This window comes from Microtus pennsylvanicus, chromosome X (assembly GCF_037038515.1).
Source record: "Microtus pennsylvanicus isolate mMicPen1 chromosome X, mMicPen1.hap1, whole genome shotgun sequence".
Taxonomy (NCBI): domain Eukaryota; kingdom Metazoa; phylum Chordata; class Mammalia; order Rodentia; family Cricetidae; genus Microtus; species Microtus pennsylvanicus.
In genome coordinates, this window is record NC_134601.1 from 9003277 (window position 1) to 9075365 (window position 72089).

A 72089-nucleotide genomic window follows, 5' to 3' on the forward strand; every position below is an offset into this window, starting at 1 on the left:
CAAATGAAGAAAAGAATAAGCATGTCTAAAGAAGAATTCCACCTAGATGAACTCCATTAAATATTAAATATTAGAAGTAACAGACAGAAGTTCCTGAATTCTTACTTGACAAACTAGTATTGAAATGGTCACTGAAATTACACTTCCAGTAAAATAAAGTAAGCATACTAATATCAATAATCATTGAATCATGAAACATACCAATATGTTCATAGACTCCATTATTTTTTTTTAATTTTTTTATTGATAAAAGGAGGATAAAGAAAAGAAAAAAAAACAAATTTCCACCTCCTCCCGCCAGCCTCCCATTTCCCTCCCCCTCCTCCCACTCTTCTCCCCCTCCTCCCACTCTTCTCCCCCTCCTCCCACCCCTCTCCCCTTCCCCCCACTCCTCTCCCCCTCCCTTTCCAGTCCAAAGAGCTGTCAGGGTTCCCTGCCCTGTGGTAAGTCCTAGGTCCTCCCCCCTCCATCCATATCTAGGAAGGTGAACATCCAGACTGGCTAGGCTCCCACCAAGCCAGCACATTGCATAGGATCAAAACCGCGTGCCAATGTCCTTGGCGTCTCATCAGCCCTCATTGTTCGCCATGTTCCGAGAGTCCAGTTTAATCCCATGCTTTTTCTGGTAACAGTCCAGCTGGCCTTGGTGAGCTCCCAGTAGATCATCTCCACTGTCTCAGTGAGTGGGTGCACTCCTCGTGGTCCCGACATCTTTGCTCATGTTCTCACTCTTTCTGCTCCTCATTGGGACCTTGGGAGCTCAGTCCAGTGCTCCAGTGTGGGCATAGACTCCATTATTTGCATAGGTAAGCAATGTTGTCTGCTTAGTCCGTGTTACTGTGTTCTGCAGTATGGAATGCAAAAGTTGACATTCATCACGCATATTGTGTATTTGATTATTCTCAGTGCCTGAATCAATGAAAAGCTCAGCAGTTTAGAGGTAGACAGGCTAGATGGAGAAGTCTTGACACTAATGCTGCATATTTGTTTGCAAAAGGAGTTTCAAACACTTTCTAGGCTCTTAAATCAACTAAGGAAACATTAATGAAGAAGTGTCCGTTCAAGGTTCTTAGTGCCTTTTCCTTAATGGTGGTATTTGATTACATAAAGATTATTATTACTTACTTAGAAATAGAATTTTGCCACAATAGTGTCAAAATATCAAATAGCATCTTGCATTATTGAGTAGGTCAAGTATTTTCCTAACAGTCTTAATCCTCTTAGTCTCAAAGGTCAATTACCTGTTTGGTGTCCTTCGAAGTTGTTTTAACCCTTATAGTCCTGGGTGACAGTCTGATCATTCATGTTGCATTTTCCTACCTGCCTGACTCATCTATTAGGATTTTTGTCTTCATATGTTCTATTGTCTACAACCATAAAATTAAAACAAAGAAACAAACCAACAACCCCTACCCCCCCAAAATCACACACACATACACACAGACACCCCCAAATCACAGTCTGGGTAATAGTGACCTTGAAAGAATTATGAATACAGGAGCAAGATTTCTTTGTAGAGCAAAAGTACTCCCAGAAATGACTTAGGGAGCAGGGTATGAGAGGGTGCGAAAGTGTAACAAAGTAGCCAGCTGTAGCATTATTTGAATGTTTCATTTGGTCCACACAGAGGCTGGTGACTCAGAATGACCAATAACAAATTCATTTTTCGTATGAATTCTTCAACAGCATGCATATATTATCCCTCCTTTCAGGACTAATGGTTTCATCAATGGAAATACAAAAATATTGTGTTTATATTTTAGCCATGATCGTAAACAGTTTAATTAAATGGCACAAACAGTGCAGAATTTTCTAAGCAGCTAAAGACACAAAACTGTTTCACTTTAAAAGCTTTATTTTTTAAAAAAAAAAGTGGTAAAAGAAAGCAGAGGGAATTACACTTCAGTGGGAACTGAACTAAATGTCAGTAATTGATTTATCTGTTCTCTAAATATTGATAATTGTACCGATACATAGCATTTTTAGAAACCACAAATTTTAACACATATAAAAAAAAAAGAGTGGTGGTGATCTGGAGAGAGCCTGAGTTGTGAAAGGTACAGAGGTCCTTGTGCTCAGAGATAAGTACATTCCAGCACCCACTCACATAACAAGTGTGTGTGTTTGCATACTTATCTTTAATTCTAGTGATGTGGTCAGTGGGAGAGTCAGGGGGATCTCTGTGCTTTGATGGCCACCAGCTTAGCTCCAAAGTTCAGTACCAGACCTTGTCGCAAAGGAATTAAGCAGAGGGCTAGAACAGGACACAATATCCTCCACACATGGAGGTAGGCAGGAACACACACACACATACACACACAAGCACACACACTCACACATACACAGACACTACCTGCATACTCACACCACACACACACACACACACACACACACACACACACACATGCATCCATCACACAGCTCCGCACACCACACACATACATGTATCTGTCACATACATACACACACACACCGCACACCACAAAGCACCACACACAAGCATCCATCACACACACACTAGTTTTTATACAATAGTTTAATAGTGTAATAAACCTCCACAGCCTTACTTTCTGGACTCAAAAGTAATCTTTACATTTGCTTCATTTATTCATTTTCCTCTTAGGATATTCATGAAATATTTTGAAACATCCAGATACCAAATCAATTCATTGACTAATTTAGTATGTTTTATAACAAATAAATTCCCTGAGACAATGGGGATGTTCTATCGGGAACTCACCAAGGCCAGCTGGCCTGGGTCTGAAAAAGCCTGGGATAAAACCGGACTCACTGAACATAGCAGACAATGAGGACTACTGAGAATTCAAGAACAATGGCAATGGGTTTTTGATTTTACTGCACGTACTGGCTTTGTGGGAACCTAGGCAGTTTGGATGCTCACCTTACTAGACCTGGATGGAGGTGGTGGTCCTTGGACTTCCCACAGGGCAGGGAACCCTGATTGCTCTTTGGGCTGATGAGGGAGGGGGACTTGATTGGGGGAGGGGGAGGGAAATGGGAGGCGGTGGCGGGGAAGAGACAGAAATCTTTAATAAATAAATAAATAGAAAAAAGAAAAAAAACAAATATCTTAACATAAATTTTTTGTAATTTTTAAAAATGTATTTATTAAAAATTTCTGCCTCCTCCCATTCCCCCATTTCCCTCCCACTGCCCCCTCCATCTCCAGTCCTAAGAGAAGTCAGGATGCCCTGCCCTGTGGGAAATCCAAGGCCCTCCCCCCTCCATCCCGGTCTAGGAAAGTGTGCATCCAAACAGACTAGGCTCCCAAAAAGCCAGTACATGCAGTAGAATCAAAACCCGGTGTCATTATCATTGGCTTCTTAGTCTGCCCTCATTGTCAGCCACATTCAGAGAGTCCGGTTTGATCACATGATCATTCAGTCCCAGTCCAGCTGGCCTTGGTGAGCTCCCATTAGATCAGTCACACCACCTCCCTGGGTGGACGCACCCCTCGCGGTCCTGACTTCCTTGCTCATGTTCTCCCTCCTTCTGCTCTTTATCTGGGCCTTGGGAGCTCAGTCCAGTGCTCCAATGTGGGTCTCTGTCTCTATCTCCATCCATCGCCAGATGAAGGTTCTATGGTGATATGCAAGATATTCATCAGTGTGGCTATGGGATAAGGCCAGTTCAGGCACCCTTTCCTCTGCTGCCCAAGAACCTAGCTGGGGAAATCCCCTTAAACACCTGGGAACTCCTCTAGAGCCAAGTCTCTTGCCAACCCTAAAATGGCTCCCTTAGTTAAGATATCTTCTTCCCTGCTCCCATATCCACTCTTCCTCCATCTCAGTTATCCCATTCCCCAAAGCTCTCCCCAATCCTCCCCTTCTCCCTTCTTTCTCCCCATCTCCCCTTACCCCCAACTCCCTCCACCCCTGTGCTCCCAACTTTTGCCCAGCAATCTTGTCTACTTCCAATATCCAGGAGGATAAATGTTTTTCTTTGGGTTCACCTTCTTATTTAGCTTCTCTAGGATCACGAACTATAGGCTCAATGTTCTTTGTGGCTAGAATACACTTATGAGCGAGTACATACTATATTCCTCTTTTTGGGTCTGGGTTATCTCACTCAGTAAAGTGTTTTCTATTTCCATCCATTTGCATTCAAAATTCAAGATGTCATTGTTTTTTAACCGCTGAGTAGAACTCTAAAGTGTATATGTGCCACACCTTCTTTACCCATTCTTCTATTGAGGGGCACCTAGGTTGTTTCCAGGTTCTGACTATTACAACTAGTGCTGCTATGAACATATTTGAACAAATGCTTTTGTAGTATGATTGGGCATCTCTTGGGTATATTCCCAAGAATGGAATTGCTGGATTCTGAGGTAGAACATAAATGTTTTAAAACCTAATTGGTATGTCCATTTCTTCAACTTTTCTCTTTTGTTACCTTGCTCTGATTTTGTTATTTTCATTATTTCTTATCTATAAAAACTCCTCGTATTTGCATTCACCAATATTCAGAATGCGAATGACAAGATTACATAAAATTTGTGAATTAAATTCACTTTATTTTACAAATTTATTTTTGAACTATTTCATGCACCAGCGCATGTGAAATTTAGTGTTTTGTCTTTCGAAATCTCCATAGACATTTTATAAAAGTTGTAATTTATAAAAGTATGCATTCCCAGGAACAGTGCATAAGGTTTCCTATTGTCCACATCTACCACCACTTATTATCTGTTTTCTAAGTGAGAGATATTCAGATTTTAGTAAGATAATATTTCAATGTAGCTTTCATTTACATTTTTGGTAGTTAGTGAGTTTGAACATTTTTTTCCTTGTTTATCTGTCTTTTATATTTCTTCTTTTGCTGATTGTCTGGTAATTTTATTAGCCTATTGATAACTTGGCAAAGATGCTTCTCCCATTCCATAGACTGTATGATACACATTTTTCTTTCACATATAGGTACTTTAGAAAATTTAACATCTCATCTGATCATGGTTGGTCTTATTTCCTGAGGGACTGAAGTCCTATCCAGAAAGTCTTTTTATATGCGTTTGCTTTAAGGTGTTTTCCTTATTTTTCTCCTCGGACAGCTTCAGAGTTCCATATCTGAAGTTAAAGTCTCTGATCAGTTTGGACTTACTGTTTTTGCATGATGAGAAATAAAGATCTAGTTTTCTCAATATGTGCATCTCCAGTTTTCTCCGTTCTATTTTTTGAAAAGGTCATCTTGCATCTTCATCAAATGGTACTAGAAAATTGGAGATCAGCATGTAGTAGAATGAAACAAGATTATTACCTTTCATTTTGCACAAAGTCAACACCCAAATGAATCAAAGTCCTCAAAATAAGACCAGATATTTTGGATAATGCCAAAAAAATAGCAAGTGTAGTTCAAAACACAGGCATAGGTGGGGACTTTCTGAATATGGCTTCAGTAGCACAGGCAATAAGACCAAACATTAATGAATGGAATCTCACGGATCTACAAATTTCTGTATGCTAAAGTAAAACATAAATCATATGAAGAGGAAGTCTACAGAATGGGATTTTCTATTTACTAGCTATGTCTTTGAAAAATTAATCTCTGGACTACACAAAAATGAGCCATTATGAAACCAAACAACTAATCAAAAATGTTCTCTTGTTCTGAACATAGAATTCTCAAAAGAAGAAACACAAATGGCTAATTTTTTAAAAGGTTCACATTAGTAGACATCAAGGAAAGGTAAACTAAAAACGCAGTGAGATTCCAGCTCTTCCTACACAAAATTACTTTCATCAAACTAGGAAGCAAACAAATGATGACAGATGTTGGCAAGGATGTGGCAACAGAAGAACCCATGTTCCCTGCTGATGGTATTATAAACTAGTGCAGCCACTATGGAAATCAGTCTGGATAGTCCTCCAAAAGCTAGAAACTGAGCTACATCTCATACACACACAAACACACACACACACACACACACACACACACACACACACACACATACATTTATATTAACATAAAGCAAATTTGGTCATAGTGAATAATCTTTTCTCTGTATGTCTGTATTCTGTTTTCAAATACTTTTTTGAGGAGTTTTGAATTTTTGTTCATCAGGAATATTAGTCCATAATTTATCTTTTGTTGTGTCTTTTCTTGGTTTTGACATTAAAGTGATACTGGCTTCATAGAAGGAATTTGAGAATATTCCTCCTCTGTCTATTATGTAGGATAGTTTAAGAAGGATAGGCTGTAGATCTTTGAAAGTCTAGAAGAATTTTTTTGTGTGAATTCATTTGCTTTGTAACTTTTGCGTTTTTTTAAAACCTGTAATGCTTTTTATTACCATTTTATTCTCATAATTTATTATGGATCTAAATTGACAAGCTATTCTATGCTTAATTTTGGTAATTTGACTGAATCTAGAACTTCGTCCACTTCTTTTATATTTCTAAATTTAATATGAAATATAAGCTCTTAAATATGCCCTTATAATGTGAATTTCTTTGAATCTCTTTGACACCTGTTATATTTCCTCCATTTCAATTTCAATCCATGTGTACTTCTCAATCTTCTTCGTGTATTCTTTAAACTGTTTTCAAGATTCTCTACTATTGTCACAATTAAGCTTTGCCATTTCATTTTATGACAGTTTTGTTCTGTTTTTCTTTACCAAGTGATGCTAGTTCATGATTCTTCTCTGTGTACTCCTGACTGTTTCTTGAATCTGGATGTTTACTCTTCTCTCTTAACCAATTTCTTCATTTTTTAAACAATATGATATGATGACAGCAGAATAGGTTACGTTTCTTTCTTGGAAACATTTTTTTTTTCCTAGGGGGTTTTATTTCCCTTTTCTCTCCTGTCCCTTCACCTGTATGGTCACGTTTCTGGAACATTTTCAATGTGGTACTATTGGCTAGTTCTGCTATTTGTGGTGGTTTGAATAAGAATGACCCCATAGGCTCATATATTTGAATGCCTAGTCACCTGGAAATGTACCCATTTAAAAAGGATTAGGAGATATAGCCTTGTTCGAGTAGGTGTGGCCTTGTTGGAGGAAGTATGTTACTAATGGTGGGCTTGGAGTTTTCAAAACGCTCACAACACCTAGTGTGGATCTCTCTCCTCTGCTTGGGGATCAGAATGCAGTTCTCAGCTACTTATGCAACACTACACCTGCCTGGCTCCATGCTCCTTAACATGATCATAATAGACTAAACCTCTGAAACTGTAAGTGGGGCCCCAGCTAAACGCTTCTTTTGCTAAGAGTTGCTGCGGTCCTGGTATCTCTTCACAGCAAAAGAACAGTGTCTAAGACACTACTTTCTCAGTAGGGAGAGTTATAGATCAACCTTGTATGCTTGTCAGACCAGTCCCCAGCAGCGTTCCCAGTGGTAGAAATAACTCAAGGCTGTTGGCTGGAACATTCATTCTTCATGCTTTGTAGAGATGAAGCAGATCTGATAACTAGTTTGCCCCTGACATTTTACAGCATTTAACAGATTATTTCAACAGCACTCTCATGTCCATGATAGACCTGGATGCATCTGAATAATACCTGACAATATTTTCCAGAGGAACAAACTGTCCTTTCTGTTTTTACCTCTGTTGGTTAGTAGTTTTGATACCTAAATAACAAAGTTATCTATGTTTCTGGGAATTGTGGATTGAAATGGATTGAAAAAGGCTCAGCTCTGGGGGTGCAATAACTCAAATAATAAGCAGCAAAATATCAATATCTTAGATTGCTTCCTCATGAACAACTGTGTATATATGTTGTCAAAAGCAAAGTCAGGAGTTTTCCTATCCTCTTCTTAGAAATTTGTATCCTCCTATGTAGCAAAAAGAAAAAATAGATTTTTGCTCCTCTGTGGAGAGGAAAACCTGCATATGTACAAGGCCTTATTAATGTAGAACAAAGAAATGTCCGACTTACAGGAATAAAGCATAGAGGGATTAAACAAGCATCTGAATATTGAATGGTAGAAAAGATAGACAAGTTTGGGCATAATGATGCATGTCTGGAGTTCCCGATACTGGTGAAAGAGACTGAGGTAGTAGGATGCAAGTTTGAGGTCAACTTCAACAGCACAGCAATTCTCCTGTCTTAGAAACAACAAGGAAAAAAAGGAGCTGGATAAGTTCATACAAAAAGCATGACTTGCTGTGAGCTTACAATAGATTATTCTTTACAAAATATTTTGGTTCATTAAGAGTGGCTTGATGGCCAGGCAGTGGTCACACATGCCTTCTCTGATCCTTATGTCTGTAAATATATCTTGGGAGTAATTATATTTCAAGACCATTTATGAGAAAAATCTACCAAATACCTTGTCAGTGATCAGTAGCTCCATTTATCTTTTCTCCAGCGTACTATTGTTTAGCTAAGTGAAAATATAAAACTGATAGTGATAGACTTTAGTGTGGTAGAAAGAATATATTCTCTAAATGGCAACAAGTGTGTATAGTGTCATTTGTGTATATATGTGAATTTTCTTGTTTCTCCAACTACACATATGAATCTATGTGTGAATGTGTGTTGGAGGTCAGAAGTTAACTTGGGTGTTATTCTCTAGGCTCTATGAGTCTAAATTTTTAAGGAGTCTTTCAGTGGCCTGGAACTTGCCAAATAGAAAAGATTGCTGGCTAGCAAGTTCTAGTGATCTGCCTTTCTTTGCCTCCCTAGAGCTGGGATTAAAAGGGTGCATAACTACACTTGGAGTATTTTTAAACATCTGTCCTCATACTTGCAAAATAAACATTTTACTGGCTAATGTATTTTCTAATCTCTCTCAAGGTTCTTCTATATTTGTTTATGAAGACGAATTTTATAGTCCACATTTCTACCTTCAGAAAAAATAATTTGTTGCTTTAGTTGAAATAACACTGCATTTATTCTGTCAGGCATCACTTATAGATGGTGACACGGTCTGAGAAAAACATTATTAGACAGTATAAAAGTAATAAGTATTTCCATCAACCTAGGCAATGTAGCACATACCCTTTTGCTCTAAAGGCATGGAAAACAAAACAATGTTAGATTAGATCTAGAATTCAAAATGATGTAGTAAACATAAGATGTATGAGGCTACTCCTGGTATAATAGCATACAGATTTACAGTACACATTTCTTTATGAGAAGTACACTTTAAAATTAACAATCAAATCTAAGTATAGCAAATGTGTAAATCAATAAGATAGTCATTTGTTATCATGATTATTGTGCACTGTACAAGTTTGGGTTACAATGAACCCAGTTTATATGTGGTGCATTTTTATAGTACCGGTAGTGCAGAAGGTCTATTTATGACAACATCATCACAGACATGTGGAGAATGTTCTGCCACATGATGTCTCTAACTACTTGGAATTTTTCATCACCATAACGATATTATGGGATCATTATTGTGTATTACATGTTCTGTAATTGACTGAAATGTCATTCACTCATGTGAGCATATTAATTTAAGGAAAATTTGTGTCTTTATAAATTTGAATTATCCTATGTAAGAAAAATAAATGACTTTTCAATTGTTTAAATTAATTTTTAGGCCTTTTAGGAATTTGTAATGATATTACATGGAATCGTGTATTATGGAGCTACTGATTGTTCCCACTCTGTCTCTCTGACTCTCACTCTGTTTATGACATTTTTGCATGCAAACTTTATGCCAAGGCAGAATCATAATATTTGAATTTTATTAAACTTTTTGTCTATTTAATTTGGTTTTTAAGATACATATAGCAACTATTTTGCCACACTTTCTGCTTGCATTGATTTTTCTTTTATTAAATTTTAGTAACCGTAGAGAGAAACATACTTCCATTCTTCTTGTTCAAAATGCTTAGTTACTAACCGATACACATATATAATCAAGTACACAGGAACACACACTTGTGTTATGTCATTTTGCATTACACTGTTAAATTTTGTACAGTCCCTTTCAGCATCTATTTCATAGATGTTTTACAACAGAAAATATCAAACTTTCCAATATTAAGTAAGTCATTTTTACATTATGAAAAAAGTTCCATTTGGTCATAGGTCATTTCTTTATAATTTCTAATTTTAATTTTTAATGGACTCTTTCTAATATAATTTCAAAAACTTCACTGGTATTAATGAGACTGATTTGTAGTTTTTTATACAATTTTCTAATTTTTAATGTATCACAATTATATGTTTTACATTAACTAAATAAAAGTGTTCCTTAAACTATATTCTGGAGGAATTTAATTGGCAGTTGGAATAGGTCATTTCATATACAGTTTCAATTTTAAATGCCTATGAAGAAATACTCATTGGTTATAAAGTAAAACATAATATATTCTTTGTGAAAGTAGCTTAATACTTGAATAGATTACTAAATGTTTTGTAGTAATTAGTATTAATTAATATTTGGTAATAGCTTAATCCAATGTTTGACAACAACTTTTTATATTTCACAGTTTGATTTTCATTTCAATCTTATGATCCTATTATTATGCATATTTCGTGGAAAAGAAAATCCAAGGCTCTGAAGGATTAAGGGGTTTATCCATGCCACCCAGTGAGCAGCAAATAAGGGAAAGAGTCAGAGCTAATATTTTGTACTCTGTTGCTTTTCCACCGATTTCATGAACTGTTGTTAACACAAGGTTCTCATTACTGTTAGCTTTGTTTCTAACAGAAGGAAACAATCGTCATATGTTTTCTCAAAACAGATCTCTCATGCTTGCATTTAGACTCATAAGGTTAAGATGAATTTTGGGGATAAAAATTTCCTATAAATTGAAAGAATATTTTTGAACATATCTGATCTTTAGCTTAGTTCCCCAAATGATGGAACATTAAATTAGGCTTAATTTGTCGACCATTTTGAAACCAGATACCGAATTTCTAGGAACAAATGGAATGCATATGCTTTTGTACCTTAAATCTCGCTATTTTCAATAAGTTATAAACAAATGGGCATAGAAAGATATGGGTAATTTCCACTTCCTCCCCTCCTCCCACTTTCCTCCTGCTCCCCCACTCATCCTCCTGTCCTAAGAAAGGGCAGAGTACCTTGCCCTGTGGGAAGTCCAAAGCCCTCCCCCTACATCCAGGCTTAGGAAGGTATGCATCCAGATAGAATAGGACACCCAAAAGCCAGTACATGCAGTAGAGACAAATCCCGTGCCATTATTTTTGGCTTCTCAGTCTGCCTCAATTGTGAGCCACATTCAGAGGGACCAGTTTGATCCCATGCTTGTTCAGTCCCAGTCCAGCTGGATTTGGTGAGCTCCCATTAGATCCCACACACTCTCTCAGTGGGTGGAAGAACCCCTCCTGGTCTTGGCTTCCTTGGTCATATTCTCCCTCCTTCTGCTCTTCAACTGGATCTTGGGAGCTCAGTCCAGTGCTCCGATGTGGGTCTCTGTCTCTATCTCCATCTGTCGCCGGGCGAAAGTTTTATGGTGATATTCAAGAAAGTCATCAGTCTGATTACGGGACAAGGTCAGTTCAGGTACCCTCTCCTCCACTGCCCAGGGTCCTAGTTGGGGACATCCCTGTGGAAGTGGAAATTTTTTTTCCTATTATCTATAAAGTAATAAAGAATTATCAGAGAAAGAAAGAAAAAAAGAAGGTGTAGTATGTCAACATAGTAGAATTTTATTCAACTCTAAAGATATTGGAGCACACATGTGACTCAGTTTCCATCTGTAGTCAATTCTGACTTAAAAGTCATTTGAGTTCAAGCATGCCTGCTCTGCCTGCATCCTTGAAGGCTGTGAGAATGTTCTGATTAAGCCCATGGGAAAGAGCATTTTGCCCATGAGAAAAGAACACATTATCTACTGATACACAAACTTAGTGCATGCCAGCTGAGGGCACATCCAGATAGAAAAAAGAAACTGCTTGCTGCTCGCAGAATTCACGTGAACGATATGAACCTCCTTGAGCTTTCTCCCAAGGACAGTGCAGGGAGGTGGGTAGCGGACTGGGCTGCTCTTTGTTCTGCCATCTGCCCTTAATCTGTAAAAAAAACAAATTCTGATATAAACTCTGGGCTGTTTGGCTGCTTTGACATGACCAAACAGACCTCACGATTCTAAAAAAAAAAGAAAGAAAAGAAAAGAAAGATGTGGGTAAAATAGTATACCACAGTATATTAACTGTCAGTAAAATACACAATAAATCAATATAAAATGAAGTATTTGCCTTTACTTATTGTTGACTAGGTATTAAAATTCACTATGAAGAAAGACTAGCAAACTCATCTGCCCTTTTGTTTTGCATAGTTCTAATAGCTGGAATGGTTTACAAAATCCTCCCGTCCTCATCCAGTTCCTTCCATTCCTCAAAGGACATCTCTTATGTGAGTAGTTTTCATTCTTGAGCTCCATTATAACTAAATCTCTTTCATTTTGGAATTGCTAGAATTTTCCTCCCATGAGCTTCACATTATGTTTCTCTGTCTGGAGCAAAATTCTTAGCAAGGTACTGGGCACATCATTTAGAGTTATTCCAGAAGACTTTGGAGAGCTGTTTAAATCAGTATGATGTCTATACACACATTTTAGGAGTTGCAAATCAGAGAAGGAGAGAGTATTTCGTGAGTTTTATTTTGTTCTTTGTCTAATAGCATCAAAACTAGAGCCATGAGTCTGAGAGATTCAGTTCCATGGCCAGTTAGTCTAGAAGACAACAATACAGGACAATTTTCTGTCCTTTTTAGCCTCCACCTTAGGGATTAATAGCCTTTCCCATCAAAGTATCATTAGGGATTTCAAAAATGTCTACAGAATCAAAATCACATTTTCAAAAACCTTTGAAAAGCCTAAAATATTTCAAATTTTCTTTTGGCCCATTCTCCTGAGACACTAAGAACATTTGACAGAAGAGAGTCTCTTCTGAAGAGGTCTCTGGAAAGCAGTCATAACATCTGTGGCCTTGGGTTTTGCTGATATAATGCTTTGACTCCCAGTGAAGATACTAGATCCTTGGGATAAATGATCCTCTTTTGCAAATTGCATCCATTTGAACAGAAGTCCAGTGCCAATATTGTTAATAGCTTAAGCAGTACAGAGTTCCTATCAAGGGTAAAAGTGCTTCTCCTTGTATCTGTCTAATGATCTTTAGTGTCTAAGGGGGAAATATTAATTTATAGAGGCTGTAGTTAAATGATATTGGAAGTTCAGAGGCTCACCTTCATAAGCTTGCCTCTGAGTTCAGTTCAGACTCTAAAAGCTCCTGGTACTTGCATTTATTAAAGAAATACTGATGAAGTAAAGTGAAGCTGAAAATGCAGTTTGTATAAAAAGTTGTATGTTGAGACTAGTGGAGGTTTAAGGTTAAGAACTTACAGCTGTCAGTCCCTTGAGCATAATTAACACAGCCGTGTGTATTTTTTTTTAGTGATTATCCTTTGGAATGCTTACATTATGTCAAACTCTACACTAAGTACAATATATACATTCTATCTAACTTTTATTTACAACAATGCAAAATTTTGTTATCCTTATTTAACAGAAAACTGAGCTTTAGTGACATGCAAGTGCTTGACCAAATCTGGTTCCTAATGAGTATGTGAGTCACAGTTCAATGCAGTGCCTATCTGATTGCAAAGACTCCACTCTACCCTGCAGGCACTAGAAGAGAGCCTCAGGTAGATTCTCCAGGTTTATGTAAGTATCACTTCAATCTTTGCCTCTGGGCTCACACTACTTCCTCCTTTCCTGCCCATCAAAACTCTCTCAGCTATTCTCTTATAAGAACGCTTGCTATTTAATTTAGGTTTTGTTTTGTGTGGTTAACCCAGGATGATAGCCTCATCTCCCAACACTTAATCACATTTGCATATACATTATTTGCAAATGAAGTACTCTTCATGGATTCCCAGGGTTAGGGCACAGACCTTGCTCAGCCTCCACTCACTTTATTCTAACAAGTACTCGATTTCCATGGGTCAAGCTGAACCGGACCAAAGTCTTTGTGATCTTCCTCCTGTTTGTGTGCTTTCCTTAGGTATCGGGGTTGCTTCATTTCTTTCACTGATCATTAACTTTTTACTCTACTTGTAAACTTCTACTTTGCCCTCTGAAAATAAGAATGAGTTCTCAGCAAATTCCTCTTCATCTTTAACAACTTCTTTTAGTATTCCTTTAACTTTGTTAGTTTAATTGCAGTTTAGTTCAATCATAAATCTATGGCTCCCATTGCCGTCTTTTGAATTAGTGATGTGGGAGTGTCATATATCAATCTGTTGATTTCATTGGTTAAGCAATAAAGAAACTGCTTGGCTGGCCCTCATAGGTTAAAACATAGGTGGGAGGAGTAAACAGAACAGAATGCTGGGAGGAGTTTGAGACCAGCCTGGTCTACAAGAGCTAGTTCTAGGACAGGCTCCAAAACCACAGAGAAACCCTGTCTCGAAAAACCAAAAACCAAAAACAAACAAACAAACAAAAAACCAGAATGCTGGGAGGAAGAGGAAGTGAGCTCAGACTCGACAGCTCTCCTCTTGGGAGCAGACACCATGCCCCGCTCCCGGGAAGACACACGTGATTCAGCTCTGACCCAGGATGGACATAGGCTAGAATCTTCCCAGTAAGACCAGTGCTCACAGATTATTAGAGATGGGTTGATCGGGATATCAGAATTAGCCAGTAAGGGCTAGAGCAGAATGGGCCAAGCAGTGTTTAAATGAATACAGTTTGTGTGTTGTTATTTCGGGCATAAGCTAGCCAGGTGGCCAGTCTGCCACTCTCCAACTACAGTTGTTCCTTGAGGTCGGGAGGTGTTCTGCAGCTGACTTGCCTTTCTTCTGCTTCCAAGCTTGGAATTTTATGTCATTCGATTACTTATACTTGTTGTTATCCCTTGTGATTGTTACACTTACATGAAAATGCGGTTGAGCTGTGGAGTATCCCGTTGTTTGATTAAACAATGCCGTATACATTTTTATTTATTTATTTTTATTTTTTATTTTTTTCTTTTTAGTTTTTCGAGACAGGGTTTCTCTGTGGCGTATACATTTTTAGAAAGATGTCCTACGACAAGATTAATTTTTAACTCCAGTAGATGTAGTAAAGCAGATTACTGTCGAAAATGTGGGTGGAATCACTGAAATGAATGCAGGTCTAAATAGAAAAAAAAGGTTGACCTCATACTCAGGAGAGATTGCTCTTGTGTGACTGCCATTAGAGTCGAACATGCATTTCCCCTGCCTTTGTACTGAAATTAATATTCTATTATAAATATGCTATTTTCCTGTGTGTTGATTGTGGTGCTCTTCTTCAGCTAACACATTGGCCCTTCTGGATTTTCCTAACTCATACTTGAACTGGAAATACAACATCATCTCTCCCAAGTCTGCAGATTTCGGATCTCATGTGTTTTCAAAATTACATGATCTAGTTTAGCAATTTCAGAGAGAGAGAGAGAGATAGAGAAGAGAGAGAGAGAGAGAGAGAGAGAGAGAGAGAGAGAGAGAGAGAGAGAGAGAGAGAGAGAGAGAGATCCTTATTCCTGTTTGTTTAGGGAAATTTCTTTAATATATTCCTTCTTAATCATCGACAGTTTTTTATTTTGTGGTGTGTTGTCTATCAATCTTGGTAGTATGATTCATTTTGAAATACTTGGTGATATAAATATCCATCCAACATCCTGTCTTTTCAGTTCCATGACCTACAAATTAGTGCTTCTTTTTCCTTCATCAGCTTTTGATGTTTGTTCCTGTGGGCATTTCTGAGGTTACCATAGTTATCAACCTTGGACATCCCTAATTCAAACATAAGATATGTCCACCAATTCATTCCTGCTATCCTTATACATAGCAATGATCTTTTCTCATAATGTCCTCCATTATGTTTCTCATCTCTCTTGCTTCCCCTTCATTGAATTTACTTTATCTTATTATCACCAAGTCTCTTGCCTCTCTATTGTTAATAGTATTTACCTCACAAAGTCCCAAGCCTGGTTAACTCAAACATAGCTTCAGAAAATCAGAAATCCTTGTAACTGTTCTCACTTGAGATTCAAAATCACTAACATCAAGTCAGTTCTGAAGGTGGCTTGGCAATTATACTAAATTTTCCAACTATATATTCACATTATTCCCTGTCCTTTCAGTTTTCAAAACTTGAATATTAGTGTTGCGACGGGACACATTTGCATTAGCAGCACTGAGGAAACAGGCAGGGCGATTATTGTGAGTTCAAGTCCAGTCTAGTCAACACTAAGTTCCAGCTCAGCCAGGACTATTTAGAAGAATACTCTCTTTAAAAAAAAAAAAGAGAGAAAGAGAAAGAGAATAAAAACAAACCAGTAAAAACAAAAACAGCAATATCCATTCACTCCCTTTCCATTCATGTGAGAAAACTGAAGTAGTGCAAAGAGATTCCCTCTTCGCTCAGCACTCTGTCTTCCTAACATTCAGCTTCTATGTCATATACTGCCCTTCCCCATCACTGAGGGTAATCGTTCACACTCGTGCTAAAGCCATTGCATTCTAGTATATCCATAACCATCTGCTTTAGATTTCCCTATTGTAATACCATTCCTCTTCTATGTAATACATGTTTCTACTTCTTTTGGGTACTTCTTAGAACTGTAATCAGCTTCCCCCACCAGTGAAATGAATTACTAACATTAATGATTTCACACCCCCATTGCTCTTGCTTTGTTTATTTTTCTTCTCGACAGGAACAAAAAAATTTGAAAGACTTTTCTACAATTGGTACTTCTTCTCCATACTTTACAAGGAGCTCTAAGTAATAATTAGTTCATTCCAAACTGATTAGAAAGCACTTAACCTCAATAATTAGGAATATGACTATTTAGAAACAGGAAGCATAATGGCATATAAAACCCTTTAGGTATATGCTCAATTCAACCTGATACGTGTCCTAACAAAAAGATATTTGTAAAACAGACAGGAATAAATAGCCATTTATTTAATAAGCATTGTGATCAACTTCTTCTGATTCAAGGGAAATGGGTATAAAAAGTTTCAAGTGACGGTGATACAGGGCTATCCCTAAAAGCCAAACAAAACTTAAATAAAAGAGATTCCTTTCTCGTATTTATCATTAATGATACTTAGGGTCTCTGTTTTAGAATCTCTGAGCATGGACTGACCAAAGACTGTGGGTCATGTGGAAAATGTGACAGTCATATGTTTACTGCTCTGCATTTGAATTAATTTTATAAGGATGATACTCTAAAAACATGGCAGCCCTCTAGTGACTACGACACAATAACCTGCATTGATGTTTGGGTTTCTACAGGATATAACACTAGCATTCTCTTTCATGTGCTTTAATGTTATGTTTAAAAATAAAAACTAGTATTGTAATAAATTATTTAGATATTGTGATTATTGATCATCGTTATATTTGTTTTCTGAAATAGCACTGTGTAAATCATCCATTTCCATATGTACTTTCATATTGACTTCAATTTCTATAAGTAAAATCCTTCAAGTTAGGTTACAAGTTCAAGATGGGAGCATTTTAAGTTTTGCCACTTGTGATTAACGGCTGTAACCAAACCCGAGATCAATGAACAGCATAGTTACTAAATATAAAACATCCTCTCTGTTTGAATTTAGGTCACAACATGTATTTGGATCATTAACAAACTGTATAAATTGCTGCCCCTTTTTTCTAGATGCTCAGTGGGATATTATCTTGGCTGCATGAAAGCTCCTCTGACTTTTAAATAAGCTCTGATTCACCTGTGGTCATTAACTAAGCTTATTTGCAGTCACTTTCAGAGTTGCAGGGAAAGCATACATTTATATACTCCAGGAGTCCTAGATAAGCTATGATCACTGCCTCTCTGTGAACTTAGGACTTGCTGTCTACTGGCAGACACAGTGCTAGCCCTAAACTGGTGTACAATACAAGTGCAGAAGGAGCTGTGGGCAGGCCTGCTTTTCGTCCTGCCCGGCTCCTGCATGGTTGGTTAGCTTTACACCTGAAATAACAACACACAAACTGTATTCATATAAACACTGCCTGGCCTATTATATCTATCCTCTTCTTTGCTAACTCTCATATCTTGCTAACCCATTTTTAATAATCTGTGTAGCACCACGAAGTGATGTCTTACCGGGAAAGATTCTAGTGTACGTCCATTATGGGCTGGAGATTCATCACATCTTCCCTGGAGAGGAGAGACATGGCGTCTGAGCTCACTTCCCTTCTTCCCAGCATTCTGTTCCGTCTACTGTCAGGAGCCATTTCAGGCTTCACCTTTCTCACATCTCACAGAGCCTTGAAGTAAAAATCTTGAGACAGAAAACTTAAAGTTAGCCAAAACATTACGTGCTGACCGTGGAGACTCAAGGTCTAGAAAGCACCACAGAGTGTCTTCATGGCTTGCTGCTTATCACTAACACCAGGTGTTCTAGCCACTGACCTTGCCCTGCTTAGCTGCTGAGCTGCCCCACTTAGTTGCCTAGCTACTGAGCCCGTCCTTTCCTTCCCCCTTTCCTCAGTTCCCCCTGCCCGAGCTTTTTACTGAGGAGTATTTAAGACATGAAACTTGCTTCAATAAACGGATGCCTTGACAAAATACTGCTTGGCGTCCGTTTCTCTTTCCTCCCATGTCTTTCAGATAGTGCCTCTTCAAGATCCTGGAGTAACTTAGGAGCTGTTGGGTGGGTCAGTCTACTCCATCCACCTAAGGGCTGGCCTATCAAATGGGCCAAGGCAGTTTCTTTATTAACCAATGAAAATAACTCCTCCATCATACAAGGGTTGTTATAAGTTATCTTTACTGAGTCTTTGATCTTTTAGTTGGCAATGGAGATTCCTAGGGCTGTGAAGTAGGCATTGTCATTTTGATGCATTTTTTTTCTTTTTATATAGAAACATGGCTCTGTTTTTTTAATTTTTGAATTATGTTCCAGTTATCAAGGGTAATTATTCATCAGTTTTACAATGCTTGTTTATCTTTAAAATTCATATAAGTACATTAAATTAAGAGTCCTATTTTCTTTTTGACTGTTTAACTTAGTTTTATAAGCTGTTTTTTATGCAAGCCCCCAAATTCTTTGTTAAGTTCTAAAATACACATTTATTAAAAATAGTATGAATCTACATTATAGTAGTATGAATATACATTTATAACAGTAGAATTGGTTTGTATTTCTCTGTTTATTATTTCTATGTATGGTAGATTTTGTGTGTGGTAGAAAACTGGTAATTACCCATTTCTGATATTGCTGGTTATCTTTGGGTGACAATATAATTTATGATCACTTTAAAAAGTGAAAGAATGTAGTAACAATGTCTAACAAAGCATCTCCATACTGGCACTCTGGTGACGTTGAATGTCCTCTCATAGCCTAAAGTGGTAAGGCTCTGATGAAGTTTGGCCTACCCTTTTAGGGGAAACCCCCAATATCATCCCAAATAGATAGCAAAATAGAGGCATTATGAAGAGCTGCGTAAAGCATTTCTAATCTGCTTCTACCTTGGAAAGACTGCTAGGAGGCAATATCTCATCCTTTCCCCCTGAGTTCTTGAGCACAGGGTAGCATGGGACATTCCATCTCACTACCTTGTCTTTCAGGAACAGATGGAAATTATAATACTACTTAACAGAAAAAGATTACACTCCTCGGCAATAAAGAAGCCTGCTGCCCGTGTTATCTTTCATTTGGCCTATGCAGTTTTGTGTCATACTGAATGTCAAGTGACGTAGGAAGGTCACTCCTTACTGATCTTGTTTTTGCTGTCTCAGTATTAAGCTGCCAAAATCTATCTGTGTTCATTGTCTCCTTACAAGAAAAAATTGTCAGCCTCTTGACAAACTCTTAATAATAGTTGAGATTCAGGAACTGAAAGTATAAACATCACCTGAACTAACCGACCAAATGTGCACCATGATTCAAAGGGCCTGGATGTAGTTTTTTGAAAGTTTCACACAGTCAGCAATATCAGTTAGACCCTTTCTTAGTGGATGTCTTTGTTAAATTTGAGGGCTCTCCATCATTACACTGGTAGCTCATAGAAAAGGCAGTTAATTGGACAAATAGTCCACTTAGACATTATCCATATGAATATTCTTTTTAGAATATTTTTCAAGGCACATAAAAAACAAGGTAATTATTGTAAGCATTTTTGTTGTATATTCATGTAGCTTTTTGCCAGATGTAATTCTTTCTATTATAATGAGTATATGTATAATGATGTATTATATACAATTCTGTATATCCTTTTTAAATTTAACACTCACTGAAACTGCTTCATAAGCATTTTAATGACTGCATACGTATCTTTCACGTAGTTATTTTTGTTTTTGTCTTAAATTCTCTCAGTTAAGTAAATTGAAGTCTTTTTTCTTTGCTTGCTTTTTTCATTAGCAACCAATTATTCTGCAACAAACATACTCAGCCCTTAGGATAGATTTGCAGCTGAGAAAGCCATTTTTCAGGCTCTCAATGCGTGCTGTCAAATTGCTTTTTAACAGGTCTGCAAATTGTCATTCCCACCAGCATCTGTAGTTTCTACTTTCTAACTCTCACTGTGCAAAACAAGTTCCAGAATCTTATAGTCATTCACATTATTATAATAACTTTCTGGGATATTGGAGGTAATGTGCATAAAGACCTAGCAAATAAATTGATGCACTTAATAAATGATTTGCCAAAATCAAATAATATACAGAATGGTTATGTTAATTGAACACTCTGACATATTTCCTTCTAGTTGATATAAATTTTAAAATGTTGGTTTGTGCATATTAAGTGTCTAAAATGGCTCATGTACCCTAATGTGGTATCAATGTTAAAACCGTAATTTTCCAGCCAAGTTGTCTAAAATGCACACCACAAGACTATGGTTGGTCATAGGAAGATATCACAACTTTTGCATCATCTTGTCCTTAAGTTCACTACTTTATTTTAGGATTCCACTAGACCAATATTTATTAACTGTGACAAAAATGTAAAATCTTTCAAGAAGTATAAGAACTTGATTCCTACATAAAATGTACAAATAAGTGTATCTAAGCATTAGCTTTTAAAATTGATCCAAGGTAGTGAAAATTACTGAAGTAGGCTTGTTAATCAACTATTAAGCATATCTGGTTTACACTGTGGTCAGCCCTGCTACATGTATGACTCACGCAAATGGATTGCAGTATACAAAACTTGCTCAAGTATACATCATGTATAGTAATGCTACATTTTCTGTTATCTGGAAAGAATAACTTACTATTGACCTTAGTCTTGATAGCCTGGCTGAAATGGTATTTATCAAATTCCTGCACTGTAAAGTTACTCCTTTCCTCATTCCCATAGTATGCTCTTTGGAAGGAAATCACCGTATATAACCCATACTTAATGAGTAGAGAATTATGTATAACCTTTTCAATGTTATAATTAAAACCACATTCCCAAGCCTACTCATCCTTTTACATCAGTTTTGGACACAATTTATAGCTTATATCCTGGCATGTTACACCTACATCATGTTAAACTGCCAGACCCTGGGCTACAGGAATGGGCTTTTATTCAAGGCTCTTCCTTTTGTGCTTCCATGAGTAATTTGTCCACAGGTCCCTCCCCAGATCAGTACTTTCATTAGTTAGCCACTATCCTTGGTAAATATATATAAATTATAAGCAGTGCTTCTCAAAACTTCAGTATACAAACTTACCTGGAACCAATTGTTAGCATGTAGACTCCTAGATCTCAGTTTACATTGACCGTATTCAGTTGTCTATTCTAGACATTAGACACTTAAAATATATTTTAGAACTAGTTTGTAGAAACTTGTAAAAATAGTACAGAGCTTTCCTGCTTACCATACATATTTTACTGTTCTTATTACTAACATCTGACATTGTACAACCCAGGAACTAATGTTGATGTATTATTGCTATTATGAGCTAGAGTGATTCCTTTATTCAAATTGCTGTTTTTTCCATAATTTACTTCCCCCATTTCCTAACTCCATTCAGGATCCTCATTACATTTGAACAGGGTGTACCCTTAGACATCTCTTGTCTATGGTAGCATCTCAGACTTTTGTTATTGTTATCACTGTAACAACTTAGATCACGTGGTTAACATGCATCTAAATTGCGCAGGTGGTAAAGTTGCACTTTTTTTATGCTTTTTGCAAGGAAAGCATTTAACTCTCTATCCTTAAAGAGGAGAAATTTGTGCTTAATATATGGAATATATATAAAAATATATATGTATTAATTACTCAGAATCTTCAAGGGGATAATTCTATTCCTCTCTTTGTATTCAATTAATTATATATAGACACATCATTTCTTATTTTATAGTTAGGGTTATCGCTTCATACTATTTTTATTGAAAGTTTATTATGTTGCTTGATTTGTCTCTCTGTCTCTCTGTGTGTGTTTGTACTTGTGTGAGTGTTTTCATGTGATTTAGAGAAAGATTTGTGGGAATCAGTTTTCTCATTTGCCATGTGTATTTGGTATTTAAACTCAGGTCGTCAGGCTTGACAGCTCTTATCTATACCAGCTACAATATCTTACAATCCCACTTCCATATTTTGATACAGATTTAATTCTACTTTGTACAATTAGTAGTATATTAAGTTGGTTCCTGCAACTATTTGTTTATTCCCACCATTATATTTTCCTTTTTTCCATACATGCTTACTTTAAGGCATTATACTATGATACTATGATTGAGCCTCATCTTCTGTATTTCCAATCTCAGTCCTGAAAGTTTACATGTCTCCAGGGAATCCTACTTCCTCTTACCAGACACTAGCATTAGAAATTTAAATCTGGGCATTAGAAGTAGTGCTTTGCTACTAGGGTGTCTTTGTTTTATAACAGTCTCAGCAGAAAGAATTAGATATATGGGTATATACATTATCTATCTATCTATCTATCTATCTATCTATCTATCTATCTATTATTTATATGCCTATCAATTATATACATAAATGTATATGCAAATATGATAAGACAGACAGTTATAATGATATAGAGGTATAAAAAAGAAAGAACTGATAATAAACTACACACAGTATCTGATGCATGAGAACTGCTCTTTTGCCTTTTGCAGTCAAGGCAATGCACAAAACAGTTGGTACAGGCTCTTAGTCCATTATTCACTTTGCCCTAGGTTGTGATGACTGTAGTAGAACACTCTTTGTATGTAGGAATTATTGGCTCTGTGTCATTACAAGGTCTAGTTCTAAGCAACGTCAACATGCTACACCTTATTGGATTTCATTTTTTTCCCTTGGAAATGTGTAAAATCACTTATTAGTCAGAATTGTATTCCTCATTCATTTAGTGTTTTCACGAATTACTCATGACCTTAAGCACATAACTTTTATTGTCTGGTTTAATCCTTTCAATTAACTCATTGATGAGTACTAGTCTTTTTTATTGGTTGAGATTTCATACATGTACATATTGTGTTTGCTCAAGTTTATTCCTCACCACCCCCCAAAATTTCTTCCCTATCACCACTATTACTATTACTTCTGATTTTTTTGTTTTGTCATCTTCATTTTAACCCACAGAGTTATATGCACGGGCGTAGGGCCATCTACTGGACAATTGGTGACCTCTCAGAGATCTTAACCCTGAAGAACACTGCCTCTCCTTTTTCTTACAGTTCTCTGCTAGGGGTGGAACATCCTGACGACCTCTTCCCTCTGTGCTAGGATTTTGTTTAGACTAATTTTATTCCGGTATTATGAATGCAGTCACAGCCAATGTAAGTTCATATGCACAATTGTCCTGTGGTCCAGAAAATATTGTTTCACTGTATTCAACCATGGCCTCTGGATATTACAGTCTTCCTGCCTCTCTCCCATCATGTTTTCTGAGCATTAGAAAGAGTAGATGTGGCACAGATGTCCCATTTAAGGCTGAGCTTTCTGCAGGCACCTATTCTTTGCACACTGATCAGTGGTGGGTCTCTGTTAATCTCCAATTTCCTACAAAAACAAGTTTCTATGATAAACATTGAGAGATGCATATGTAAGTATGGGTATAAAGAACTGTTCCCCACAGATAGCATCACCCACCTGAAGACCCTAGCTCCAGAGAATGAGGCAAAATGTAGATGTTGTGCAGGTAGCTCCACCTATCTGCTGTCCTCAGCTACTGCTACTGACCTCCCATACAGTTCAGTCTACTCTACAGATCCCAGTACAGCCACCAGAAGCTTATAAGTGCCTCTTGACTACAATTATCTTCTCAAGATTTGCTATCCCTAACCTTGGTTTGGTCAGATCTTACTCAGCACAGAACAATTAAACTTGGAAAACCACACCGGAAGGCAGCAAAGGAGAGGGCCATAAGGAGGTTGTAGTAATAAGAGCGGCGCGGCTTCGTCCCCAACACCCCAGCCGCCTGCTCGGCTAGCTTTTGCCCCGAAATAATTACACGGACACTGTATTCTTTTAATCACTGCTTGGCCCTTTAGCTCTATCCCTTACTGGCTAATTCTGATATCCCGATCAACCCATCTCTAATAATCTGTGAGCACCGGTCTTACTGGGAAGATTCTAGCCTAAGTCCATCCTGGGTCGGAGCTGGGGCATAGCGTCTCTCTGAGGTGTCTGCTCCTGAGAGGAGAGCTGTCGAGTCTGAGCTCACTTCCTCTTCCTCCCAGCATTCTGTTCTGTTTACTCCTCCCACCTACCTTCTAACCAATGAGGACCAATGGGTCATATGAAAAGGAATCGTAGACAACGGATTTTCAGAAATAATAATAATAATAATAATAATGCATCTTTCAGAAATAATAATAATAATGCATCTTCTAGAAATAACAGAAATAGGAGGACTCAGCCTTAAGGTTTATGTAGAAGATGTGGAAAAGGCAGACATTGGACGAATGAATGCAGGTCTACAAGAGATAGACAAGGCAACCTGATACAGTCGGGAAACGTGAGAGGGGGGGCCTCACAGGCCCCCATGGCAAACATGGTTCAGTCATATCCAGTTTTTGCAGAGAACGTGCCTCATCAGGACAATTAGGAAGCCCCATGCCTACTGTTACAAGCAATAATGATCAGAAAGATAAGTTACGTGTGTTTTGGCAAACTTCTATAAATGATCAAAGACCTAAACTGAGAGTGTGTGTAAATGGCATTTTTATTACTGGCCTGCTGGAAACAGGTGCTGATGTAAGTATCATTACCCCAGAATCTTGGCATCCGTATTGGCCTCTTCAGAATGTAAATGTTCAGCTTCTGGGAATTGGAACCCTATCTCGAGTAAGGCAGAGCACGAGATGGGTTGAATGTATAGGGCCAGAGGGACAAATAAAAAAATTAAAGCCATATGTAGCCAATATCGCAATGAATTTATGGGGTCGTGACCTATTACAACAATGGAATACCGAAATTAACATTCCTGCTACTTCTAGAGCCTATATTTCTGAGAATAATGTTAAAAGATATTACAAATGGAGAAAACCGGCCATTCGGGCTGTACAAGAACAAGCAATTGATGTCCCTTCAGAGATACCAACAGCCTTGCCTCTAAAATGGTTGACTGAGAAACCAATATGGACAAAGCAATGGCCTTTAGCTGAGGAAAAGTTACAGGCTTTAGAACAGCTGGTACAAGAACAATTAGATGCTGGACATATAGAAGAATCTACCAGCCCTTGGAATTCTCCTGTATTTGTGGTTAAGAAAAAATCAGGTAAATGGAGAATGGTGACAGATCTCAGGGCCATCAACAAGGTTGGAATGGCACCCACGTGGACAACTGCTTCCACATAAAGCCTGAGACAGCTTGGGAAGTAATTCTAGAACAAAATGACAGCTTTGTGCATGGTTTCTTGGTAGCAGCACTCTCTCGGGTCTACTCTGCTTGCCAGAGGCAAGCAAGCGCCTCATCTAAGAGAGGCTTCCTGACTCAGCTTTAGCTGCAAAGCCTGCAGTTCATTAAGAGGTCCTGCCACGAAACATTTAAACGGTGTTGACAAAAAGCTGAACGCATGCTTTTCAGTTTTCAGCCATAGCAGGAAAAAAGCCGCACTGTTTAAAAATGCCGGCTTTCTGGGCCATCCTGCCAGGGCAAACTCTGACTGTTTGAGGCAGGAGGGCCGGCTACCGAGAGAGGACTTAAGTGTTGTCTGTTGTAGCTTGCTGGCTTGCAGGGACTTTGAAACGCCATAGAGTTGTGGCTATAAACATGGCTACAGCCAGTACCTCAGCCATGAGGCTGGAAAGCTAAGGAAAGGGCTACATCTAGCCCACAAAGCCACGGCTTTAGTCCTACTGATATTGCTTGGTAAATTAAAGGCTCTTGTGGTCAGAAAAAGAGAGATAAACAGTAAAGAGAGATTCAAAGACAAAGAAAATTTCTAAATGGTTTACTGTGTGTTAAAAATATATGCAAGCTAAAAGTTGAAGTTCTTAAAGTAAAAAAGAAAAGGAAGAAAGTTGTTGTGTGTGGTAGTACACACCTTTAATCCCAACACTTGGAAGGCAGAGGGAGATTGAACTCTGTGACTTCAAGGCGTGGTAGCACACGCCTTTAATCCCAGTGCCTAAAAGGCAGAGACAAACAGATCTCTGTGAGTTCAAGGTGTAGTAGCAAACACCTTTAGGAGGTTTGCTGAACCTTGGATAATATATGTTTAGACAGACTGTAGCAGACTCTCAGAAGATTGGGGATAGAAGCAATAACAATCACTACAAATTTCACAGAAGAACCCAAGGACTCAAGCCTCGCACAGCCTAATCCTCTCTTGAACACAGAACCCACCTATGCCGAAAGTGTAAAGTTTGCTTAAATACTAAGTAAGAAAGATGTTACTCACAAGCTACTTCGGATGTGCAACCCAGTGGAGAAACAAAATTAAGATAAAATCTAGAACAGCATGGCTATTCTTTATTATATTTCACAGATGAGGAAACAGATTCTAAGAAATAAAGGTAATTTTATACTGGTCACATGGGTCATAGTTGTAGATATCTTAGCTGAGCTGGAACTTTTGGGTTTCTGATTTCAAAGCTAATTATGATCAGCACTATGACCATTTGTTTGGCACAAATGAGGGCAACAAATTGTAGAAAATTGAAAAAAATCAAATAAGGTTTAAAAGGACAAGAGATTCTTTCTAAGTTATTGTCAGTAGCAGTAACTAAGATTCTTCAGAAATCTCTGTCCTTGTATGTGAGCAACTGCTTCCTTTCATGTGTACAGTGTGACAGGCATCCGTCTCTCATGATGCTTATCCACATTAGATACATTTTCTAGGATTAAAAGCAAAAATGATCCTAGTTCATATTTTCAAAATCTGTGTAAAGAGTGTCACGTACTATGTTTCACTCGTGTTTTAAACATTACAAATTTGAGATTTATATATAGTTGGTGCAAGTTTTGAAAGACTGTCATTCAATTTCATCAAAAAAGCTGAATTTCAGTGTCATATGCCAATTACATATCTGGGTAAGAATTTTCTTTGTTATCTAACCTGATCTTTTAAAACATTTAAAATAGTATATTGATTTACTTGTGTGTAAGTGTGGATGGGGGCATGCATGCAATCACACATATGTGGTGGGTAGAGTACAACTTCCAGGAATCACTTCTCTCCTTCTACTGTGTGGTTCCAGCAGATCAAGCTTAGGTCCCCTGGCTTGGCACTAAGTACCTTTCTCCATTGATACAACTCACTGGATAAATACTTAGAATGTAGTTAGGGATTATTCTGATTTAGTAGAGTTGTGGTTGTAGGTTTTCCTCCAAGATTTCACTAGCCTGGGTAGTTGGCAAGGTTTCCATTACCAGGTATAATGGCACACTTTTTGAGTGATCCTTATGCCCAATATGAGAGCTCTTGGCTACCACCAAAGTATGCACACCACTATCAGACTCTTGTTATTATGTCTTGGTGGTCATTGCTGTGATTCATAGTCATCATAGTTGGGTAGGATGATTGGTTATTTTCCTCCTTTGCAAGCTTGTGTGATGCCTTTTGGTACCATGAAATCCAGTGCTGAGGTAGCAGGCTGAGGTCCGAGCCAGCTCAGGTCCTCTGGGCCATGTGTTTGAAGTGTGCAGTGTCTTTAGCAATAGGGTCTTACCTCACACATCTGTGATGCAACTAAGGACAATAGCAATAGCCTACAGTGTTTTGGAAATCTCTTAAACAACCCCGACTGACAATTCAAAATAGGACTTCTCATGCCTGCTGTTGGATATTAGACTGTATTCAGGTTTTGAGGGAACCTTGTCATCCCAAATAAAAATGTTCATTTATATTTTAGTTTTTGTCTAAAAAGAACATATTCTGTAGATCCTTACAATTTTAAGTACCTATTTAAAGATAAACAAATTTTCAAACATAAAGATTAAAGTATATTATTTATTAATTTTGAGATAATTTTCATATTTTACAAGAAAACATTTATGTAAAACTGGTGCAGTGCTGTCTAATAAAAAATTCCAAATAAGAGTCTTGAGAGTTGTAGATATCTTGTTTGGGTAGTGTAAAAGTTGGCAGTTTTCAAGGCCAAGAGACATATTTCCAGAAACGTGTTTCTAGAGTGTGATTAATCCTGATATTTTGTGACATATTCTCCAATGTTAGGAAACTATTCATCTACCATTCAGGCTTTATTTTCCATCCAGATTTCCAAATCTGCCAACTCTGTACAGGTGCTTTTATGATGCATCTGTTCTGAAGGATGGAAATAGTCAGATAATATTTTGTAATGTTTGGCACAAGGAAAGAGTGTTCAGAATATATTATATAAAAATTATTATTTTCTAATAAAATAAGATTTTGTAATGTAATGTATTGGAAAAAGTCTTTTGCCTGTCTTGTTTCTTGGTGCAAAAGTGAAGGATTGATAGTGCAGTGAAGGGAATAACTGAATTGTTGCTATAGATTGTTTAACAAAAGCATATTTGGGCAACAATTGCATTTAATGTTAAACAATATTTATAGTGTAATCAGTTCTCTGTAGGCTTAATGAGAAGATGTATGTAAATATGTAGAAAACTAAGAACTGCTGTTTATGATGGATCATAATTATCATCATTAAGCTATTTATTTCTTATTCAAATTACTTTCAAAGGAATTATTATGCCTCCTTGTCATCTCACTCTCTTGCCCCAAATGAATAAAAAATAGAATATGTTATTGAATTCCATTTGTGTTTTCTTAAAAATCGTTTCTTTTCATTCAAGCAGTACTCAGTTTAAGTGTTGTGTTGTCACATTCCAATTACTGTAAAAAAAAAAAACTTTACTAACTCAACCTATAAAGAGAAAAGATTTCTCTTGACACTCAAATTTCAAAGTCTCAATCCGTGGTTAGTAGACCTGCTGTTCTGGGGCCTGTAGTACCGAGTATAGAGTATATGATTGAGAGAGGTGCTCATGCCATTGTGGCCAGGAAGCAGAGAGAGAGAAACGTTAAGGGTTTCAGTTTGTATATTCCTTTTAAAGGCAAACCTGAAGTAACCTATCTTTCTTTCATAGGCTTTACCTCAAAAATTATTTTGCCTCCCAATAGCATGGTGAGCTAGAGACCAAACTTTCAATTTATATGCCTTTACAAGTTTCCTAAAGTTTGCTCATACCAATCATGTGTTCCTATCAATGCTTACACTACACTAAATAGTTCTTAGGAACCAGGCCAGTTGCCAGACATTTATTTCAATTTAATGTGCTCATATTGTAATGTCAGTAGGAAATTCAAAAAAACATACTACATTTTTATACTCTTAGTAAGACTCTGTGACCTCTCGTCTAGCCTTCTAACCTAATGTGTGCAGAAGATTACAGGTGTAATGTTACATTGCAGTTGTATCTCATTTTATGATTCTCAGTGTTCCAATGTGCAGCAGTCACCCACTTTTTCCCTCCTAGGAGGCAGTCATCACCAGTCTTAGGTTCTCCTATTTTTTTTTCCAGACAGGGTTTCTCTGTATAGCGTTGGAGCCTATCCTGGAACTCACTCTGTAGACCAAGCTGGCCTTGAACTCACACAGATCTGCTTTTGCCTCCCGAGTGTTGAGACTAAAGCTGTGCACCACCACTGCCCGTGGTTCTCCTTTTCTTAACCCTCCGAAACAGCTCGCTCGCATTTGGTCTGCTTGCCCTTCAAATGTCCTGCTTCCATACGGCTTCTGCTCTTCTCTAAGCTTATTTCCTATACTTCCTGTCAAATGTTTCCTCATAAAAGTAACTCATAGTGATGGCTCTATCTTATCTAGTAGTGGTGACAACACCTAGTCAGGGTGACCAAGACAAAACCAAAACTAATTCCTTGGAGTCAAATGCAAATTATCACATTTTTGATAATTTGACATTTGTTTATTTCTGTTCATTCTGTCACCTCAGAAGTTTACTTGTCTAGTGTGTCTCAGGAAAGTGAATTTGATAAATCTAGTAGTAAAAATAAAAGCTGTTATAGACTGAGTACTTAATAGTTTCCCGTTGCTTTTATGTGCCTTGTGTCATTTTATCATTTTAAGAACTCTCAGAGTCACATAGGTATTTTTCAACAACAATGTGTTAATCAAACTCTCACAAATGTTTTATAAATAAAAAGTTGACTGAACATTCAAGAGGTGAAACAACTTTCCCAGTGTCCTTCAGATATATGACATTGCCGTGGACCCCAAGACTGTTTGTAAAGTGTCATTGCCTAGCACTTTTAAGGACTACCTTAAAGAATGTTACTGTTGCAAGCACTTGAATCTCTTATTAATTGCTTTATTCATATGTTTTATAAATACTAATTGTCTTAGTTCTGGTTTCTATTGTTGTGATGAAACATCATCACCAAAAAGCAAGTTGGGGAGGAAAGGGTTTATTTGGCTTACACATCCACATCACTGTTCATCATTGAAAGAAATCAGGACAACTCCAACTGGGCAGGAACCTGGAAACAGGAGCTGATGCAAAGGCTGAGGCTATGGAGGGGTCCTGCTTACTGGCTTCTCATCATGATTTGATCAACCTGCTTTCTTCCAGAACCCAGGACTACCAGTCCAGGGATGTCACCACCCACAGTGGCCTGTGCCCTCCGCTATTGATCACTAATTGATAAAAATGTCTTACAGCTGGATTTCATGGAGGCATTTCATCAACTGAGGCCCTTTCCTCTCTGATGACTTATGACAAGTTGGCAGAGGAAGCCAGTCAGTTCACTAACTGAATGTTTATTTTGAACCAGGCAGGTTCTAAACATTGGACATAGGCATTAGTGGACAGCATTCCAGGATTTTATTCTGCTTAGTATATATCCTCCCAAATTTTGAGGCACATATACACAATTCCCTTATGTTCTACATTATTTATTCCTCTAAATGTTCTGTATATATGCACACTCAAATGCTTATTTAATAATATAATAGTACAAAATGTTTGTGAGCTAAGGTCTTGCTCTTCTGTTTACTACCCTGTGACAGTACAAAATATACTCAACTACATTAGCCTCAATTTCCTTATCCTGAATAGGAATGATAATCTTGGTTTCACCAACTCATTGACTTTTGCTATGAAGCTCAGTGAGCGGAAGGATTGTAAGTGCTTTGTTAAAGTTCTGGATGCTGCAAATGCTTTATTTGCTTTATTGCCAGTTTGACTGAATGGATATCACCTTCACATGGAAGGAAGAAGCAGAACATTTAAAATGTGTCTGAGAAACTAGAGCTGAGATTTTAACTTTGAACCTCCTATCACTGTGGCTGATATACTTTTAATTGTCAATTTGGGAACATATTTTCAATATATTCTCCCAATAATGACTGGTACTAAAAAAAGTTTAAGATATTGGAATGTGATTGGAGATGCTGAAAATTATAACTACCATAGAAAGGCACTAGTTGAGGATTTTATCTCTTGTCCTTGGGCTCCTTCAAACTACAGTGAGCTAGAAATAAGGCAAGAAGTAAATGACTTGGAGAATATAGCTAAGTGATTCAGAACTTTAGCTAATGTTTATTGAACACATGATGAGAGGGAAATAAAGACTCCTGGTTTCATGGTCTTTCTTCTTGTAGAAGATTCAAGCCATTTTATTTATCTCTTATTCTAGCAATTGTTCATGAAATAGTCCCTGACCTCACATGATGAAAGGATGCAAGCATACTCTTCCAGTCTCATAAAGAATTTGTCCTGACTAATCTCAGAGGCATTAAAACCGAAGAGGTATCATTTTAAGAATATTTTTCTCAGTGCTGTTATTTGAGAAAGTTACAGTCTGACAAATTCTCTTAACGTTGTTGTTAATAGCCACCAAATTTGCATAGTGTATTTTGCTCTAATTCCAGAGCTTGGAAGTCAGAACATTTTGTAGTGAACATTATATAACTGTTTTCATTTGAATACAGTGACTGCCATGGGACATTGACGAAATAGGGACATAAAAGCAACATAAGATAGAAACAGTGCAGAAAAGGCAGGGAAAGAGAATCAGCAAGCACTGAAATTTACAATGCAGATTGTGGAAATTTCAGACTGTCATTTGAAATCCTTGCTGTATTATTTTTTTTGCACTTAGTATTATGTAATATCTGCAGTTCTAGTCCCTTAAATCAAATTGTCTTGTTTGCACCACTCATTGATGACTGATGCCAAAAGCAGTGGATTTTTGATTGTGTGTTTGCACCTTGCTAAATGTCTTCATCTATTCTTTTGTTGTAGAAATCTTTTGCAAATGGGGTTTACTTCTCTGGAGTTTGAGAAAGGTTGCAGGGTACTGTGACTTATAGCTACCACAAAGAGCAAAGAGTGATGTTTAGGAAATGAATTCAAATAGTCTTAAAGATGTTACTTGCATATAGTTGTGTCAGACATCTCGTTTTCTTAAACACTATGTTCTTGAGCATCAGTGAATATTGGGTCTCTGTCCCTTCCCAAGGAATGAATCATAAATACACTCTTCTACTTTTACACAATAAGCAGTTGAGACATGGCTATTATATCTGCTTTAGTCATGCGCCTCTCTCCAGAGAGATGGCTCAGCTGTAACAGCACCACATGAGGGCTCACAACCATCTGTAATGAGATCTGGTGCCCTCTAGGTAGAGACTTAGTCAGTCCTGCTCACCATCTTAGACCATGGAATACAATATGGACAAGTTCAACAAAACCATTATACATGGGCTGCTCATGTGTGCTTCAGCCTTGCCACGGCATAAATGAAAAAAAAAAAGAGAGAGAGAAGAAGTCATACACCTCATGTGCTTAGTTCAAACCTAGAGCTCGGCCATTTTCGCCCCAAGTCCACAGCATCTGCTCCGCCGTTTTCAACAGCTCTAGAGTTTTAATAACATGATTAGTAAAAAAAAAAAAAAAAAAAAACTCTATGCCTCACTTTCCTTCTTTATAAAATGTAGCAGCTCTGTCACTGATCTTTGGTATACAACAACAGCCGAATGTTTCACTCATTTGTTCAGTTTAAATATTTACCTTTAATCAAATGTATAAAATATGCAAAGTTCTTTGAAAACTTCAGTCATTGCAAATATTAAACTACAACTGTCCTTTGTGAAATATTGTTCACTATTCTTACGGATTTTTCTTCTCCTCATTGGTCCTTGGGGAGGAAGAGCCAATTTGCATATATTTATGATTTGTTATTTCCCATGCAGATTGTCACATTCTGCAGCCCTAAGTATTTAGCCCTTTTGTTAAGCTGGTCAATCTCAACATTGCAATGTAGAGTGCTAATAACGACAGTATATCTCAATAAGATAATTTTTAGGATCTGTGTTATAGGGACTATGAAAATGTGCATAAAAGAACTTATTGTTAGCTGTCATTAAGTCCTACTGAACCATCTGATCTATTAAATTCCGAATTCAAAATCCTTGCAGAGCAAGCATCCAACTAATGTCTGAACTCTGCTCCTAAGGCAGCCCACTCCATCTGTGGATATTTCTGTTGATTTTAACAGTTTCTATTTTTATGAAAGCAGATCTTATTTCCTTTAGTTTCTAGCCACTGTCTTGAGCCTCAGAGAACAAATCTGCCTCTTCTACATGACAGCCTTTCTGATATGTAGTGACAGTGTCTGCAATACTCCAAGTTATCTTTTCTACCTGTTAAATATTCTGGTCTCCATAAGTGATCTTTATTTGATGTGATTTCAAGGTTGTACTTTAACCTTCGTAGTCAGCTTCTACTGAACATGTCTAGTTTATGCATGCCTTTAAAAGAGTGTCATTGAATGCTTTAGTGTGAACTAAAAGATAATTTTAATAATTAAAATAAATGATAATTCTTTTCATAATAGAAGCTAGCATCTACTGAATCTCAGGTACTGTGTCAAGCACCTTATAGGTTTTAATCCACTACATTACCTAGAGTTAGGTCTTTTTAATCTTCATTTACTCAGTGAGAAACCTGAGGTATGAAAATTTAGTAACTTTCCTGAAATAGTACTTAGTGAAGTGGAAATGTATATTTTTATGATCATTCAAAGTTTTTTAAACTGTTATGTTGTTTATTAAGTAAATGACCTATTCAAATCCCCAAGAATTTTTAATTTTTAAAATTTTTCTGACATTATAATTCCATCATTTATTTTTCCTCTCTTGTGAACACCACTCCCATTATTCTTTCAAATTTATGGCCACTTTTAAAAACATTGTATACACACACACACACACACACACACACACACACGCACACACACACCACATGCTTTCAGCTTAGCTATACATGGATGAGTACTTTGCTTCTTTTAGTTCCTTTTATGTTTGCATATAGAGAGCAGTTTCTGAGGATGGAAGAGAGTGGATGATTGCTACAATTTTGTGGACATCGTTCACTCCATTTAAATACAATTGGAAAGATAAAAATACCAGCCTCAAACCCTACAACAGTGACCTTCTTGCAAGGTATTCTGGTACAATAGTGCTTCAAATGTCATGGGAGTAGCCAGGCACATTCTTATTAGATTGAAGGCCTACTCCATGAGATGGAACTCATATCTGACACTGTTTAAGTGACCAAGAACCTGAGACTAAATGGCTGTTAGATAAAACCTACCACTATTACTCTGCTAAAGGACAAAGCAATAAAATCTCTACTAATGACATTCTGCTATGCTCATAGATTAAAGTCTCAGTCAGCCCTTATCAGATAATTTTCTTTTGCAGTTTGATGCGATCTAACATGGAGAACCATATGTGGACAATGTGCACAGAATGAGACACTTTGGAACACCAGTCCTAAATGGCATATCCTTCATCAAACCCTGATTTTGAAGGCTCAGGAATCTTTATGGAAGATGAGGTTGAAAGACTGTAAGAGCCAGGGGTGATGGTTCACTCCAAGGAAACAATGGTTTCAGCTCCAACAGGATAGATGCACATAAGAATCCACAGAGACTTTGCCAAACGTCTGCGCAGGTTCAAGACAGATTGCATCCCAGAACCAGAGAGGGCAAATCAGATACAGGCTCCCACTCCTAACCAAGAAGCTATCTGAAATTTTTACCCACTGGCAAAGGAAAACTCTGGTTTCCCCAGTGTGGTTTCACTGGGCATATTACCCACTCTTTAGATCAGGATCCATACTTAGGAGTAGATGACCAACACAAAATGAATTCAATGAAAATTCTCTACACTTTTGGTCTAAGTTTTGCTTTATTTTGGAATTGTTTTTGTATTATTGGTCTTTTGTTTGTTTACTTTGGCTTTCATTTGTGTATTTCTGTGGGTATTTTTGTGTATGTTTCTTGTTTTTCTTTTACTTTTTGCTGTTTGGTTTTGTTTGCTTAAAGAGAGAAAGACAGAACATAAAACTGGATGAGTAGGCAGATGGGAAAGATCTGAAAGGAAGAAGAAAATGTGATTAAAATACATTCATGAAATTTTTTCAACAAAAATTTTTGCCAAGTTCATATGCTTCATCTAACAGTCAGTATTATGTATGTTCATTGTCACATTTTTTTCTTCAGGGTTATGCTTAAAGAAGATTCTGTACACAAATTTGTCAACATTTTTGTACACTAAAAATGTAATTGGGCATTTGATTCTAGCAGTTAGAAAGCAGAGGGAGGTGGATCTCTGTGAGTTAAAGGCCAACGTGGTCTACAGAGTGAGTTCTAGGACAGCCAAAGCTGTTCTGTGAAATGCTGTCTCCAAAAAAAAAAAACAAAAACAAAACGTGTGTTTTGAAGCTAAGACTTTAATCCTAGCACTGAGGAAGCAGATGCAGGCTATCTCTGTGAATTCCTGACCCAGTGAGTTCCAGGCAAGCCTGATCTGCATAGTGAATTCCAGGACAGCTTGATTTACATACAGAGTGAGCTCCAGGGCATCAAGGGCCACAAAGTAAGACCACAACTCAAACAGACAGCCAAAAAACAAACAAAAACAAATTTTTCAATTAGCTGTAAAATAAAATGGTACATATTTTATTCAGAACATGAAATGGCTTAGATGACTTAAAAACTCCAGAACTGGTCTTTAATAAACTTTAGCTGTACTTTTCGACTATAAACTGAAAAGGAGATTGAGTGCTATTGTTGAGATATCAAAGGATAAAAGTTGGTGGGGTGTGGGCAGAAGACTTTGTTTCTGCTGGTAGTTTTCCCATTAATGCTGTGATTGTTAGATGCTATTTCCCTTGTCTGGACTATAAAATAAGTAAAATGAGAAAACTGGCATGAAATGAAGTAAGGCCTTTCACAACTCAAATATTACAGTGGATTAAATGTAATTGTTATACTCGAACTCAAACTAGCAAAATATTGAAGTAAGTTTCTGTGGCTGCTTTTTAAATTTCTATTTAAGCATCATGAAAAGAAAATCTTTCTGAGCAAAAGAAACATTGCCTATTAAAATTTAAAGGACAAAATATTCTGGGCACTCCTTAGTGCTAGGTCATATAAAAATAGCAATCACAGTTGGATATTTTTTTTTCATTTTTTGAAGTAGCCTCAGTCCTTTTATGGTTGACTGTAGGCAAATCAGAGAAATGCTTTGTAGTTTTGATATGACAAAGAGAATCAGAGGCTCTAGCTTAGTGGGTATACCTGACAATTAAGCCCCAGGAGTGCTTCTTTTTATTTGAATTGGTGTTTCGCCTGCCTGTATGTCTTTGTACTAGGCATGCCTCATTTCCAGGGAAGTTAGAAGAGGGTGTAGGATCTCCTAGTACTGGAGTTACAGACAATTATAAACTGCCATGTAGGTGATGGGGATCAAACCCAGGCCCTCTGGAATATCAGCCAGTGATCTTAAACATGATCATCTCCCCAGAACGCACAACCTACTTGTTAATATGTTGGTGACTTCTTCTATTTTCTTGGAGGTTATAGGCCTATTTAAATTGTTTACCTTATCTTGATTTAACTTTGGCAAGTGGATCTATCAAGAAAATTGTTCATTTATTTTAGATTTTCCAATTTTGTAGAGTATAGGGTTTTGAAGTATGACCTAATGATTCTGTAGATTTCCTATGTATCTGTTGTTATGCCCCCCTTTTCATTTTTGATTTGGCTAATTTGGATATTCTGTGTCTTTTTGTTCAGATAAGCGTGTGTTTCTTTTTTTTTTTGTTCTAGAGCTTTCTGGTGTGCTGTTAAATTGCTAGTATAAGAGCTCTCTAATTTCATTATGACGACACTTGGTGCTATAAAATTTCCTCTTAGCACCACTTTCATTGTTTATCATAAGTTTGTGCATCCATGTTCAGTGAATTCATGGATGTCTTTAATTTCCTTTTTATTTCTTCCCTGACCCAGTAGTGCAGATGAATTTTCCTGTAGGGCCTGCTACCAAAAAAGTGACATGGAGTCTTATTAATTATGAAAGGCCAGCCTTAGTTTAAGCCTTTTTCTAACCAGCTCTTGTAACTTAAATTAATTCATATTTTTATTGTTCTGTGCTAGACTATGTGGCTTTTACCTCTATCCCATTTTGTGTGTCCAACTCATTCCACATCTCGCTGTTTTCCACCTCTCTTCTTCTTCACAGAGCTCTTTGTCCCTAGAAGTCCCACTTCACAAATTCCTGCCTAGCTAATTGCCACTCAACTCTTTATTAGCTAATCACAGTGACACATCTTCACACAGTGTGAAGAAATATTACACATTTCCCTTTTTTTGTCAAAATAAAAGGAAATGTTTTAACTCCAACATAATAAAACTATAAACAATAAGAACAATTATTAAATGAGATTAAGTTCAAAATGTCATTCAGAACTTTAAATCAATCACAGTGAAACATCTTCATACAGAGTAAAGGAATATTATACAACATGTATATTTTGGGCCTTTGAGTAGGGATTCTTCTTCTAGTCCTAATATTGTTACATTTGGTCATTTCATTGTGTCTTAGATTTCCTGGATGTTTTGTGTCAAGAATTTTTTTTTTTTTAGATTTAGCATTTTTTTTGACTGATGAATATATTTCCTCTATCATACCTTCAATGCCTGAGATTCTCTCTTCCATCTCTTGTATTTTACCCAGTTTTTCATTTTCTGAATTCCCTCAGTTTGTGGTTTTTTATTGCTTCTATTACAATTTTCATGTCATGAATAGTTTCTTTCACCTGTTTGTTTTTTTCTTGGCTTTCTTGGCATTCTTTGAAAGATTTGTTGATTCCCTCTAATTTTTTAGTTATCTTTTTCTCAATTTCTTTAAGGTAGGTTTGCATTTCCTCTTTAAGGACATCTATCATCATCATAAAAGTGTTTTTAAGGTTGTTTTCTTGTGCTTCAGCTGTGTGGGAATGTTGAGATCTTGCAGTCACAGATAGATGGGCTGTGTTGGTACCATATTGCTCCAGCTGTGGTTTTTTTTTTTTTTTTTTTGTGTGTGTGTGTGTGTGTGTGTTCTTACACTGGCATTTAGGCATCTGGGTTTGAGATAATTATTTCTAGGTCCTGATTTCTGAGTTACTTTTTGTTGGATGGGGATTTGGTTTCTTGGTTTGTTTCCCCTTTGGTTTTCTAGTTTATCTGACATTGGTTTCTGGCAACTATTATAACCTTTGATCTAGTAGGAAGTTTCTGTCTATGTTGGAAGCTGGCCTTCTGGTGGTTAGCTTGGCCTTTGGTGCAGCAGGAGTCTCTGTTTTTCTGACTGGTATGGCCCACACTGATGTGGTCTGCACCTGAGCGTCTTAAGTTTGCTAGAGTGTGGGGGAAGGGATGTTCTTCTGATTGGTGTGGCCTGCACCTGAGCAGCAGGGCCAGGTGATAAACTGGGAAGGTGTGGAATGTGGGATGGGTCTTTGTGAAAAGAATCTGGGAGTGGTGTAGTTCAGTGGGTAGACAGAGCATTCACCTGCTCTTCTGACTGGTGTGGCCTATGCCTGAGCAGAGGGGCCGGGAACAGGGCCTGGCAGTTAGCATAGGTGGAAAGCATGGGGTAGGGGGAGTTTATGATGAGCTGAGTGGGAATTTTTTTTTAAGGTAAAGGGAATGATTAAAATAGTGTTGAGTAAGGAAATAATAAAATTTAGATTATTATTTACCCTGCAAAAAATACAGGTTTTATGTCACCAGATTTATACCTTCAGTAAAGTATAACTGGCATATAATATGTTGAACAAATTTTAAGTACACAATTTTACATCTTTGGCGATTGCATCCATCTTTGAACATATTGCCATGATCAATAGAGTGATTATATCCACAAATCTCTAAAGTTTTCTTATAGCCATTGCTGTAAATTCTGTCTGTGCATTCCTGCCCTAAGAGATCTACTGTCCATCATAAGCCACCTGGGCTGCCATATATCATATACCACCTTTTGGGGGTGAGTTTTGCTGCGATCCAACCATGGTGCTTTCATATGTTCCAGGGTAGGGGCATATGGATTAGAAACGTTAGTAGGAGGAACAGAGATACATATGAAAGAAACACAGAGACACAGGATAGTAATGGTATGGCAACTCAATGGATACTGAATCCTAAATTCTGAGTCCACCCACCTTTATTTTCCATATACTTTTATACCCCAATACACAAGGGGGTTAAGAGGGCGAAAAACTGCTTTAACATGACACAAAGGACAACCAGAACAGTTACTTGCTTCAATACTTAAGACTTTAAGCCATTATTTCCTAAGTATGTGATGTTTGGGGCAGTGAACACACCCTACACCAAGTATCCTGTGGGAAGCCACTCCCTATGTCAAACCCCCTACTTTAAAAGAATGGACACAGGAGTATGCTTGAATTCTCTTATCTTCAGTCAGGGTCGAGCAGATTCACTTCTATGGGCCATCTTAATGTCCAACACGCCAAGTAATCACACCCTAGGTCAGGATATCCTGTTTTTGTAGCCACACCTGTTGTCAACAACGTTGAAAGAGCAAAAATACGTTCAAACTCCCTGAACTTCAGACAAGGAGGACCAGGCTTACATGTACGTGTGTCCCAACAGTTGTCAGTATAAATCCAGTTTGTGTTTTCTAGAATTTTATGACAATGAAATAACAATATGTATATATTTATTGTTTGTGTTATTTTTGCCTCAATATAAATATTCAAAGAGATATCAATTTTATCTTTATCAATAATATTTTTTCTTAAATTTATTAACTTTAAAATTAGCCAAGCAGAAAACTATTATTATTTTTCATTGATGAATATTATTGTATGAATTTAACACAGCTTGTTTATTTTTCCCTTATGGATGAATCATTTTCAAAAGAGATCTATTTAGAAATCAATGACAGAACAAAGAGGTAACAGACTAAAAAGTGAAATTAAATACTTTTTTAGTATAGCATAAAGTTATGCAACTGTGATTGCATTGTGAATTCCCTTGTAAAAATGAGTAAGTCCATTATCTGGAAAACACAAGACTGTTTCACATAAGAGTGTCTGACAATCCATCAATGTAATATGTATATTAATATAATCATCTCCAAATACAACTCACATCAATTAAGAGTCACCCTCTGTTATCTCCATCTTCAAGCTCCTACCAACAAGTAATTTACTTTATCTGTAGATTTTATTATTCTGTACATTTCTTTTAAAAAATGATTTGTGCAATATTGACCTTTTGTGCTTTTGCTCCTTAACCTACAATGGGGCTTAAAAAGTTCATTATGATGTAACATATTTGTTTATGTGTATGAGGATGTATGTTTACATATATGTGCATATGGAAGCCAGATGTCAACCTTGGAAGTCATTCTTCAGGCACCATCCACCTTCATGTTTTTGAGGCAGGTTCTCTTAATGACCTGAAATTTGCTGAATAGACAGTGCTCCCCTGCCCTGGGTTCACAAGTGCATACCACTGGACCTGACTTTTTATGTGAACGATAAGAATTGAAAACAGATTAAAATCTATCACAATTATGATAACTATGCATATTTTGTACATAATCTTTATAGGTTGAGGGAATCTCTTCTACTATCTGCTTTAGGCTGTTATGTCATGAAGAGTTCCTAGCTTTTGTCAAAAGCTTTCTCTATGAGTATGTTCTTTTGGGTGGAGGTATTTGTTATGCTAATATACCATAATATATTAATGGATTGTCATCTGTGAAATAATTTTGCATTTTCCAACGTGTGGGCTTACTCATTTTCATATCTTGATGGTTGCATTAAACAGTATTTTGTTAAGGGTTTCTGCTTGGATAGTCCTGATGGTTAAGTTTCACTTTCTTGTGATATTTTGTATGCTCCTATTGCTAACATATTTTGGAAAAGTCTGTGAAGGGCTGTTGTTAACTTTATTTAAAAAATTATAAAGAATTTTTCAGTGAAGCCATATTTACTTGGAATTTTCCTTGTTGATAGAGTTTTTCATGACTCATTTAATCTTTTGCTTATTAAAGAATATTCATGTTTTAATTTTTTAAAACATAATTATTATTGATTCTTTGGGAGTTTCATAACAGGCACCCCAATCCCAACTATTTCCAAATTCCTCCATATCTTCCCTTCACTCTTACAGTGTCACCCCAAAAAGTAAATTTAAAAATATTAATTAAAACCCCACCCATTTCACTTTTCCATATTTCCCACTCTCCATTTCCTCTTCGTTCGTCTTAGTTGCATTGGAAGCTGTGGTGTGTCATGCAGTATACCCGCTTGTTCAAGCAAATGCTCATTGTAATGAGTTGCTCTGTTTCAAGACCTCTGACTACTGCTAGATCATCAATACTGGATCTTGACTGAAACTCCACTAGGATCTGCTGCTATTGTCTCGGTCATGGAGATCCTGCAGCTCTGGCTTCACAGGGCCACTCCCTTCATGAGCTCTAGCAGATCATAGATGGGTGTATGGTGGAGTGGGCCAATGCAATGCCTAGGAGGGGCAAAATCAGCTCTCCTGTGCTCACACCATCAGGGTCAGCTCTCCTGTCCCCATTATGAGAGGAGGGGCCAGCTCTCCCAGGGTCAGAGTCATCTGCTAGCTTTCCCACTGCAGCAGCCAGCAAGGTTGGTAAGGGCTTATCTCCCAGGGATAGAGTGAAGCCAGCTCAGAAGAGCCCTCAGATTTCAACACAAATGGTTGGCATGAAATCTCATGGTAACATAAGCTACAGACATCAATGTAGACTCCAGCTGCAGCTGGACTATGGACCCAGACATGGCCCTCAGTAGCAGTTCCCTCCAAGATGTTACTTGGTGGTCCCAGGTAGCTGCACAGGCCACTCAGATCAGTAAGAGTCTCATGACAGCATGGTCTTAGGATACTAATATGGCCCCATGAGACAGTCCATTCCCTGAGCATCCATAGGGCCTTCAGAGGTAGCAGGAGCCATAGTCAACAGCACAGACTATGGCTCCTTTAGGGTCACACATCCAGACACAGCCCTCAGCAATTTAGGCCTGGATAGTATCATGGCCCGATGTAGCTGCAGCACAGGGCACCCAGATCTGCATGGTCCCAGTGGTGGTGCAGCCCTTGGACACCAACCTGGTCACATATTTTAATTTTTTATGAAATCAGTTGAAGTAGTTCTAGCCTGCTATCACACCTACAAAGAATTTAAAAATATTAATTATTATACATTGCAACTAAAGGCTATCTATGTACTTATTTTTAAAGTATATATTTACTTCTTAACTATATTTTGTGAGTATATTATTCTGTGAGTATATATTTCTGCCAGAGAAAGTAGCAATGCTCTATCTATCTATCTATCTATCTATCTATCTATCTATCTATCTATCTATCTATCTATCATCTTATACTGTCATCAACTACCGGCTGAACTATTTATTTATTTATTGTTTATGTATTTTGTTGTCATCACCATCATTTACATGTACCATCAAACTATCATTTTTGTCTGTGGATCTATATAAATAGTTACAAGAAATTCAATTACTTTCTTTAGGACACTAGATAAAATTGAAATGCACCGGACAAAGTATTAAGATCAGATTGGGACTCTCGGGTATGTTGTGAGATATTTTGATTTTATTCTGACAGTAAAGTTTGTTTCGAATGAGAGGATGGAGCTAGCCATTAACTAATCAAAATCAACCATAAGAGGACTGAGGAAGTAGTAAGGCAGGGCTTAGAGAGGATCTCGACCCTTTTGGACTGAGGAACTAGAGAGAGAGGAAGTGACTGGTGGCATCTCCACGTCTCTGATCATTGATGTGGGAGTGTCATATATCAATCTGTTGATTTCCTTGGTTAAGCAATAAAGAAACTGCCAGGCCCATTGGATAGGCCCACCCTTAGGTGGGTGGAGTAAACAGAACAGAATGCCGGGAGGAAGAGGAAGTGAAGTCAGACTCCACAGCTCTCCTCTCCAGAGCAGACGCCTCAAGAGAGATGCCATGCTACCTGCTCCAGGGAAGACGCACACCATGCCCCAGCTCCGACCCAGGATGGACTTAGGCTAGAATCTTCCCGGTAAGCGCACCTAGGGGCGCTACACAGATGATTAGAAATGGGCCAGAGCAGTGTTTAAAAGAATACAGTGTCCGTGTAATTATTTGGGGCATAAGCTAGCCGAGCCAGGCGGCTGGGGATTTGGGGACGCAGCCCAGCCGCCCCCTTATTACTACAGATCATACAGGTTTTAACCCTGATATCTGACTCCCAACTTTTTATTGATAAAGAATAATTAGATAAATTCATCACAGATACAAATTGAGGGGAAATTTTCTTTTTCAGGGAACTATCAAGTGTATTGTTTTAACTTGTTAATCGATTGACATGTTTTTAATTTACTTGCAAAGAGTTGTTTCTTTTAAGTCGTGTTTTAAACGTTATTAGGCAGAACGAGATTATTAATCTACAGCTAAATTTGTCTACTGTTATCAAAATATTCTCTGAGATTCTTGCTTGATTCAATGTGAAGTACAGAATGGAATTCTAAAATTGTAAAATTCTGTTTAATATCTGATAGGAACTGTTGAAATAGCAAGATTCACTGTTGATGCCTGTCATCATAGGAACATTCCCATCCTTTTGCTGTTGTTTGAGTCAATCTGATTAAAAAAAATTGTTCTGCTTTTTGTTTCAATTTATGCTTACTTCTGATTACTGTAATCAGATAAACATTTCATCCATTTGTAGCTATTAATTTCCTTTTCCTTTCCACTGTCTTTTTTATATTGATTTGCTTGATTCATCTTTTTGAATTATGGAGGAATTTTATGTGTTCATTTGACTAGAGTAACATTTTTTCCAATAGCATATATATTAACTTGCATAAGGAGCCATTTGTTGTATAGAAGTAGTGATTGAAGAAGACTTTTGTTGTTGCTGTTTTGTTTTGCTTTGAATCGAGGCAGAGTTTCATTATGCTGCCTTCAGTGACCAAAAACATTCTAGATAGGCCACACTGGCCTCAAAGTCTCAGAGATTCACCTGCCTTTACCTCTGAAGTACTGGTGTTAAAGGTGAATGCCACCATGCCCAGCACAAGACTCTATGAAAAAGGAATATTTAATAGCCTTTATCTTCTCTCTTAATTCAACCACTAGCTATACCAAAAAGGTCAACTCATTTTATAAAAGAAAAAAACGTCACACTCCGATCTTCAAAAAATATGCCTAGATGTTGCTGCAAGATACTGCAATAGCACTTAATACTCACAGTTATACGTAGCCCTTCTCATATTGATAACTGGTGTAACAAAATATCAACATTAAAAACTGGCCTACTTTGTGACCGTGGCAGATCAAAACAAAAAGTAAAAATCTCTGTAATTATGCCTTAGCATAGATACAAAATGTGATACCACACAAGTCACAAAATTGCCTCCTGCACCCCCCCCCCAGCCATTCTGGCTTGTATGTGACAGCTGCTTCTTTGCCAATGACTCTGGTGCTTTTTCTCAAAATAGGTAAGATGCATTTGTTGCCTAGTCCTCTTTTCACCTCCAGTTACTGATAGCATTTCACACAGAGCAAAATTCTACCTTTAAAAAAGTCCTCCAATTTACTTATCATAAACCAAAGTACTATAAGAAATTCTTTCTATTGTCTTCATATTCAGATGTTCTGCAGTTTCCAAGCCTTTTCCCTATAATGAGGAATAAATTCAGCTTGCTCAATTCTTGTGTGCTTCTGGTGATTACTAGCTACAGGTATTTGTGAAAATAATATAAAAATCCTGTGGCTTATAGTCTTTTTTATTTTACTTTTTAACCGTTCATTTATTTTTACTAATAAATATTTATTGTATAAAACATGCTAATTTTAAATATGAACACACTGTAGATATGGCTAAATGGAATTACTTAGCATACATGATATTTCATAGTCTTATTTTATTATGCTAACAATATCTGAAATCTACTCTCAGAAAATTTCAAATACATAATTTAATTTACAGTTTTCATGCTGTAAAATGACCTCTTGAATTTGCGATTCAGGTGCATATAAAATTTTTTTGATAAGTCCTTTTTATCAGAACAGGCCATTTCCATTCCATTAAAATCCTTTCTTGCTTCACTATATGTAGGTCATAAAATAATGGTAGGAAGTAAGCATTAGGGATTCTGTATGCTGCAAGTGAAAGACTATTAAGTTTTATGTGATAAGATCTAAATTTGCAATGTTCTAGAAGTTTGGTTTGAGGGAAATTCATTAATCCAAGTTTCAGCTTCTAATGTAAAGGAAGATGCGAATTCTTACTTTACAGGGTTATTCTCAAGTGACAAAATATGCACAGAGCTTTTGGGAAAGTATACCATGCTATTTAAGTATGAATCACTTTAAAGACAAACAATATCAGAGCTGGAAAGGAACGGACTGAGTAAATATACCTTTTCTTCATTCCATTTTATCCAAGGAGAACAGAAAACACAGAGAAGAAGAATTAGTTTACTTTAGACTATGAACAGACTTGTGAACTTGTAAATGCTGGCCTCCCCTCCCCTTCCTGTTCCTTTGTTTTTTTCCATTATGGATCATTCTAGTAAATAAGCTTCGGTAGCTCACACTATCTCTCAGCAATAAACTCCATAGAGTTTTCCACAGATTCTCAACCTTAATGGTAACTGGGTATGAAAGTGTAGCTTTACTTTAAAAGTACACTGAAAAATTGTCAACCTTTTTGTCTATAAATTATTATCAAGTTACCTCTGGTTTCTCTCTTTCTCTTTCTCTCTCTTTCCTTTCTTTCCATTTCTGTTTGTTTAGCATGCTGACACTCTTTTGTTCTCAGCAAAATGCAGTCTTATTTCATGGTGGTTTCACTCGGCTGTAATTGGGTGCTATGCAATTTTGTTTTCTTTGCCCTGCAGTAAGAGATTTAAAAAGGAAGAAAATAAACTAATCTTGGAACCTGAAGAAAGTATTCTCTTCACTGATTACAAATTGCTATCTGTTTGTTGGTCAGCTCTTTGTTCTGGTTACTTATTCTTTCTAACATGCCTGGATGCACAAATCACAAAATAGAAGGATAAAAAGATCTTTCAGAATCCGTGTTTGTTGTGTTGCAAGCTCAGTAACTATATGGAACACAAAAGCCCAAGGCCTTAACAGCATTTTGTTATTTTCCTTTATCCCTTAGTATTTTGAGTATGTCTTTTTTATCATTGCTGAAGTGAAATTTTCATTGCAAAGGGATATTGTGTGTGTGTGTGTGTGTGTGTGTGTGTGTGTGTGTGTGTGCGCGCGCGTGTGTAAATAATTAGGGGCATCAATATTGCTTATTGGAAGCAATATCAGTATTTTATGATACAGACCAAAGGTATGTAATCTAGGAGACCTTATAAATAAATATTGATTTTCTTCGGCATCTTCTTAATATTACCCAAGCATGGATCACACAAACATATGTATTCCTCTTCCTCTATCATATTGGAATTAATAAATTGCACAAAGTGTTTTGTATTATGGGAATTAACTTTGCCATAGATGAATGATGAAACAAATAGTTAAGTATAGATTTTATGAAATTATTCTCTTCATTCTTTGTTTGTCACTATATTTTAAGACCTATTTGACATGTTATATTTGGAATGGTGTCTTAAATGTGCATTAAAACAAGGTTGGAAAAATAACTCAGTGGTTAAGAGCACTGGATATTCTTTCAGGAGATCCAGGTTTGATCCCAGTACCTATATGGTGGCACACAACCCTCTATAACTCCAGTTCTATACAATCAATGCCGTCTTCTGAGTCCTATAGTCACCAACCAAGCAAGTTCTACATAGGCATACATGAAGGTAAAACATTCATACACATAAAAGTTAAAAAAAATGAAATCTTAAAAATCTAGTTGTGGAAAAATAAGTGAATAGATAAAGTATAAGAATTTTGATAAATGTTGAAGTTTGGTAATTGTTATGTGGGAGTTTATGTTACTGTCAAAATTCTAAGAAATGTAGACTATGGTGAGAGGGAAAAAATTCAAAACTAATGTACACAGAGGTCAATTTTACTGACAATGGAATCTAAAGAGATCAAATTATGTCCCATACTAGAGTTACAGATAGCTCACTTAATTCTCCCCAAAGCTTCTTAAATTAATTACCATTCTTCTTCTTCTTTTACAATTCAGGTAACAGTGTTTCAGGTAAGGTAAGGAAGTACCTTGTCCAGGGCACTCACTTTGTGTCAGAGCCTGTAGTTTACTAGACTTAATTTGAGAATTTCATCTTAGGACCCCATGCTCCTCTGAGTCATCAAGAATAACCACCGCCAGGTGCCTGACTTTACTCCCCTCAGTTTTTCCCACTCTTCATTACACTGTGACCACAAACACATGTGTACTAAAAACCTAAACAATGTATGAACATAGGAATGTGTGTACATGATTGTACACATGTATGCATTTTTCCTTCTCAGAGTGTCTACAAGAATCGTGATTGATAAATGACTGAAATCAGAGAGCAGAGAGAATTATTATGGTTTATGATAAGCCAGAAAAAAATGCTTCCTTCAGGCATGCTAAGCATAAGGCAAGAAGAACAGGGTGCTAATTAGCTCTAGCTCTATAGGCCTGCTGTCCTGTGTTGGAGGCCAAGAATGAAAGAGGTTAGACTGTGCATAACAATATGGTCCACTGGCCTGATTACAAGGCACCATGAGGGTTTGTGCAGCATGAGCATATGGACATTTTGCAACATTTACAGGAGTAAATATATGCTGTTTCCAATGGCTTCCTGTTGAAAGCTTTTCAGTTTCTTCCCACAAGAATTACTGCTTACTGTACACACACAGACACACACACACACACACACACACACACACACACTCCTAAGGAAGCAATATTTCATTTAAATATCATGGCTTTTCTAGAAGAAAATATGACAAACTGATCTCATGATCAAAAATCTTAATGTTGAGGACTCTTCCTGCATGCATTAATTACCCCCTATTCATAGCAGAAGAAAATCAGACCATCAGGCACCCACCCTGGTTTCAGTTTAAATTAAAGTAAATTTTACTTTAAATTAATGCAGATTAGATCTCCATACTCTGTGGAATTCTAGCTGTTTCTGTAGAGCAAGTTCACTTTTATACCCTCTCAGACCTCATTTTTTTTTCTCTCCATAAAAATTACCCACCCACCTACCTTATCTCCTTATTTCCAGTCATGTATCTCACTGAGAAAGTGGGAAGAAAAGGAGATTACTCTAACTTTTGTCTGTGAAACCTTCAAGCTCTCTTTTGCAACTGATAATGTGGCACACTTTGTGTCAATGGGCAGCCAGTCTCTATCTCTTTCATCTAGCTCAGTTTCTTGCCCTTTCACTTACACCATATTTCCCTTCCATCAGTTTCTCCTCCTTTGAATCATTTCTGCCAGAACCGAGGCACACTGCGATAGTTTAGGTTTGAAATCTATTGGAAAATGCTCCCTGCACACTATCTTCGTCACCATCTATGATATAGTTATTTGCTTTCTTCACTAAAAAATTGATTGCAAGATTTGTAACCACTTAAATTTTTGCTTCCCAGTTTTCTCGTTGCCTCTGGAAACACTCCAGATTTTTTCTTTTTTAAAATATGTTTTTTTATCTTTATCACTCTATCTTTATTTACTGAAAACATGTTCTTTTTTTTCTTTTCTTTTTTTTTCCTATTATCACTCCAGCCATTCCTTTATTGCCCAGGGTTGTTTTAGCTATTCTGGGTTTTTCTTTTTCTTTCTTTCTTTCTTTTTTTATTGAGAAAAGGAAAAAAAAAGTTTCAGCCTCCTCCCAGCCTCCCATTTCCCTCCCCCTCCTCCCACCCTTCCTCACCTCCCCCCACTCATCTCCCCCTCCCTCTCCAGTCCAAAGAGCAGTCAGGGTTCCCTGCCCTGTGGAAAGTCCAAGGTCCTCCCCGCTCCGTCCATGTCTAGGAAGGTGAACATCCAAACTGGCTAGGCTCCCACAAAGCCAGAACATGAAGTAGGATCAATATGTTTTAATAGGAATAGAATTACATCAATTTCCACCTTTCCTCTGTCCAGTCCCTCTCAGCTATCCTCTTTCCAACCTTTCTAATGTGTCCTTAATCTCAGATTGATAATCACTTTCTCTTTGATTATTTCCTATATATGTATGCATATATATATATATATATATATATATATATATATATATATATAGCTACAACCTGCTGAATCTGTTTTTGTTGTTTGTATGTATTTAGTTTCAGGGCTGACCACGCTGTACTGGACAGTCAATATGAAGTTCATCACTAAGAGAGGCTAATTATCTTCTTCCTAGCTCTTCTGAGGATGGGACTTCATAAAATTTCACCTTCCATATTAGTATCTCTGTTGATATTGTTATAGTTCTGCTCTTATTTATGCAGTTATTTCTAGAAGGAACTTTTACAGTAGACTTCCTGGTATTTTCATGTTTATAGTCTTCCCACTTCCCTCTTCTGAGATGTTCCCTTAGCCATAGGTTGAAGACCATGATGTACATATAGTAATTATGACTGGGATCACAACAGTCTGTTGATCTCTGCATTGTGTCCAGTTGTGGTTTTCTATGATGATTTACTGTAAAGAGAGGCTTCTTTGATGATGGGTGGTGGCTACACTTATCTGTGGATAAAAATATAAGATGTAGAATGTAGTAATGAATTATGCTGGTCTACTAAGGTGGTCATAGTAGATTCATTCCTAAGGTCCACATCCTCCCTAGACCTGGGAAACTGGCTAAGTTTCTATTATAGGCATGATTACTGCACTGTTGAATATCTGCTTATATAGCTGTTGTTCGCCACCTACTTGTGAGTGCCACTTATTGGACGGTTACACATATCTTACCATGTTAGTAATTAATTATGATTCACTGATATTGCAGCTGAGTAGGAACCATTAATTGTTTTCTTTCCTTGGCAACTTGTGTAGTATTTTCTAGAACCATGGATTCTAGACCACAGGAAAGAGGCTTTCAATTCAGACCTAGCTCAAGTCATCTCAATAATGTATCCTAACTGTGTGGTGTTTTCAGCAATAAGTAACCAAACCCATGTTTTGAAGGGTATCTTTGTTTGATATCTCCTTCTCCCCTCTGCGAACTTCCCCAGCAGAATCTCTGATTCCTTGCTATAATTAAACAGAGCCACTCCTAAGCACATTCTGTTGAGCCTGTCATTAATGCCTTGAACAAAAGATGCCAAATTTTTTTACCCCAAACTTCATCCTAGGTTTTGTTTTGTTTTTCCTCCATGCTCAATACTCATTCCCTTCGTACGCAGTGTTATCGAGTTGTTCAAAAATAGTTTGTGAAGAAATGCAGAGGTGAAGTAGATTTGAAAGGCTATATTTGTTCGGTTTTTATAGGCCTTGAACCTTCAGGTTTATGGACTCTATCTTGTAGGCCTCAAGTGCCATTTTTTAAGACTGTTCAGTCTAGTGAAAACAGAATAGAATATGGAAGACAGTGGAAGCCTATTGCATCAGTTAAATGCTTGAATGTTGTAAAATCTTAGCAGTATAAACAGAACCTGAATTAGAAACCTTGTGGGAGTTTAAACATAAAAAAGTAATAGACAATGAGAGACTTGACAGGAGCTGGTGGAAGAGTGACTGTGAGGGATGACAAACAGAATTATACTCCTTATGTTTCATAATCCAAATGACTTACAAGATAAAGTGTTAATATTAATAATGAACACATTTCTCTCCAGGGACAGACTGACTGCAAAATTGGAGCTAATTTTACTTTTGTAACTACACTTAAATTGACTTTATGATATTTTGTCTGATTGCTTTTATGAAATAAGCACTGAAAAAATAAGTGTTCTTGTATTCAGACTTCTTGTTGTTTCTGTTTTGATCTTTGAATTGTACCAAAAGTCCTCATTTTGCCTTTTCTTTGTTTTTGTTTACTGCAAGAGCAATGAAAGTGTGTCCTAGTTCTGTGGGCAGAAAGAGAATGGTCTAGTGGGAAAACTGTCTTGAAACAATAGATACGGTTTAAGACATGTTAGGTTTGAGATGGTGTCAAGCTATCTCAGTGGAAATGGCAGTTGCACGGATATGGTTCAAGGTCACAGAAGACATTGAATGGTGAACACAGGCTGGATATTCCTTCAACAAGCTTCAATCTGTTGAAGAATTATAGCGAGGAGCAAATAATTGAACTGAGAATTATTTTTCACAGACAGCATAGGAAATAAAGCCAGTCAAATGTATAGGCAGAACATGTATAGGAGGAAACAGGAGAATGAATGACCAGGAGACACATTTTCATAATTAAGATGCACTTGTACTGTGTTGAATGATGAGAAAATTTGTCAGAATAAATGAAGACTGGATTTTGTGGTGACAATGCTCTATCTTAATTTCAGTGGAGTGGTAAACACAGAATTACTATTTGAAAAGATGTGTTGATGTTGAGCATATTAGAGAATCAAAAAAGAAAGATACAATAGTTCTTTGTATAGTATTATCAAGGAAAATTATTTTTTAATTAGATTACAGTTTCACTTTGTGAACAAAATGACACATGCTTATAATAGTTTAAAAATACCCCAAAATTACGAAGAATGAAGTTTAAAAAACACAATAATCACAGCAATATAGAGATAGAAAATAATTATCATTCTTGTTTGGATAAATATCAGATTTTTTTATGAAGATACTGGGAAAATTGGGGTCCCATGTTGGGATTCGTAGTTTCACTAACAAAATAATTTAATAATAGACCCAAAAGGAAAATAAAGAACAATTAGAGTTCAAAAGAAAATTCCCAGGGCAGGCAAGCTGTAAAACTCCAGGAGCTGCCCATACAGAAGAAAGGTAGAGAGAAGGGACAAAGGTCATGCCATTTCTGTTGGTGTGGAGGTCAGAGACATTGCAGACAAGCAGCCACATGGTGGGGACTTGATGTGGGATTTCTCTGAATGATGTGAATGTGTTTTGTTAATGAGTAAAGCTGCTTTGGTCCTATAGCTGGGTGTAATAGAGCTAGGCAGAAAAGCTAAGCTGAATGTTGAGAGAAGGTAGGCAGAGTGAGGGAGACAGATTGCTGGAACCTTAAATAAAATGATCAAATATATAATAATAGAAATGGGTTAATTTAAGGTATAAGAGCTAGTTATCAATACGCCTAAGTGATTGGCCAAACATTGTTTTAGTTAATACAATTTCTGTGTGATTATTTTGGGCCTTGGCAGCTGGGAATGAACAGTCTCAACCAACAGGGATGAAAGCATTAGGGAAAGAATAAAGAGACCCCATTTTGGGGGGAGGGTGTTAAGGAAACATTGCTTGGAGAAGAGAGAGAAGAAAGAATGATTAGCTTTTCTTAATAATTAAAAAACATGGGGAGACTTATGACCCTACTTGGTTATTATTTGTAAACTACTACACAGGGGGATAGGAATTCTGGGACAGAAAAAGTACAGTCCATCATTAAATGAGTAATTGTTCTACTTATCTATTTAGTATGGCTAAAGGTGAGCACATCTTCTTATAGGTGTCCTCTTGGCCAAATGAATGACCTGATCCAACCTCAATGTTAAATTTCCCACCCAGGTCAGAGATTCTGTTCTCTCAAACTGATGTGTTTTACTTTAACTCTGGTATTTCTACTTTTATTTTACCTCTCAAAACATAATCTATATTGTCCACATCTTATCACCAAACATGAGGAAATATACTACCTGTTATATGTATACCAAAAAATGATATCAATAACCCAAGATTACAATCTCTCTCTCCTACCTTGTTAGCATATGGCGTAAGGTTTATGTATTGAGAGTCTTTGGAAGGAAAATTCTCTGTGGTCAACTCAAAGCAATTGCACCCCCTTTTAATCATGCCTCCGTTGTAAGGATCTCCATCACCTGCATGATGTGGGATTCTGCTCTGTATGCTGTGAATGCCACTGATTAATAAAGAAACTGTTTTTGGCCTGTGCAGAGCAGAGCTCAGGTGGGCATGGAAAACTAAACTGAATGCTTGGAGAAAGAAGGCAGAGCCAGATACGCTATATAGCTGTTGCTGGGGAGCAGACATACCAGAACCTTGTTGATAAGCCACAACAATGTGGCGATACACAGAATAATAGAAATGGGTTAAATTAAGATGTAATAGTTAACCAATAAGAAGCTAGAGCTAATGGGTCAAGCAGTGATTTAATTAATATAACTTCTGGGTGATTATTTTGAGTCTGAGCAGTTGGGAATGAACGCACAGGCTCCTACAACACCTGCCCTTAAATTTTCCTTTCTGAGCGTGATCAAGAACAGTTTCCTTGGGTTTCAACTTGTCATTTAAAGTTTATGGATGCATTCTGAACTTCGAGTTGTATTCATAACTCAGAATATTTACAACAGCCCTCCTAGAGGTTGGATCATATTTATTTAGTTATGTAGTGGAAGAGTAAAACTAGAGAAAGAGGCATCAATTTAACCTATGAAAAATGCCGGTGGGGTGAGGGAGACTGGAAAGTCCTCCCTACCAGTGTTATGCTTATAAAAGCAGAATAAGCTTATGAAAAGCTCTGTAATCTTTGAATTCCAGAGAAGGCAGGTGCTATGTAAATAATTTTGATGTTGAGGCCTCTGAGCTTTTTGACTCTTAATTCTGCTCTAGCTCATAGCTGAATTTCATTCTATGTGGTACCTTTCTTTTTCATATTATGTTTCTAGTCACTGTTTATGTTACCTTGGTTCAGTTTCATGGTATGGGAAATGAAAGCCTCAATGGATGCCCTGTTGACTCACATTTATACCTATAACAGTAGGTTCAAATCTCTGCCTAAAGCTCTCAGCTGAAAGCATCTATCTTGAGCTCTATCTTAAGCATGACTTGTCAGAATTTAAGTCTTCATATAAGTTCATTGCCTTCTAAGGGCCAAGCAGAGGGAAAATAAATAGATCAACAATATTATTATGCTCAAAGAGTTGAGGTTAACAAATCAAAACTATTTTCTGTCAACGTCCTCTTGACCATGTACATTGCAGTATTTTGGTTCACACTTAAAATGAGATGCTCACAAAATTTTTGCCTTTGACTATGTTAGGCTGAACAACAAGATGAAAAAAATCTTCAAAGGGTAGCTTGCATTCAGGCTATATTCCAATGCAAGTATAGGTTTAGTTCATTCATCAAGGTCAGATAGTAATGGAACTTAAAAACTTTAAACAGTACTACTTACGTAACTTTCAAAGAGGTGTGTATATGTGTGTGTATACGCACTACCACATGGAAAACCATATTGTATATTATTTAATACCTTGTTTATTTTTCTTAATTATATGATCTACATGCAAGTATATATTGATTTTCATAATTATTTTAATGGTAATATAATGTCCCTTAATTGTTTTTGCAGTTTTACTAAGATTTTGCCTGTATAAGGAACATGGTAGAAATTTTTTCGTTAAATGAGTATGTCTTATAAAATTTTCATTAATTTACTTTTAAGCCAACAATGAATAAAATATTTGGATTTATTTTTTGTTTGTTTTATATCAGGATTCAGAACATTATAGTGCACAAGTTGAATATCAACTGCCAACTTTTTTGTGAATAGTTTTACAGGAATAATACCCTTTCATTTTTTGTGATGTCTTTTAGTGCTTTCACTTAGAAACACCTGAAATGAATTACTAATGAGCAAGCGTATATGGACCATGTGTACTGGACCTGTGTAGGAAAGGTTTGCTGATTTTTTTTTTAGGGACGAGTTTCCAGACAAGTTTTTGTTATGTTTTGTTTGGTTTGGTTTGTTTTATGTATAACAGTCCTGGCTGTCCTGGAACTCATTATGTAGATAAGACTGTCCTCAAACTCACAGGGATTTGCCTGCCTCTGCTTCCCAAGAGCTGGGATCAAAGGCATGTGCCACTATACCTGGCCAGTTTACTGATTCTTGATACAATAAAATTTGCTTATGTTTAAATTTAATATGAAGAGTATTGTGGCAGAGTGCTGGTGGCACATGCCTTTAATCCCAGCACATGGGAGGCAGAGGAAGGTGGATGGATCTCTGTGAGTTCAAGGGCAGCCTGGTCTACAAGAGCTTGCTCCAGAATAGTGTTAGAGGAGGCTGCTTGTTGGTTTCCAGCCCTCCAGCTAGCTTAGACCCAAAATAATCACACAGAAACTGTATTAGTTAAATCACTGCTTTGCCCATTAGCTCTAGCTTCTTATTGGATAACTCTTACATATTAATTTAACCCATTTCTATTAATATCTCCATGTTACAGTGGTTTACTGGCTAAAGTTCCCAGCATCTGACTCTGGCAACTCCATGGCTTCTCTCTGACTCCACCTTCCTCCTCCCATGCTATAGGCCAAGCCAGTTCTTTACATTACCCAATAAAAACAACATATAGACCGAAGGACCTCCCACACCAGGATAGAATATTGTGGCAGTAAATCATCATAGTAAAGTTGACGGGGATTAAGAATAGCTACTAGCTGGGTGGTGGTGGCACATGCCTTTAATCCCAGCACTTGGGAGGCAGAGGCAGGCGGATCTCTGTGAGTTCAAGGCCAGCCTGGTCTACAAGAGCTAGTTCCAGGACAGGCCCCCAAACTACAGAGAAACCCTGTCTCAAAAACCAAACAACAAAACAAAACAAGAATAGCTACTGAAGCTATGGAACACACCTCTTGGTGAACATGAAATGAAGTCCACCAAAGTGGCAAGTAACACCATACTGTAGGATGTTGTCCTGTGCTCCGTAAATGGAAAAGTAAGCTGTGCACCAGCATTTATTGCTCTTTGCTTCCTAACTAAAGGTGCAAGGCATGGTGGTTTGAATGAGATGTCCCTCATATGCTCAGACATCTGAATATTTGATCCCCAGTATGGTGATTGATCCTATTAGGAATGACTTAACTGTGGCTTTGACAAAAGGAGTATGTTACTTTGGGAAGGCTTTGATGTTTCAAAAGCCTTATGCCTTCTGTTTCTGTCTGTTGCTTCTGTTTCTCAAGCTGTTTTTGCCACTATGCCTGATGCTTGCTGCCATGCTTTATGGTCTTGATGGTGATGGGCTCTTATTCCTCTAGAACTGTAAACCCCAAATAAACCCTTCCTTCTTTAATTTGCTTTGGTATGGTGTTTTATCACAGCAACAGAAAAGTAACTAATATACAGTGTGACTAACTGCCTCATGCTCCCGCCTCACTAGCTTTCTCCCCATCATAGACTGTACCCTCAGTATGTGAGTCTAAACCCATATTAGTTACTTGCATTGTTACTGTGACAAAATATTTGACAAAAGCAATTTTAGGAAGTTAGTCATGGTGACATCAGTTTGAGGTAGCTGTTTACTTTGCATCCCTAATAAAGAAGCAGAGTGATACATGATGCTGCCCAGTCCCCTCTCTTATTTTTATTTAATCCAGGACCCCACATGATAGAATGGTACTGTATATATTTATGGTGGGTCTTCCTCCTTCAAATAACATAGTCTAAAAAAAATCCCTCACAAACATGTTCAGAGTTTTTTCTATAATAAGTCTGAATTCTCTCCAGTTGACAGTCAAAACAAGACATTCAAACTTTACTTTGAATAAGTTGCTTCTTGTCATTTATTTTTATAGCAAGAAAAGTAACCGATAGCAGTATCAGCAAGTATGAGAATTTTGTGACTTGATTTTCTTCTTTACATCTTTTGATTCATTCACAACCAAGTACTATTTTTGCAATGGGAGATTTTAAAATTATTATTTCTATTTGCATCCTGACTGCAGTTTCCTGTTCCCTCCTCTCCTCTCAGTCCCTCCTACCACCTCCCCTCTGCTCACTCCCCCACCTACTCCTCCACCATTCTATTCTGAAAAGACAGGCCTCCCATGAATAACAGTCAAACATGGCATGTCAAGTTGCAGTAAGAGTAAGCACCTCCCTTCATATTAACAAAGTCCAATTTATTGGGGGGCTGGAGAGATAGCTCAGTGGTTGAGAGCATTGCGTGCTCTTCTAAAGGACCCAAGTTCGATTCCCAGCGACCACATGGTGGCTCACAACCATCTGTGGTGAGGTCTGGTGTCCTCTTCTGGCCTGCAGGCATATATGTAAACAAAATATTGTATCCATAATAAATAAATATTTTTTAAAAAGTCCAATTTTTTTAAATGCTTATATATCCTCTCATGAACCACCTCATTATTAGTCTCAGAAATACATATACACATAATACTTTTACTTTCAGTTTACCATAATCATTACATTTTGGTTCAGTTAGCATTTCAATTAATAACAGTATGTACCTTATTGTAAATAATATATTAATTTGAGAAAGATCATTTATAACTAAAGTAAATTAAAAATTACCTAACATGCATTTCTTCATGAGTTATGTGGAGCTTTTTCTGTTGTTTGAAATTGTTGGAATGATGCATCTCTAATTTTCAATTCTATTTTGAATTTTTTTGTTTATGTTTTTGCAATTCAAAATGCCAAAGAGAAGTTTTTCTTGTAAATAAGGATACATGATTTAAAGGAAACTTAAAAATTATCTTTTCTTGCAATTTCTGTCTATTCTTTGATTGCTGTGTTTCACAGGCCTAATTACATAGTTGATAACTACCAGTTATTCGCTTTTCTTAAAAACAAAGCCTCAGAAACCACCTTGCTTATAAAGGATTTTCTAACTAGTTATTGTAATTGTTCACTTACAATGTTGTGGGATTGTACTGTTTTGCTCTGCTAGACTGGTGGTTGGAACATCTTTTTCCTTCCTCAGAACTTTAATTTGCAATTAGAGTACTTTCTTAAACTAATGCCCAAAGTTTCATATGTTTCTTTTATACGAATTAAACACCAGTACTATCAACACTGTAAGAGATGTTTTTACATAAGTATATAAAACTGTTAAAGCATATTTCCCCCATATTACTCTACACTCCCGTTTCTCACCCCTTTCTTTCCTGTTGATTCATTCTCCTGGATAATTGTTTCTACTTTCATGCTATACATACACACAAATGTTTTGAATCTATAAAAAAATCTAAGTTTGCTAAATAGAAAATATTTATGATCATCTTTGTGAGTGTGGGGTGCTTCCTTCTCTCTCTTGTCTTTTTACCTGTATTTAAAAATGGAACTCACAGAAAGTACACAAACAGGTTGCATACTATAAAATATTGCCACCCAATCTTAAATTCTCCTGTATTGTTCTTTTCCATCCCCACCCCCACCTCCCTCTAATTAACTCAAATGAGACATCTGTCTGTGATTAAATGGTCAATGGAGAAATCAAGACCAAAATCAGATGGAGAAAAGAAAAAAAATGACAAAGCAAGGTCTGGAAGAAGGTTGAAGGAGATAGAATTAGATAAATTTTACCATCACCAGCTATTAGACCTGAAACTAGAAGCTTCTCTTTAATCCACTTAGAGAGAAAAGATAGGAAAAACACGTTTGACCAATGTTTGAAGCAATGTTTTATAGGCCCTATTGATTAGCAGTACTGCAGATTGAGAAGAAAACAAGCTGTACTCAGACTCTCCTGCTAGAAGACTCTCTCTCTCTCTCTCTCTCTCTCTCTCTCTCTCTCTCTCTCTCTCTCTCTCTCTCTCTCTCTCTCTCTCTCTCTAGCAGATGATGAGATCATGGGACTGAATAAGAGCTGTTTAGAGGAGGGTGGATTTGTGCACAGGAAGAGTGTGAATAGGGTTTTTTGAAGTTACAGAAAAGAAAGCCCCAAAGGAATCAACACATTTTCTTTGTGAGACTGTGGTATTTTGTTTTGTAAGCTGAGCTTGGAATACGACTGTCATACATCACAGTGAATCTTATTGATTCCATTTTTAAAATTGCACCTGCTATGGAGTCGTTCCAAAGCACACATACCAAATTAAAGCACAAAAACCAATAAAAACATAACAAGAGCTGAATGCTGCAAACTCAATTGCTTATTAAAAAACCATTAGCCTTAAAATGTTAGCTTGTCAGAAAACAATTCCTTTCTACTAATGTCAGCTTTGAAGGTCAGCTAATTGGAAATACATAGAATTAGGACAGCCAGGAAATTGAATAAAGCAGACCCTGCCATAGAAGAATCATAGCTCTAGGCCCCATTGGTGGACTTAGAAAGGCATTATCAAGCACATGCCCACAGATCAGAGCTCACATTAATCCAATCATAATTCTTATATTTAAAGTTCATCTGTAATGACTTGGGTCCCCCTTTAAAACATGCAGTGTAACATGATATTTTAATGTCTTTTTAAAAGAATATATTCAAAAGATATGTCTGTCTCTCGTCTCTCTGTTTCTCTGTCTCTTGTCTCTGTCTTTCTCACACACATATTTGTGTATACATTTATGTTTTTTTGAAGCACTTTTCACAACAGCTAAAAAATAAAACCAGTCTAGATTTCCTTCAGTAGATGAAAGATAAAAAAGATGTGCACCAGGATTTATCTCTACTGTATGTACTGACTTTTGGGGATCCTGTTCTTTTTGGATAGATACCTTGCTCAATCTAGATATAGTAGGGAGGGCCTTGGACCTTCCACAAAACAATGTGCCTTACCCTCACTGAATAGTGGATGGGGGTGCAGTGGGAGGGCATGTGGAGGGAATGGGAGGAGGGGAGGGAGTGGGAACTTGGATTGGTATGTATAATGAAAAGAGATAGTTTGCTTTCTTTTAAAAATATAACAAAGGAAAAAAATGTGGTATGTGATACAGAGAGTGGAATTTCTCAGCCAGAAAGAAAAATGAAACCTTGGTATTTGCAAGAAAGGGAATCAAATTGAAATATTTATATTAATCAAAGTAACTCTGATTCAGATTGACAAAAACCTTTTGCTTTCTCTCTTATACAGATCTTAGATTTGTGTGTGAGAGTGTTTGTGTTCCTGAAAGCAGAAAGAAGAGGAGGAAGAGATTCAAATGGGAGGGAGGAGAAACTATAGAGTAAATGGAATACATAAGACACAAAAATAGAAAGCGAAATTCTTTGCAGGGAGAACAGGGAGGATGAAGATGGCTGGTGGGATCTAGCTATGACTAGGAAACAAGTATCCATGATGTACACAATGAACAATAATGAAACCCATTATTTAGTATTCTAGTTAAAATAATAAAGTATTACAATGATCATGCTACTTGAATACTTGAGAAATAAAATATCTGTATTTGGTAAGCAGTGAGTTTTTTAATGTTTACTTTTCAGCAATGAATCTTTTTCTTTCAGTTCTTTCCTTCTGTTTTCTACAAACTAAACTGTGTTTTTGAGTTTGAACTTACATTAAGTGGAGTGTGATTACTGAGGTCTTAACATTCACGTTGACAGAAAAGAGCCAAACCTGCTGGTATTTTTGTGCTGAAAGAATTGTTTGTTATAAATGCTTTAAGATCTTTGAAGACTCAGGAGAAGAGGCCTTTGACACTGATGCCAGTGGCAGAGTTTGGTTTTTAGATCCCTATGGCTAGGAGAGCTACAAAGTCAACTTTTGGGGAATTATCTAAAAGATCATTCAGTAGAACATGAAAAGGAAAACATTTTACTTCAGATATACTCTTTGTTGCTACTAACCGAATCATAGAACTTGACTTAGATGCCATCCAGTCTGCTACTTTCTTACCACCACTATTCAGGCAGGAGACTGAGGATCTTTTCACTAAGCCATAACATAATCGGGAACAAAAAACAGTATAAATAATTTCCTATGAAGGTTCATTATTTTTTACTTCTTGTAATTCTATTATATTCTTTGTACATTTTTTGTCCTAAAATACTTTTGTCTTTGAGTGTCTACAGTGTTATTCTTAAAATGACCTTGGTTGGATCAACTACAGCACTCATAAATCTTGTTGAAGTTGAAGCAGGGCTGGAGAGATGAGATTAGGATGAAAGCAGCATCGAGCTCAATAACAAGGGTTTGAGTCTCCTGAACACTTCTCTGTTTGCAGCATACTATATCTTGCTTCCCTATAAACTCCACAGCTTCTTCTCCTCTGACTAGTAAATGGTTTTGAGCCCTTTCTTTAAACCAGCTACAAGGTGCAGATGAACTGGAGGCACTACAAACTATCATCCCTTTCATGTACAATTCTATCTTCCTTTGTACCAGCTTGATATGCGCATGTGCCCCAAATTGTTCCATCTCTACAACAAAGTAGAACATATTATGTTTTGTACTTGCTTCTTAATTCTTTGCTCCAGTAAACACACTGAGTCATTTCCTCTAGTGGCGTCTCACAAACTTTCCAATTCATATAACTTTGGTTTTGTCCTCACTTCTTTGATATCTCTTTCATCAAAGACAGTAATATGATCTGACTTACAAAAAGCAATGACTACTTAATCATTTTCATTAGTATCAACAAATTAGTACCACATTTCTTCAAGGATAGAGATATACTAACTCTCCAAAGCCTTGGGGTCATTTATTTCACCAGTCCTCAATGCATGCTATTTCCAATAGGTCCATCAGTCTTTTAAAATATGGCTAAGAGATTTGCTTAGCACCCAACACAACTAGCTCTATACATCATCCCAATAATTACTGCTTTCTGTTGCTCTCTTTAAGCATCCCAGAGGTTCCATCACAGTAATTATAGCTGTTGAACTGTTTTGCTTTGCACATCTATATTACCTATCTTTCATAACACATGACTCTTTATGTGGTAGAGGTCAATACTCCATTTGTTGCTATACCTCCAGAATCTAGCATGGTGTTTGACAGGTTATTGTTATTTAATTGATTTATTGAATGACTTGGCAGATGGGTGAATGCTAATAGTCTCACAATCTTTTATTGTAGTCTTATTCAAAAACCCATACCAGTTCTCTGTCTTGAAATGATTCAACCTGTTACTTCCTTTCAGTCTTTGCCTCCATTTTCCTTGCCCTACTAACAATCTCCTTTTGCTTTAACCATTTAATAAAATTGAACACGCATCTGTTATCTTCTCTGTCTGTTCTGCAGTTCATCTTTTTATTGATTTTACAAACTTTCTAATTTTTATGCTTTGTGAGTTATAACATCATAAGCTTCTTTTCATTCTGAGCTTGTCATCTTGCCTGTGTCCTTCAGTCCTGCTTGTGGGTCTGTTGTATAGCAGTTTTCTGAATTCAAACTTTCCCTTTATGAATGAAGTTCATGAGACTCAGAATACAAACAATAGGTCACACGCCTGGGAAGGTGGAAAATTTCAAGAAACTTGAAGGCCTCTTGCCAGCTTTATAAAAGGAGTGAAGGACTACCAGGGTAAGACACTGAGCAGCAGAGCTGCAGACAGAACATTTCCTGGACCTGTGGAGCTGCCTGAAAGTTGAGTTAGCCTGAAAGAGCTAATGGTTGTCATGTGTTGTTGTCCATGTTGAAGGTGGCTTTTTGGTTACACAACTTATTTTTAGAATCATCCCTGTTATGTTAAATGATCCCTCGCCCGCACTTTGGTTAGAAACCCTAATACGAATGCATTGCTTCTTCACATTGGATTCTTGTGCAATTGTTAATTTTGTCTGGCCTGAGTTCTCTTTCTTTGGTGTGTGTGTGTGTGTGTGTGTGTTGCATTCCCTAGAACTGTCTGTCATATAACCTCATCTTGATATTGACCTCCAAGTATATTATTCTTCTCTTCATCATTTCCATTGCCAATTATAGAACATTTTTGTAGCTTTGCAAAGGAATTCAAATGGCCAGACATATTTTTATTTTTAAAACTATCTTTAAATTTCATAGTCCTTGAAGAAAATTAGAGAGTATCAACTAGCATAGCTTAATTTCCTTAAATTTAGCAATTTTTTTATTAGATTTTCTTTTTTTAAAAAAAAAACAATCCAAATTCCCACTCCCTCTCCTCCTCCCATTTTCTCCACATACCCTCTTACTACACTCCCTCCAATCCTAAGCGAGGACAAGGCACCTTGCCCTGTGGAAGATTCAAGGCCCTCCCCACTACATCTAGGCTGAGCAAGGTATACGTCCAAAGAAAATAGGCTCTCAAAGAGCCAGTATATGCAGCAGAGACAAAGTCCAGTGTCACTGCCAGTGGCCCCTCAGTCTTCCCCAACCATACAATTGTCAACCACATTCAGAGAGACTAACTTGGTCCTATGCTTGTTCCTTCCCGGTCTCGCTGGAGTTGGTGAGCTCCCATTAGCTCTGGTAAACTGCTTCAGTTGACTAACCCCTCACGGCTTTGACCTCTTTGCTCATATTCTCATTCATTTTTCAATCCTGACTTCACATTAAGGCTTTCTGTGGTATTTTCAAACTTCAACTGCTTGAGATCTATGTTCCTTCATATATTCTGATTTCGTTGGTCTGGAGGAACTGAGGTATATTATGATTTCTGAAAATTCCCTGTGGTGGTTAATCTTTCTTGTCAACGTGACTTGACTTGATTTAGAATTATCATGGAAACAAACTTCTGGATCTGTCTGTGAGGCATTTTCTTGCTTGAGCTAATTGAGGTGAAATTAGCTCCATGTTAAATGTATACCTTCCATGAGCTGGGGCTGTGGTAAGTAAAAAGAAGTGACTTAGTGTGCATGTTTATTGTTTCCTGCTTTTTGGCCTTAGATGCAATGTGACCAGCTGCCTCAAGCTCCCACTGCTGTACCTGTGCCATCAAGATGGGCTATATCTTGTAGCTGTGAGCTAAAATAAGCCTTCCTTCTTTAAGGTGCCTTTGCCAGGTATCTTGTCCAAACAGCAAGGACGATAACTAATAAAAGTCCCATGGGAATCTTGTTTGCTGTGAGTTTTGAGAATTAATTCTGCACATTTAAGATTTCTGTTTAAGGTCATTTTAAGTTGTTTAGAAGCAGAATAATTAATATGACCCTTCAAGAGCTTTGATTTTATTCTAGCATTATTTGTTTTTCTCTCTCATGAAGATATAAACTTAGCATGTGAGCACTCCATGCTCAACCCTCACAGTGAATGCCAACAAATCTCCACACTCACAGAATATCAATTAGTATTCCACTGAGTACTAACTCCTCGAGTTATATTTTTAACAGTTGGAGAGGATTGGCATGCCATGTGTAATCTCTATCAATCAAGGTCTAATCTCCGAGTAAACAAAATGCTTGACTGACATTTAGACACTTCATGCTTTATCCCTTATGATCTTTTTATCTTCTGCTTTCATCTTCTACCAAACCCTATTCTCCTTCTAGCTTATGTAGCAGTCACACCGAATTATGACACACTCCTCCTAAGGGGAATACTACTCAGGCTTTTATGTCCCCGGCACATGCTATTTCATCTTTTTGGGCTTTCTTTCCCTTATCTGCCTAAAATTTGACAATAATTTTCCCTTATCAATTGATAATATTTGTGCATACTCTGTGCAGTTATGTTATATGATTTTTTTTATTGCAAAAAGCATGTTTTTTTTATATCTTCAAAGGCCTCTGGGACTGGATGCAGATGAAGATCCAATTTCCGCACTTGTGATCAAATGTGACACAATGGAAGCATACTGAGACTTCAATAGCTCCAACTGCACCATCCAAATTCACTGTTATACATGTCCTATCTTTCTAGGTTTTCATAATATTTTCATACCCCTCTCAAAATAATTTGACATGTTTCCCTATGACCTAATATCTTAGTGAATGCAGGACAATATCTTTTTCATCTTTTATCCACAAAATCTATTCAATCATAGTTAGCTGGGGGAATTTTTTGAATCTCAGACGAATTTGCCTATAGTGCAAAAGTTATGATATACTGAAGCTTAATAAGCAACAGTGCTTGCTTGTGTCTTCCAAATTGGGCTCATATGCTTCAACATTTTACCAGTCATTTCCTTTAGGGAAGCGGGGCACAGTGTGAACATTAATAATTACAAAAAGAAAGTGAGGCATGATGCCTCATCCCTATAATATGGAACTTGGGAGGGTAATGCAGGTGTACTTCCATGATCCCTGGGCAAACTTGAGCTGTGTAGTGAGACTTAGGCTACAGGATGATAACCTATATCAAAAACAATGTGATTTGTGCCAACAAAATGCCAAAAATTTTAGAAGTTGAGCTGTGATAGATTGAATCTGAACCTGTGTATTGTATACACACATAACCACTGTTAGTGAGGCTCTATCTTCTTTCCCAAGATTTTCTTCAATATTTTAGATGAATACATTGTCATCAAATAATTTTAAAGCATAGCAGAGCTTAAAGAAGCTTATGTTTAGATGACAAGGCTAGCACTCAGCAAAACACATAAAATACTTTAATACGACACTGAAATTTCTGAGCGCTGAGAAGAGAAAATTGTACTTTCCAGACAAAAAGAGAAAATACACTAGCTTCAAAGATTGCAGAATCATATGGCTTAATGATTTTCAGTATCATCAGGATAAACCAGATGGCAACTGAATGATGTTTTGGAAATTATGAAGGAAAGTGTTTTTTTGTTTTCAAGTATCTATGTGTATTTATCTGTCTATGTATGTATGTATTGTATTTATGTAAGTATAAATTTATAAATACAACCTGCTGAGTTCATTTAGAATTGCTCATATGTGTTTAAGACTGACCTCTTCGGTAACAGTCCAGCTGGACTGTTACCGAAAAACCATGGGATAAAACTGGACTCTCTGAACATGGCGAACAATGAGGGCTGATGAGACGCCAAGGACAATGGCACGCGGTTTTGATCCTACTTAATGTGCTGGCTTTGTGAGAGCCTAGCCAGTTTGGATGTTCACCTTCCTAGATATGGACGGAGGGGGGAGGACCTAGGACTTACCACAGGGCAGGGAACCCTGACTGCTCTTTGGACTGGAGAGGGAGGGGGAGAGGAGTGGGGGGAAGGGGAGAGGGGTGGGAGGAGGGGGAGAAGAGTGGGAGGAGGGGGAGAAGAGTGGGAGGAGGGGGAGAAGAGTGGGAGGAGGGGGAGGGAAATGGGAGGCTGGGAGGAGGTGGAAATTTGTTTTTTTTTTTTACTCTCCTTTTATCAATAAAAAAAAAAGACTGACCTCTTTAGATCCCAGGAGAAGGCTGATTCTGCCCCTCTCAGCAACCATTAATTACCTGTAGATTGTCATCTAAAGGTGGAGCCTTCTGAGAAGTCCACCATTCACACTGACATGTCAATTAGAATTGCCATTTTTAAGATCTCATTTAGGAAGCCATACTGTTGAGATTTCATGAGGTCAGCCTCCCTATCATATATAGAAAACACTATCGTGCAACAGAGGTTCTGGTGCTCTGGTTGTTGTAACCTTTTCACCTCTTCTTGAACAATTTTCCTTGAACTTTAGTTTTGGTGGTTTTCTTATAGATATATCATTTGGGGTAATACACCTCACAGTTTTTTTTTATCTTTTTCCATTGTTGATTGCTGTAATGTTATCTGCTATGAAAATAAGCTTTTGTACAAAGGATGAGGGCCACACTTATCTGTAGATATAAGGATAACTAATTCAAATGCAGGTAGAAATTATACTGGTTTTCGAAAATTGGAAAAGTATGTTTTCCTCCAGGACCCACTGCTTCATTAACTGTGGATAGTGAGTTAGATTTGCAGTGTCATATAAGAATTCTCTTCTATTTAGTAAGCCTTAAATCAAATTATCTGGCTGGTGGTTACTCTAGGACATAAACACCACTGTTGCATATTTCCAGGAATCTTGCTGCTGTGGTCATTGTTGTGGTTTATAAGTGTTACAGCGAGTAGAACAATTGATTGCTTTCCTTCCTTTGTAGCATGTTAGCTCCCCCTGGATCTATGAAAGGTAGTCTTCAGGAAGGATGCTTTCTGTTATTAGATTTCTCTGTATCATTTAAATTGTGATTACTTTCCATTGAAAGACTCTTTTTCTTCTATCTCTTTTATACAATATCTTTATTTTTTACTTTTTTGTTTGTTTTTGTGTCTTATAAATGAAACCCTCCCAACCATCACCTTACTATCTTTTTATCTCTCACCTCCCATCTGATTTCTAATAGAATTCATATTGTACTAAAACCAACATGCATCTCTAGTATTTCTTCCTTTCTACTATCCAAAATAGTATCTTTCAGCATATCATATTGTCCTGTTTAGGGTTTCTATTGCTGTTATGAAACACCATGATCAAAGAACTTGGGGAGAAAAGGGCTTATTTGGCTTGTGCTTCCAAATCACTGTTCATCATTGAAGGAAGTCAGGACAGGAACACAAGCAGGGAAGGAACCTGGGAGCAGGAGCTGATGCAGAGGCCATGGAGGTGTGCTGCTTACTGACTTGCTCCCTATGGCTTGCTTAGCCTGCTTTGTGAACCCAGGACGACCAACCCAGGGATGGACCCATCCACAATGGCTGGGCACTCTGCTATCAATCAATAATTATGAAAGTGAATTTTAGCTGGATATTTTTGTTTTGGTTTTTCAAGACAGGGTTTCTCTGTGTAACAGCTCTGGCTGTCCTGGAACTAACTTTTTAGACCAGGCTGGCCTTGAACTCACTGAGATCTGCCTGTCTCTGCCTTCCAAGTGCTGGGATTAAAGGCATGCCCCACCACCGCCCGGCTACAGCTGGATTTTATGAAGGCATTTTCTCAATTGAGGTTCCCTTTTTGCAGATGACTCTAGCTTGTATCACATTGACACACACTAGCCAACAATACATATTCACCAACATTGACACAAACGAATTCATTGTTTCCTCAGCCTCCTCTATTCTATCTATGGTCTCAAGCCTCATTATCTTCCTGTGTTTTCTATCTTGATCAATGGCAAAACTCTAGGCAATTAAGTTAGCTGTTCAGAGTTGAATTTCAGTCCCTATTTATCCTTCCTAATCTTAATTATTTAGCCACTGTTTAATTTGGTATTGCTACTAGAACAAATTAATGTAGACTTACCAGTTTTAAATAATGTATATTTTTCACCTTGAAATCTTGATTATTAGAAATAAATACTAAGATCACAGGGTCAAAATTAAGACATCAGGATGACAGTGTTTCTTTCTGAAGACTTTATGACGGAGCATATTTTCTTGACATTTCCACTTTCTAGATGCTATCCATATTTCTTGACTTGTATTCAAAACATGTGATGGATGGAAGAGCCTTTGCCATATACATAATTTTCACAGTCTTCCATTGTCACCTGTTTCCCTGACTCTTGTCCACTCTCTAGTACTCTTTTGATTATACTGAGCCACATACAGATAATCCAAAAATTGTCTTTCTATTTTAAGTCAGCTCATCTGAAATTTTAATGTAATCTTCTATCTAAATTCACTTGCAATACTTAAGACAGTTTATCTTTACTGATTCTGAAACTCAGACTGTAGACAAATTTAGGGAATTATTATTCTGTCTATCTTAGTCACCAGGTCCTATTCCAGTAACAATGTCTTGAATGTTTTCTACTTAGTTATTGCTATTGTGGCACTAATATAAATTCCATATTAATGTAGTTCATTGCAAAAACTCATTTAAACACCTCTGATAGCTCTCTCTTACTTTTTCCTTCTGTGAAGCTTTAAATATATACATAATAGAATAAAAGTTTGGGTCATACTCAAACCTACTTGAAAACTTTAGCAGAACATGTAAAACCATTTATGCCACAACATCTTCTGTCTTCATTCCCCATCAGTCATATAAAAGTACTTGAATATACTATGCTCTGACATGTCCTTCACTTTATCACTATACTTCCTGAAATCCTATACCTGAATTTCCCATAACCTTAATCTGCCAGTGTTTTCTTTTATCTCCCATGGTTATTTTTGTATTTTCGCCTCCCTACTTCACCAATGCAGTCGGCATGCCACCATAGGGAATAGGCTATAAAGAGCCAGCTCATGCATCAGGGACAGGTCCTGGTCCCACTGCCATGTGACCCACAAAATATCAAGCTACACAACTGTTACCTAGATGCAGAGTATCTAAGTTGGGCCCATGTCAGCTCCCCAGCTCTCTGTCTAGAGTCTCAGAAGCTCAGGTCAGCTGTCTCTGTGGGTTACTTCCTCATGATCTTGACCGCCTCCCTGCTCATATAATCCCTCCATCCTCTCCTCAATTGAACTTCCAGAGCTCTGCTCTCATTGAGCCATTTTTAATTACCATACAACCTTAAAGGTAAATGTTTAAGCAGATATACACTCACAAACACAAACACAGACACACACACAATAAATAAACAAATAAAGGAATGAAATCAATTTAAAACATTAAAAGGTCTAATCGGAAGACAGTTCTAGTAAGGTGAGCATCCAAACTGCCTAGGCTCCCACAAAGCCAGTAGGTGCAGTGGGATCAAAACCCATTGCCATTGTTCTTGAGTTCTCAGTAGTCCTCATTGTCTGCTATGTTCAGCGAGGTCCGGTTTTATCCCAGGCTTTTTCAGACCCAGGCCACCTGGCCTTGGTGAGTTCCCGATAGAACATCCCCCTTGTCTCAGTGTGTGGGTGCACCCCTCGCGGTCCTGAGTTCCTTGCTCGTGCTCTCTCTCCTTCTGCTCCTGATTTGGACCTTGAGATTTCTGTCCGGTGCTCCAATGTGGGTCTCTGCGGCGGAGGGGGAAGAGACAGTAATCTTTAATAAATAAACAAATTAAAAAAATAAAATAAAAAAAGAAGAGTTCTATTTTTTATTTGAAGTGATGAAATATTTGCAGTCACTAAGAAAATTTTCAAAATTGAGAATCTTAAAGACATTGCAAATAAATCAAGTTGAAATTGTAGGAGGTCAAATAATCTACACAGAATGAGCAAAAAAGAAAGAAATAATACATAGTAAACTGAAATGTTTGAGCCTGATGACATATGAATTAATACCTTAAATCTAAGTTATTTAGATACAAAATTAAAATGCAAACATATGAAACATAGACTAAAAACTCGATTAAGCTACTTGTGATAAACTCATTTCATTTCTTTTGTTTATTTCTCCATCAGTGGGGTTACTAGTTTTGATTTTTGCATGAACCTCCATTCTGTTTTTTATCTACTAATGTACACGTTCATCCTAATGGTCAGAAGTTCTTATTATTTTCAAAATCTGTAGCACTTGATTTCTTTTGACTTTTAAATTTTAAATTACATATAATTACCTCACTTTCCCCTTCCTGTTCCTCTTTCAAATCTCTGTAGTGGCCTTTCTCTTGTTCCCTTAGGAAATAGTAGACTCATTTTCTTTAATTGTTATTGTTATACATATAAATATATACTTATATGTAAATGCATGACTTGTTAATAATAGTTATTAGGCATTTTACTGAGCTCAGGAGTAAGTTATATTATACTATCTTGATAATTAGTGATTTTGAGAACATTTTTCATGTGCCTGCAAATGGTTTGCTTATCTTATTCTGAGAAGCATCTGTTTAGGTTTATTACTATTTTGAAATAAAATTATTTGAATTTTTTGCTATTTAATCTTCAGAATTCTTGATTCTATATCTCAATTACTTATATATACTTTTCATGCCTTTTCTTCTATTGTATAGGTTCTTTGTCTTTACCTTGTAGCTTCTTTTGTTTTAAAATATCTTTAAAAACTTTATTATTTACAAATGTCCAAATAAATACAAATATTACACTGCTAAATTAACCAGACTCCCACGTTTACACAAATCAATAAACTTTCAGACATTTGGAATAAGAGTTTAGAACAGAAACTGCGGCACTTCACATTAAGCACTATACTTTCAGCATAGAATATATTTTATATAATTATCCATCACTCAAAACCATGATCTGAATGGGAGTGGAGGTGGGGAGGATGGAGGAGTAGTTGGGGGAAGAGAATATGTAAAAAGAATATATTGTATGAAAAAAAATACACAGAGAAAAAAGTATTGTGGAAAAAAATACACAAAAGAATTAGAACTAGAAAACAAATGCCTTTCTATCTTTCACAATTATGTTCACTTCCTGCATTCAGTACTTTACTTTTAAGTTTGATGTAATCCTAATGTTAATTTTTGCTTTTGTTTCCCTTACTTTTGTGGTCTTCTTAAAAAAAGAGAGAAGCAAACAGAACTCCCTTCTGTTTTCTTTGTCTATTATTTTCTATTATTTAATTGATTAAGATCTTATATTTAAGTATGTTTTGTTTATAAAGCTGTCTTTTCTTCACTTCTTCATGCTATTTCTGCAGCTAAAGAATTAAAGACTATGTGACTGGTCCTGATGCTGCAGGCATAAAATTCCAGCTTTCTGGGAGTCTAAGGCAAATGGATTGTGTGTTCAAAGACTGCCATGGCTAGACAGTGAGTACATAGAAATCCTGAATGACATAGTGAGGCCACGTCTTGAAATAAAAAATAAAACATTAAAAAATGGTGAAGCTCAGCGATAGAGTATGTCCTGGGTTTGACCTCTCTCCAACCACAAGATAAAAATGTGGTATGTATGGTGATATATTTTTCTGAAAAACGCCTCTTGCCTTCAAAGAGACTAAATTTCTTCCATATCTTGCCACC